Source organism: Neofelis nebulosa, chromosome 11, assembly GCF_028018385.1.
Source record: "Neofelis nebulosa isolate mNeoNeb1 chromosome 11, mNeoNeb1.pri, whole genome shotgun sequence".
NCBI lineage: Eukaryota > Metazoa > Chordata > Mammalia > Carnivora > Felidae > Neofelis > Neofelis nebulosa.
In genome coordinates, this window is record NC_080792.1 from 6,184,384 (window position 1) to 6,256,472 (window position 72,089).

At 40.4% G+C, this 72,089-nt stretch overlaps 1 long non-coding RNA gene across 1 annotated transcript; it reads left to right on the plus strand.

Moving 5' to 3' along the window:
* Positions 1–14,911: 14,911 nt before the first annotated feature.
* Positions 14,912–41,773, plus strand: LOC131489749 (uncharacterized). The gene is made up of 4 exons (XR_009250713.1): positions 14,912–15,269; positions 17,271–17,685; positions 40,115–40,214; positions 41,572–41,773. It is a non-coding gene; the product is annotated as an uncharacterized LOC131489749 (long non-coding RNA).
* The last annotated feature ends 30,316 nt before the right edge of the window (positions 41,774–72,089 follow it).

Genomic DNA, 72,089 nt, shown 5'->3' on the forward strand with positions numbered 1-72,089 from the left:
CATTTCTGGTTAAAAGCCTTTCTTGATTCTGTAACTTCCTATAAGTTATCCCCCTGCCATTTCTGAGCCTGAAGACTTTTTTTTTTTTTTTTTCATTGTAAGAGCTCAGAAAAGCTGATGATTCAGATTAGTGGGCACAAAGCAAGAGAGGGTGTAGATTTATTTGTATACGCCGTTGAATGAATATTTCTAGGATCCCATTACATGGTTTCTGACTGGAACTATTGAAATTATACAGTGCACCAAACATGATGATTGATCTGAAGAAGGAAAACTTCCTACCGTCTTTCAGTCTGAAATCAATTTTTCTCTGGCTTAGTCCCAAGGTCCATCATACCAACTGACGTGGGCTCCAGCTGCTGGTGGTTTCCATTGTCCTGGAGCGTCTAAACTTTGTTCTAGCCATTGCTGGTAGAAAACCTGGGACGTGTCGTTTGGAAGAGAAGTTGAATTGCTCTGGAACATTCAGAGCTCTGACTGTGCCTCTCTTTCACACAGGTTTATCCTTACTTTCAGAGAGTCCTGGTAGTAACTGATAATGCTGGAGATTTTCCCCAGTGAGAATTGGCTGGACCTACCTAACGTCTCTCCTTGATTTGACTCAGGAAGGACTGAGAATTGGAGTGATTATCACAGAGGAAACGGTGACTATCAATATTCAAGAGCTTTGCTAACTTTTTTCATGGTAATTCATAACGATAGGTACATACTTTATCATATAGTAAGCCTTAATTCCTCCTATAAGTTAATTAGAAATTAGGACACTTTTTATCATGTTGTAAATGGAGCACAAATAAATACCTTGTTGAAAAACATTTAGTTCCTGCCATAGGTGATGATGACCACGGCCTCAAGCATTTTAAGAACTTAGGTAAAACAAGATAAACCTTTTTTTAAAGAACAAGGGTATATTTCTTGCAATATATGCTGAAACTGATTCATACAATGTCACATTCGATAGCTGAGGTATCGAAGTAATGACAGGTGAAGACAAAGTCTACACAAAGGTTTATCCGTTTTGATTGCATAAAAAGTAACTTACAAGTAAAAGAGCAAATTCATTCAGAGAATAATTTAACTGTTTTATTCTTTCTTTTTCATTTAATTAACTGAATTGATTGGATTTTACACAGTACTTTATAGCTCTTGTCAAGTGTAAAAATCACAAAATACATGTCACTGACTTTGTGTTAAGTTTATTAGGCAAGACAATTATAAGCTCTTTTGTTCACACACGTTGATGTAACAATGGAAGCATAGCCTTTAGATTGCTACTTTCCTTGTGGCAATTTACATAACATTATCAATAAAGTGGCTTTACTTGTGAAGGAATTTCTTTGGCAATCAACCCAATGTAATTAGATTTTTCTCACAGGAATACTGTCAGTCTTTATTACTAAGTAGTTAGCCTACAATGTAATATTAAATATTTCAAAAATCAGCCACATGATTCCAGGTTTAGGATTTAAGTTAGAAATCATACCCAGAATGAAATGTATGGAAAGCACATTTATAGTCCTAATTTAAATTCTGTTATGAGGTTTTATTTTTTAAGCCAAGAGGGAATTTTGCTTATTGCAAAAGAAAATATGCATTGTTCTTGAAGAGCAGTGTGTAACTCCTGTGAGAGCCATTTATAAAATCTAACAAACTCCTTCGTAGTACCTGTAAATCAGCATAAATTTGACATTACTCCAAAAGATTGATATGATTTTGTGTAGCTTGAGGAATACTTAGATCAATCCCTGGGCATTACTTTGCGTGGACCCTGTACATTTTCTGTAGACGTATGAGACTCAAATTACTAATCAACTTTTAGAAAATTTACCTTTCCAGGACGGAGAAATAGGAATTGTCTATTTACTTACCATTAAAGCATTTCTGTGGTATACCACTTCAAAAGGAAAGAGCATCTTAATTTGTTTTTGTCTTTTAATTATAACTTTACAAATCATGTTTGTGGTCTGATCAATTATTTTGTAATGTGAGACTGTCAGCTTAGAAGACGTGCAGGCTAGTTGATGTAATTCCAATGCTAGCCGATTATCCTAAATCACAATGTGTAAGACATTTTCACAATACGATTAAATTAATCCAGACACAACCGACCTCTAAAGCCAAGTCATAGGAATTCTAGAGCTAATGTTGAGGTCTTTCAATTAGTTTCAACTTCCACTTTCAAACTTCCACTTTGTGTGACGTCAAAGAACAAGGACGATTTCTTTAGCTGAACATGCACACAAACAACAGACATGTCTCACAGTCGAAAACAAATTATAATTTTATTGTAAGCACGTACGGGAATTCATTGGGCCAATTACATCACGTACTAACTTGCACTACTAATACCCAGTGAATTTAGTACTTCAAATATCCTGGTTTCCTCTCTTCGCTTTCCTCTAAATCGGAGGGAAAGTGTTAAAAAAAAAATTACTCAGCCTTGTCAAGACCAAAGTGGAGCCCCTATCCGTATGCCCAGAGAGAGGAACACGAGCCTAGAAGCAAGTGCAGGTAGACATGATGGAGAGGTGAGGAGCAAAGCCCAAATGTGATGAGAGAGAGGGTCCAACCAAGTTTCACGCAGGCCTTGCTTTGGTTGGATGTCAGCCAGCGGTGCGTCAGTGGACAGACCTGAGATAAAAGAACCTCTCAGAACCTAACTCAACCAACCAATGGTACAGACTTCGGACTAAGATGGTTTGATGACTTCTGGTCTTGACACCTGTGCAAGAAGCCTACTGTGTGTAACCTACCTTTGGTGTTTGCGATGACTGATCTGGTAGCTATAGCCCATTGTGGCATCCCTCACGAATATTTCTGTGGTTTGTGCAAAGCTGGTCCTTCACTCTTAACCTACCATATTGCAAAGAGGAGAAGGAAACGAGGATGACTTGGGAGATAGGGAGAGAGCAAGTTGTCCTGAGATGTGTGTTTGTCAGAGCCAGTAACATTCAGACGTCCGTTCACGTTGAGACGCATCGCTCACAAGTTTGCAGAAAAGTAGAAGCAGGGTTTCCTATCATCTGCCTGTGAGACCACTGCCAGTTGGGTGTCTGCCCACTACGACCTTCTTCGGCATCAATCCATAAGTACAATGACATCACAAAACCACCAAAAGCACTTCAATGTATCAGAATCTATGCATAGTCATGGTTTCTAACTTCTGTAAATCTCCCGCTTATTAGCAGATCCCAGAAATATAAATGTAGGAATCAAGAGAACTCTGGAAAACCCAACCATAAAATGCAAGGGATATATTAGAAATACTCTTTCCCGTCACTACATTTTATGATCTGTGCAGCTTTTGGTTTACTCAGAGAATTCCTTCCTTGGTAAAGCTGAGAATCTACAGGCATTCTCATCCTCCCGTTGGTGGGGCAGTGCACAGTTAAGATGGAGAAGGTCTCTGGAACCAGCCTGTAGTCGGTCTGTCTCTAAATCTCAGCTCCACTGGTTTCTTGGTAGTTGTACCTGGTACAACTTTCCTTAATCTGCATCTAAGTTAACTCATCTTTGAAATAGATATCGTGTTAGCTACATAATTAGTATGTTGTGAGTATTAGATGAGATAATATTTTCAAGTCTAGAAAAGCACTTGACTTTTAGTAAGAACTAAAAATGAAAGAAAAAAGATACCTATTATCCTTCCAATACCATGTCTCTTTTCAGTTAAGAGAAAATGACAATGGCTTACATAGCTCTTGTTGTCTTGTCCCTGTGGAATGTGAACGGACGGCTGACATTCTTACTTTCAATCCCGTAATGTCAGACAGATGTCAGCTATTGCCACAAAGAAATATTCTGGAAATACCAGTTGTGTAAGATGTCTGTGCTACCCACAATAGTCTAGTAATAAGGGACAGTCCAGTAATGACCAAGCTTTGTCTTCAACTATTTCAGTCATTTGGGAGGAAAGGAGAAGCCAGCCGTCCCCCATTACCCAACCCCCCCTCCAAAGGAACCTCTTGGCATAGGAGACACTATAATTAAATTAGAAGTCTATAGGGCTATTTTTGTTTGTTAATATATTAGTTAATTATACTAAATTTGGGGAGGAAGATACTAATTGGGGGTAAGGTATTTGAGCCGAAGATGGATAGGATGTGATGTGGTTTCACGGCAGGAGATCCAATCTAGGTATTATTAGGAATGGTGGAGGGACAAGGATCTGGAAGTGGCAATGACAAACAAAGAAAAGAAGCCCAGTGGGGGGGGGGGGAAGTGTTTCCAAAAATAAATAAATAAATAAATAAGTAAATAAACAGCTTCTACATGCAATTATTGATCGAGAAACTGTATCCTTAAGGGAGGGTGTAGATTTGGGTTAAAATCAGAAAGTAAAGGGAATGTTCATATAAATAGAATCCTATCACATGTGGTCTTTGGTGACTGGCTTCACTTAGCAGAACGTCTTCAAGGCTCATCTCGGTTGTAGTGTGTGAGCACTTTTGTTTCCCTATACGTCAGGTGATAGACTTGAGGTTGTTCCCACTTTTTGGCTAGTAGGGGTCATGCCACTAACAAACATCCGTGTACAAATTGCTGTGTGGGTATATATTTTTGGTTTTTTTCCTGGGCAGATGCCTACAAGTGAAATTGCCAAGTCATAAATGGTAACTCTATGTTCATCATTTTCCAAAATCACTGTACCATTTTATATTCCCACGAACAATGTATGGGGGACCCACTTTCTCAAACTCTTCAACACTTATTATTGCCTCTCCTTCAGGGTCTTCAAACCCGTCTGGGTCTCACTTGCAGTTTGTGGCCCCCTGACGGCACTTGAAGCTTCAACTTCACTACGGGAGGAAAGATTCTGGGGCCTGTCATGGTCTGGGCATTGCAGGACAGAAGCAACAATTCGTCCAGTCTGCTTAGATGGCCGAAATTCACTTGATCAAAGAAGGTGGACTGGGAGAATAAAGGGGTGTGGCAACTGGATCTGTGCCTTTTGCTTTCCTGGGGATGGATTGCCTGTGATTTCCTGCCCACATGGCTCCTCCTCTGGCCCCCTCTTAGCCCCTTTAGCCATGTTAAGAACCATGGCCACGTCCAGTTTGAGGGGCCAGAAGAAAGGAGCCAGTGCCTTACGTGTTTGATTCAAACTAGGATTATTTCTACTCATATATATTTTTGTCTTTCTCCTCTAGGAAGTGATCTCTGCAAAGACAGAGATTTTGACACTTATTATTCACTCCTGCTCCTAGATTAGTGTCTAGCCTACAGTAGCTACTTGATAAATAGGCATTCGTTCATCTATTCAATGAATAAATGGTTGATATTGTCTACAGTAACACACAATTCCAGAAGAAATGAATAATATGGTGGGAAAATTTCTGAGGGAAAGGGTGATATCTGAGAATTAATTCAAAGTAAAAAAAAAATCTGTATTTACACATATGATTGACAACTCAATGAATCAAAAACTATACACACATCTTAGGAGAGACATGAAAATTAAAAAATAAATCTAGTAGACCATTTGGAATTAACAGAGGTAAATAAAAATAGTTGAGGAGTACAAAAGGTATGGAAAGGGGCGCATGAGGATTATTGAATTTTTTTTAACATAGTTAACAAAGACTAATTGTAGGAATCATAACCACATAACACAATATAAAGGCCATATATTTTCAAAAGGCAGAAGTATAATCAATATATTTAAGAGATAGGAAGGGAAATCAGCGTGCTAAGTCTGTTATCATTCATAGAATTTAAATATAATGCATAAGGTATAACTTAATTTACGCATAGTTTAAAATAAAAACATTATGACCAAACCTTCATAAAGGCTTTTTCGGATTGCTTTTCTTAAATATAGGTAAGTATAAGGTTTCATAATTCTTTTTCTTTTTAATTTTTTTAAGTTTATTTATTTATTTATTTATTTTTGTTTTTTGTTTTTTTCATGAAATTTATTGTCAAATTGGTTTCCATACAACACCCAGTGCTCATCCCAAAAGGTGCCCTCCTCAATACCCATCACCCACCCTTCCCTCCCTCCCACTCCCCATCAACCCTCAGTGTATTCTCAGTTTTTAAGAGTGTCTTATGGTTTGGCTCCCTCCCTCTCTTTTTTTTCCCCTTCCCCTCCCCCATGGTCTTCTGTTAAGTTTCTCAGGATCCATGTAAGAGTGAAAACAAATGATATCTGCCTTTCTCTGTATGGCTTATTTCACTTAGCATAATACTCTCCAGTTCCATCCACGTTGCTACAAAAGGCCATATTTCATTCTTTCTCATTGCCACGTAGTATTCCATTGTGTATATAAACCACAATTTCTTTATCCATTCATCAGTTGATGGATATTTAGGCTCTTTCCATACTTTGGCTATTGTTGAGAGTGCTGCTATAAACATTGGGGTACAAGTGCCCCTCTGCATCAGCACTCCTGTATCCTTTGGGTAAATTCCTAGCAGTGCTACTGCTGGGTCATAGGGTAGGTCTATTTTTAATTTTTTGAGGAACCTCCACACTGCTTTCCAGAGCGGCTGCACCAATTTGCATTCCCACCAACAGTGCAAGAGGGTTCCCGTCTCTCCACATCCTCTCCAGCATCTATAGTTTTCTGATTTGTTCATTTTAGCCACTCTGACTGGTGTGAGGTGGTATCTCAGTGTGGTTTTGATTTGTATTTCCCTGATGAGGAGTGATGTTGAGCATCTTTTCATGTGCCTGTTGGCCATCTGGATGCCTTCTTTAGAGGAGTGTCTATTCATGTCTTCTGCCCATTTCTTCACTGGATTATTTGTTTTTTGGGTGTGGAGTTTGGTGAGTTCTTTTTTATTTATTTATTTATTTATTTATTTATTTATTTATTTTTTAATATATGAAATTTACTGTCAAATTGGTTTCCATACAACACCCAGTGCTCATCCCAAAAGGTGCCCTCCTCAATACCCATCACCCACCCTGCCCTCCCTCCCACCCCCCATCAACCCTCAGTTTGTTTATTGAGAGACAGAGACAAGCATGAGTGGGGGAGGAGCAGAGAGAGAGGGAGAAGAAAGAGAATCCCAAGCAGGCTCCACAACGTCAGTGCAGAGCCTGAGGTGGGGCTTGAACTCATGAAACTGTGAGATCAGGACCTGAGCCAAAGTCATATGCCTAACCGACTGAGCCACCCAGGCGTACCAAGATATCATGTGTCTTAAGATAATGATGCCGATGGACGAAATTCAACAACTTTTCCCATTATAGTCTAATTTCTTTTTTTAACTGGCTTTATAAAGTCATTCAATTTGAAGAAAAATGCATTTCATAAAGATAAACTTTATTTTTATGTGTGGTACCATAACTGGCTAATCAATCTAATCTGTCTGTCCATCAGTTTAATTAGCTTCCCATCCCTCTGTCATTCAGTTCTTCGTTCCTTTTACCTTTATATGGGCATGAAATCACATCTAGGAAAATGTGCACTAAATGTTCTGAGTGTGGATACTTGAGACATTTTTCCTCTCCTTTTTCTAATTTGAATTTCTTGAAATTTTTGTAATGAACATGAATCAGTTGTATAGTACATGTGACAGACATCGTGTCTTCAAAAATTAAAACGAAAAGGGGTGCCTGGGTGGCTCAGTCAGTTAAGCATCCGACTTCAACTCAGGTTACAATCTCACCTTTCGTGGGTTCGAGCCCCGCATCGGGCTCTGTGCTGACAGCTCAGAGCCTGGCACCTGCTTTAGATTCTGTGTCTCCCTCTCTCTCTGTCCCTCCCCTGCTCGTGCTCTGTCTCTGTCTCAAAAATAAATAAACATTAAAAAAAAAAAAACAATTGCATCTGTCACTCACTCCAGTTTATCTTAGGTACTGTGTCTGTTCTGCACGTCCTAACACATGGCATGATTATTTTACTATCTATCAGTCTTTCAGGACTTAGCATTTTCATATTTGGATGGTCTAGGTATTAATCACATTTTTTTTTTTTTTTTGGTGTTTTGAATGCTCAGTTTCTTTTAAGCCTTGGAATATATTTACTTACATTTTTATTTGTAAGGAAAGCATGAAAGAAAAAATATAAATTGGATATGTTAGGGTCTGAGAGGATACGGTTTCTCTGCTGTGGGTCTTCCCATTGACACGTGGTTTGCTAGCAACCAGCCAGAGCTAGGTGGAGATGACACTTGGCTGGACCTTCCCCGCGCCCCCCCCCCCCCCCTCCGCATGCCTACGTGCACTGGCCTGAGGACCTGTGTTCTGTCTTCCAGGTCCAGCAGTGGCTTCTTTCTGGGTATAGACAGACCCAGCTCCTCCTTGGTCCTCGGTGGGCTGCTAAAATTTGTATGCACATCTGGTTCCAATCCATCTGTTCTGTGATTCTAGGCTCTACTCGAAACCACAGATGTACATGTATCTCCAACTTCATCAAGTTGTACACAATAAACAAGGTTAGTCAGACCTCAATTAAGGGATTAAAAAAATAAAAAGCACGAAGGCCCCTACCAGATGGTAGGGAATTAGAATCCCAGGAACCAGGGTTCTCTGGGCTTCCCTGTCTTTCTTCATAGTTGATCTCCGCGGTTTCTCATAGATTCTGACCCTTAAGTAGCCTAAGCCTATTGGTGTTTTTATTCCGTAACCCAGAGTCGGTTTGCTTTGTGTCCTGCTGTAATTTACAGAGCAAACGCGCATGTGCACTTTGTGATAGACGCTCTTAATTCCCGCAGAGAGCGGACTTTAAATCCATATTAATAAGTAGAAATCTTTTCCTAAAGGCAATTAAACCCACGCAAGAGAGAATCGTTGTAAGTTCCTGACAAGGGCTAATCATCAGCAATATTGACTTCCCAATTATTCTTACTAATTTTCTTTATCATTTTTACAAACACAAGTAATTTCCGGGATTAAGATCTCATAAATTTCTCTTGATTCAATCGTATTTCAAGAGCTCAAGGTTGACGGTTGTTTTTGGTGGTTTTTGTCACGTCAATCATTAGCAAGAAAGGGACTTTCGTTCCCACCCCCATCACACAAACATGTTAGTACAAATACTACCACTCCCATTACACGCATACACGCACATGCATCATACACGATTACGTCCTCAGAGGAATAAGTCCTCTGAAAGCAGGCAGTTGATCTAGTGAGCACAGAGCATGGTATTTCCTACTTAAACACATAAAAAATATTTATTATGATGAGCTTAGTTTAAAGTGGGGTCTGGTACTATTGAGGAGCACAACTAGGATTCAAACAGACAGACAGACGTGTTAGCCAAACTAACCCTTTTGCTAAAAGGTAATATTATGCCATTTCTGTGTCGCTATTATTTACTTCTACTTCATGCCTTCAAATGATAATGATTACAGAGACATACTTGATCCCTATCCAAAGATATCTTCTCAAGTCCCCGAGGACATGCTTATTAGGTGTCATAATTGAAATGAACATTTTATAAGTGAATATTCTGAACAGAAAAATTTGTTGCAATTCTGGTTACAATCGGCAGACGAGTCATTTAGTGGATTCATTAGCACCCAATGAAACTTAAGAGCTGGAGACATTTGCAAACATAATTATCAGGATTCTTTACATTAGATTAGCTTGTTAGAAAATATGAAAATATAAAACAGCATCAAAATATTAGGAAAATAAAGCAATGGAGGACCTATTCGTTTTGATATGTTCCTGAACTCACATTTCCTTTCCTTTTCCGTTGTAAGTCAGTAAGCCAAGCAAGGTGAACTTGATACCAAGGATTCAGTACTCATAAGAAAGGCAGTCAGCAAAGTGCTGCAGGGGTTGATTGGTAGTTGATTTTCGTTCTTCTTCTCCTGCCCCAGCAGAATCAGTTACGCACTTGTCAGTTTAGCATATAATCGCTCTCCCTGAAATCGATATCGGCTGACTGTATTAATGAGGCGAGCTATTGATAGATATGCAATGGGCCTGCAATGGCTGCCACTTTTCATCACAACCTCAAATTCCAGTGCTTTATCGCTGCTATTATTTCCCAGCTATTGATTTAGACTTAGCTCTCTTTGGGGCAGAATCACTACATATTATTTTGATTCTCGGAACTACTAGATATTCAGTATTTCTGAAGACACACCACATAGAACCCGTTCGTAAGAGCCACGATGGATTTGGCCAACAGTGGAAGACTCCAAAACGATCCCATTCCTCAAAAGGGATTGGACAGTTGCTGGAGCTTTTCGAAGGCTATCGACCAGTTAACTGCAGCACGGAGCAAAGAGTGAGTGATAATCCTGCACGGGACATTTCACGAGTGCCTACTATAGTCCAGGCATTCCACTTATGCCAACGCAACTAGACCGCCCCCAGACTCTACAGACGTGGAATTTCTAGAAGGTTTAACACTTGAATCCATTTGCCCAAATCATAGCTCGTGGGTCGTGGAGCTGGATTTGAAGTCAAGTCTACCTCCAGAGCACTTCGCTGTAAAAGGGATACTGTCAAATGCACAATCCACGTCTCCGATTGGATCCTACATCCCACACTAGTGTTCTGTTGCTCAACAACATCGACATCATCACTACTGTTTACGTACACATCCCATTTCAGCGCTTTGCATGTACTATCTTAACGAGCACACAAGGCTACATATTTTAATCTTCTCTTCTATCTTTATTCTTTTTAATCTTTCACGCGATCCCAGAGGGAAACCTCCACTCAAAAAAAAAAACCAGAGCTGGGGTTTCGATGACACCATTTTGTTTTTTGCCTGGGGGCAACCCAGGCAAACCATAACAACCATATGCAGAAAATATGCCTTGTCCATTTTACAGAAAGGGCAACGGAGATGCAGAGAATTGAAGCAATGTCTGAGGTTCACATACCTAGTAAATGGTGACCCTGAACTTTGAAGGCTGCGCTCTTAACTTGAATGTCATTTAGAAATAATTAACTCTTTTGTATTAGTTTCCTTTTGCTGCTATAACAAATTACTCTAAATCTAGTGGCTTAAGATAAGACAGCTTTATTATGTTACATTTCTGGAGGTCAGGAGTCTAAAATGGGATGGCTGGGCTGCATTCCATCTGGAATCTTTAGGGGAGAACCCATCTTTTCACCTTTTCCAGCTCTGAGCGGCTGCCCACATTCCTCGTATCACGGACCCACATTATTCTGACCTCTGCTTCTGTTGTCGGCGTTTCCCACTCTATAAGGATCCTTGGGATTCATTAGGCCTACCGTGTCGATCCAGGTTAATCTCTCTATTTCAAGGTCAGCTGGCCAGCAATCTCCATTCTACCTGCAACTTTAATTCCTCTTTGCTGTGGAACATACATAACATTCTCACAAATTCTAGGGATTGGGACGTGGACAGCTTTACGTGGAGCATTATTCTGCCAACCACAGCTTTCTGGGTACATTGGGATGTGCTTTGTTTCATGATTAGTTCACAAATTCGTGGAGCCAGACTGCCTGGGGGTTGAATTCCAGCCCTACCACTTACTAGCTGTATGTCCCTGAGCATATCAGTGAACATCTTGTGCCTCAGTTTCCTCTTCTGTAAAATGTAGATAAATACCAGAATCTTCCTCTCGGATTGATGAGTAAGTGGCATATAATTCTTGGGTAAAAATAAGAATAATGCCTCTGTTGATGGGATTTAAATGGAAGGCATCAGTCTCACATAAGCCACATAAACATTAGATTGTATTGGTATAACACAGGCACATATAAGTATAAGATTTAGATAATGATTAAAGTGTGTCTGACTTTTCAATTCCCAGCTGCAATCTAACAGTAACAAAGCAATGCCTACTTGTAAGTAGGAACTACTGTTATTCAGTTTAGGAAGATGTACAAGTTGTCAAGGAGGCCAGTAGTTGTGGGGGAACCAACAAGACTTTCTGCCCGAAGCAAGGCATCCGTCCTAGACACCAGGAAGAACCCCCTGAGAGAAGAAAACAGCTCGAGGAGGTGATTTATTGAGCCTCTCATCCTCTAATAGTAAGCGAACCACATTTTTGTCCTCTCGTAAACCAGATATGCTTCCCCGGTCACAGGGAAGGAAGGGGACGGGGGGGGGGCGGGGGGAGCCCCATGTTTTCTTCCTCACTGGCACCCACCACAAACACACGCACGCGCACACTCACCACAGACCTTCATGGGCGACAGAAGGAGGAAAGCAGGGAACTGGTGGGGGAATCAAGATTCCTGAGGAAACTAGACAGTCCCCAAGTTCTCAGAAATTGTATGAGGAAGACAGCCTCTCCTTCAGTAAAACAACTTATCACATAGACACATAGTGCAACTGGAGGCTTCTTTTCTTATTTCTTTTCTTTAGACATGGCAGGGACTCATTCAGTGAGCTCCGTTGTGCGTCAGGATTAGTGGGTAGGTTTAAAATCACGTAGATGGCTGTCCCCATCCCAAACCCACTTTCTAGGTATCTGCTGAGGACAGCACCAATATAAGTGATCGTTTGGTTGGTTTTCTTTAAATAGAAATACATAGCGCGATGGAGAGAAGAAAACACTGGGGTCGGAGTAAGCCTGGTCTCTGAGCCCGACTGTCACACTCTGACAGGGTGACCCGGGACTGGACCCGCGATTCCACATCTCGGAGTCTGGGCTCCCTGCATGCCTGAAGGGGAAAAAAGCACTCAGACTGCAGACTGATGACAGGTTTAGAATTCACCCTATAGAATGCTACTAACAGGGCCAGGGATATAAACATAGAAAATATGTTATCTACCGTCACAAGGGTGAAAAAAAAATGTTACATTGAATATAGTCACTGACCAAGAGCTGATATCTATTGATAGCTGGCCTGAGAAAAAGCACACGTGCACACACGAGAGAGAGAGAGAGAGAGAGAGAGAGAGAGAGAGAGACTGTAATTAGACACACACAATATAAAATTTTGCATTAAACATTAATGTAAATGTTATCAGCCTTGTGAATATGACAATAGCTTCTAATGAGGGGGAGCTGGAGATTCTTTTAAATAATATCCAGTATATACAAGAAGACCAGAGGTACTTGTCTTGTCTCTTATGATTCTCTAATGTTCCATATATGTAGTAAACCCCTAAAACGATATGCAAGATTTTTCTGGGAAAGAATCTAAGGCTTTTACCAAATTCTCAATGATGCCTTGATACACTTACCAACTGCTAAGAACACTGGCCTAGAGCCCTTGACATTGCAAATGGAAAGACATCTTAGAAATAAGTGTGGGAAGAACATTCAGAGGCACATCTGGTCGTTAGTCAAAATCAACCTTTGAAAAAACAAAACAAAACAAAACAAAAAACTCCAGACTCACGGAACATTAAAGTTAAAAGGAGTCACTGAGACAGTAAAGATCTTTATTGTGCTGAGGGCGAACCGCAGTCCAGAGGCTGACGTGACTGATCTAAGTGGACAGATAGTACTTAGCACAGTGGCCGTCGGAGTTCAGGTTGTCAAAAACCTGGTCCCCGAGTTTTCCCTCTGTAACTTACTGCTTTTTTGTGTCTATCGCCAAAGAGGGACCCAGATACTTGTGAAAATGGCCGTGGTCTCAGAAAAGCATGTTAATACATTTTTCAAACACTACCTATAAAAACAGCTATAATCATGCAGCAAGCATAAGGAGGATTGTGGAAGTCTAGCAAATTAACACTTGAACGTTCCAAGTGCCAGCTAGTGCTAATTTCATTTACTGTAGTACTGTAAATGATGTAGGCAGTTGGCAGGCCACAACTTAATACCATCTGGCCTGAGAAATTTATGATTCATTCACACAACTAGACTTTTAAAAAGTTTTCTTTTGTTTTTGGTTACAGAATGCACTTGTCTGCTGGTTTGAAGGACAGTCGCTTGAGGCTTTTCAAATGGAATCATCATTTTTATCTACAGCAACCAGATTTTTTTTTTTAGGCGTATATGTGAATATTATAATTTTTAATGAGCATTAATATTTGTAATAGGGAAAATTATGCAAATGTTAGTCTGTCGTCATTTAGTTTTATTTTTTTCCCACACCATGTTTTTATTCAGCTCTCCACTCTGGCTAAGTCATGAGACTTACAGTCACAGGGAATGAGAGAATCATTCCACTGGGACCAGAGATATCAGTTATGGACATGAGTCTCTTAGCCTTTGAATTAAGAGTTTTGAAAGCCAGGCTTTTTGGGCACAGGGGAATTTCTCAACAATGAAGTTTTCCCTTAAGAGGCAGATCTGGAGGTTTAGATTACAGAGTGTGACGATAGATCTCACGAGTCTGCAAATTTAGGGTGAAAAACACAGGGAGCGAGAAGTCATTCATTTCAGTCTGAAGTGAATAGAACTAAGATACTAAAAGAGGTGAAGTCAAGGAACCCTTCCATGAGATCACATAAGGTCTTACACTCCTACCCATCAACGGAGACGCCATATTGGCAGGGGTTATGTGTGCCATGTGGCTGATGGTCTGGGCATTTATGCAAATTGAATATCTAAAGCTATTTAGCATTTAAATACTTACAATTTTTGGATAAGAACAAGATTACTGGGTTAGACTCAATCTAAATAGATGAAGGTAGGTATAGATGATATATAGATTTGCCCCTCATCCTGAGGAGATAGGAAGATAATGAGGATGAGTAAATCGTAGAATGAAAAATAAAGCTCACTGTTTTCACACAACTAAGAATAGTGCGAGTAAATATTCAAAACCACAAAATAGCTTATTAATTGAGAACTTATTAGAAAGGGTGCCATGTATCATGTATCTTATAGAAATTATTTCATTTGATTGAAGTAACTCAATGAGATTAATATTATCATGTATTAGAATGAAGGTGACTTTAAATACATTTTAAAAAGTTCTCAGGAGCAATTAAGTACTGTACCCTAGGTAAAAAAAAAAAAATGTGACACTTGTCTTTAGTGGCCTTCCCTTTGTGACATCACTAGTCCTTGATTTTGACCTCATTGGGACAGGCAAGCAGAAGTTTTACTCCCAGACCGGCCAGAAGTGCTAGGTGCCTTTTCCTATCATTTTTTGTGACTGACGTTAAATGCTTCTATCTTCAATCACTTTCCCTGGGAATGCTGCACTTAGCTTTGAAATTGCACATTTTAAAAAACACACCGAGTAATATATTTCTTTTATCAAAGATTTTCTGAATGAATCATTCAAAAAGAATCGGACACAATGGCGGGAATTTCAAGCATTAAGTCAGCACAAGGAAGAACTGTTTGTACAACAGGGATTTTTTGGCATACTTCAAAGCACTCAGACTCATTCTTGTCTGCCTGACTACTTGCATTTTACCCTAGATTAGTTCGTACCACACAGAACTAAGGATGAAGTTCATGATTCAATGGTAAGACAACTTTTATTGCCAGGAATTGCTTAAACAAAAGCTCTCTGTAAAACACTCACTGCAAATTACCTGCCTATCAGTCATTATAAGTAGGCTCAATTATTTTTAGAACAGAACAGTACTCCTGAATCTCTTACCATGTAATCCATCATGAAATTCTTAAGATTATTGGTTGGTCCTTTTGGCTGGAGTGCATGTTGAGACAATGTTAGTTCTTGTTAAGGGGGGGATCAAAATTTTCACAGGGAAGAAATATTTTGTGGGGTGTAATCCAAATTAGGAACAAAGGAGAGCATCATAAACTAATAACAAGTTCTAAATCTTGATCTTTAGATTTCTCCTTTAAAGGAGAAAAATATGTTTGCAAGAACAATATGTGAAATAGAAATTTACAAGCACATATGGATCTGTATATGTTTTGGTCGCTTCCTCTTTACACTTTTGGTGAAGGAAGGATACTTACCCTAGGGTTAAGGGGATGACTGAGCACATGACAATGACCCTGAACAGATGAGACTGACAACAGTTTGTTGGTCACATACGCTCCCAGCCTGAAAGAGGAGGCATCGCATGGCATGTAGGGTCACACAGAGGCCGCATTCAGGCACAGAGTAAGCCATCAGGAGCTGTGGGAGGCAAACTTGGTCATAACAGGAGGGTGAGGTGGCCCCTGGTTGGTTAATATTGTCTTGTTTTAATAATTCTCTGGGTTGGCAGGGAAGCCAACCTGCTCCTGAAGGTAATTCAAGACTCCCATGAGTCTTGAGTTAGTCTTCATGATGAGGGTTGGGTAGCGGACCTTAACTGTGGGAGCAGAAAGAGAGCAGTGAAAGGTGTGGTTAGGCCATTGGAGGCTTTCCCAGTTTCCCCCAGATGTCAAAGCACACAAAATATTAGGCCTTAATTTTAAGCTTTCAGTATAGGTATCACACACAGGTTGTGCTGCCTAATCTCACGGCTTTGCTGATTTTCTCCCGTTTCCACTGATAGCTACCAAAAATCGCACCAAATTTTGTGAAACTTGGTTGCAGAATAGTCCATTATTATGGCTCTCACAAATCATAGAAAGTGCTTATTTTCATAGTACTCTAATTTTCTACGCTGTGTTACATCTTACACATTTAGTTATGATTTATGCAAAGGGAGTATGAAGTGTCAGAAAAATAAAAATCACCTTATTGTTTAATTTCATAATCTGGCATATTTGTTTCGTGTGCAATTTTGATCTGAGTAATGTCTCAGGGCGGTTATAACTAGATCATGTGATTTCGGTAAGTATTACATTCTTTTATTCTCAAAGGGACTTTTTTGGATGATGTGCCCATTTAGCCTCTGGTTTATAATAGATGTAATGGGTCCCATTTTCTAGAGGAAGTCATGGCTCGAGAGTCAATGAAAAGTCAAGTCCAGCCCTGCAAAGCAAGAGATTTCAACAGGCACGTGGAAGCTTGGCCAAGAAATGAGATAGGGCCGGTCCCTCGGTTACTTCTAGGAAGTATCAAGTCGGGAGAACAATGGACTCCATAGTCAGCTTCCAAAATCTAAAAAAAGCTCTCCTTCACCAAACTCACTGGCAGCATGTACAATGTTAAAGAACTGTTTCAGAAATAATAATAATAATAAAAAAAAAACTATTCTGAATCTTGACACATGGGAGTCTAGAGTTAGAGGGAGGAGGTTAGAGAGGTACCCAGAGGGGCTTTCTTAACTATAGCTATAAGGGATCCTAAAATATCCATTCCTCCCCAGCCTACCAAAAGGTGTAAGAAAATGCTTCATCATAGTTATATAGAAGATGAAGATTGTGTGTGTGTGTGTTTGTGTGTGTGTGTGTGTGTGTGTGTGTGTGCACGCGCGCGCGCGTGTTAAAAAAAGCAGAGCCTAGCTCTTCTTTTCAGTTGTAGACCTGTCATGGAGACTTAGGTCCTGCTAATGACATCTGAGGGAATGTGCCTAGCTGCCACCCTAATTAATGGCCATCCTATTTAATTTCCCCTACAGCACTGAGGAAAGAACCTGATTAAAAAGAGTGCCCTGAAGGCTATGGGGTTGGTTCACTGTTGGGCCGGGAAAGAACACTTCAAAAGTACAGCTCTAGCTGGAAATGGGTGGAAACTTTTCTAGCCTCTCGTAATTGCAATATGGAAATTGCACAGTGGACAGAAGGGCCGCATTTGACTACTGAGTGGAGCAGTATTTCAACGAGAGAGCATCGATACAATCTTCTAGGCCAGAGATGTCCTTGTGTCAGCCTGACCTACCAACCTTTGACTATTTTGGAAGGCATGTGGTTCACGATCTATGGATAAGCCAAGTCTGAAAAAGTCTCCGCTGACACGAGCCTCTCAGAACAATCTCCTTTACAATACATTTTATTCTAAGAAACTCTCAGGCGGATGAGGAGAAGGAAGTCTCTGTGTGTGAGTTTTGCTTGACCTTAATTCCTAGGACTTCCCCAAAAACCCAAGCTTGTATATGGCTCTTCAGAGCATTATCTGCTCCCTAGCTAACGAACTAGCAAAAGAAGGAGCACGTGAGCCCCATGTGGGATATAAACTGGGCAAGTGGATTGAAATCAAGGCAATATTTTAACAGGAGTTGGCCGTGGGAGGAGAGAAGGATGGCTGGATAGCTCGGGGTGGAGACGTAAATTTACTGAGTTTGGCAGATTACCTGGCTGATTACACGGATACCAAAATGTAGAACTTTTGTTGATTCGTTATTCTTTCAACATTGCCTTGTTAAGCCCTTACTAGGCCAACGGGCTTGTGGCTAAAGTTTAAAAATATATTTTCACAGAAAGTTTGATCTATACATTTCTTGATTATGGCGATGGTATCATGGATGTATGTTTATGTCCGAATTCATAAAATTGTATGTCATAAATACGTGCATTTTGTGTATATCAAGTATTCCACGATAATGCTATAAAAAAGATTCCATGCATTTTGAAAAAGAAATGGTTTGCTCTGAAATAACTTATTCTGCTTTCTTTGCTAAAGAAGCCTTTCTTTACCTAAAGAAACACTTAGATTAACATTAACTTAAATTTCATATTTTGAAATAAAGGTTGAAAGAAAAATAAAAGCCCCTGTGTGAGCGAGTAAAGGATTGATAGGTTCGCATATGCTCAAAGACTTGTTTTCTAAAACAACAAGGATTACATCTTTCAGTGACTAAGTTTTTGTTTCCGTCATGTAGAAATGATAATATCTGTCTTAGTTACTCTATGAGAGGGTAGTAACAAGGCTTTAAACGAGATTGTTTATGTTAATAGCGTTTAGAAAATTATAAACGGTAATGCACACAAAATACCTTATTATTATCAAAATTGGAAAGATGTTGTTTTGAAATCTTATCTAAGCTTCTATTTTATTGGCTATGGTTTCTACGAGTTTTCAGGCTGGCCCCTGAAACCATGACAAAGTTAGAAGACAAAGAAACACAAAGCAATGATCATGGACAAAAATGGCCAACCGATGAAAGAGAATAGAAGCAAAAGAGGAGGAGGGTTTTATACATCCCACTTTGCTGCATGTGGGAATTATACGAGGAACATTTCTGTTGTAGAGAAATCTTTTACAAAAGTCGCTAGTGTAAATCATTCGAAGATGGGGCCGCCAATACTGAGAGCAGTCAGTACACATGCAAAGAGACACGTTCTATTTTATTTTACGATCCATCCAGCATTCACTGTCTACAGGACTTTCAAGGATGTTCATGTGTCAGAAATCCATTTTCAACCTTCACTGTTTGGGGGTCGTCTTGCCCCTCATTACTCTGTAACCTTCGTGTTGGAAGCGCATGAAATATATTTAATCTTGCTTTCAGAGTGTGAAAGCACTCTTCTCCATTCCTTGGTTTCTTCTTTGTTGTAGAGTGTTTTACAAGTTTTTTTAAGGGCCTGGTATCTAAATGTTACATGTCTTGGTTCTTATTCTATTCCTTTTGCCACACACACACACACACACACACACACACAAGTATTGCTACAGTTTATGAACCATCGTCTGAATAGTCTCCTACATGTGGTGAGGTAGAAACTAACATGACTTTTCATTAATTACTATGAAGTTTAGAAGCTACTTGTCAAGTCAGAGAAAGGTTGATGCAGGCTTTTCTTTCTGGAAGTAATTATATACGTTCTTTTCAGACCACTAAAAATCATCATTCATTCCTTTGCTCTTTTAGTCATTGAAATCTTCCTGTAAGCTGAGACTGTTCTTTTCTTAAATTTTTTTTTAATGTTTATTTATTTTTGAGAGAAGGAGAGAGGCAGAGTTTGGGTGGGGGAGGAGCAGAGAGAGAAGGAGGCACAGAATTGGAAGCAGGCTCCAGGCTCTGAGCTGTCAGCACAGAGCCCGACACAGGGCTCAAACTCACAAGCTGTGAGATCATGACCTGAGCCAAAGTGGGATGCTTAACCTACTGAGCCGCCCAGGCTCCCCAAGCTGAGAACTGTTCTATGTGTCGAAGGCAAGGTGTTGGGCACAAGAGACAAAATTCACGCTGTTAGTGGTGTTGATGTTCCAAGTGGAAGCAGACAGGACATAGACAAATAAGCAAGTACAAAACTATGAACTTCCCTTAGTGACAGATGAAGAAATGAGGCAGAATAAAGTCATAGATGGAGGGAGGAGAGATAGGAGTTGCCATTTAAAATAGGAGGCTGTGAGAGTCTTTCTGGGCAGAGACCCAAATGATTCAAATTTGCAAGCCATCTAAAACCGATCCAGAGGTGTTTCACAGCAACGAAAATTTTTGCCATAAGACCAAGCAGGGTGTATGTGGGTGACAGAAAATTAGGGCACAGTGGTAACCTTCAGTGAGGTCAGACAGGTAGGTGGGCCACATCTTCTGGAGCATGACACATTGGGTTAAGATCGGATTTCATTCAGGATGGGTGCATAGGACCACATGAGCCGGGAAGTGATGTAATATGATTTACGTTTTTAAAAGACCAATCTGGTTGGCCATCTAATATCAAGCGGCAGGGTGTAAAGTGTCAGGACTGGAAGCAGCAAGATGGGAGTCGGGACCGGTATGGTAAGAGTACTGGTGTTTTGAGGGAGTCCCGATGGATCGGCCGGGGACATGGAAGAAACATAGGAGTGACGTCCACATGGAAGGGTGAGGAGGCAGAGAAGAAGCTGATTGGAAGAATGTGTTCTGAGACCATTCCGGCTAGGATTCGGTTGCAGATGACCGAAGCATTCTGGCTGGTTTAGGCAGACAGGGATTTAGTAATTGGCATTAGGCAGCTGGCAAAAGCTTTAGAAGGCCTAGAGGATCATTTGTCATGCTGACCTGAACAGGAAAATGCCCACCCTTAGAATCAGTGTCCTCTGCCATGGTGACAAAGCTGTCACACCAGTGCGGAAAGCCATGGGCCCATCCTTTGTCGTGAGCCATGCCTGGGCATGCCTCACGTAATGCCCCTCCCAATGTAAGCTTTGTGCATGTCTGTCTGGCTGGCAGGCCTTCAGTTGTAGAGGGAAACCTGATTTCTGTACAGAATTCTTGACAAGTTAGTTTGCAACTTCTCAATTTCCATAATTCAGCCCAGTATATTAGAAAAGAATTCCAATGGATACAGACCAAGCTAATCCACAATGGGGCAGAGGGACTGAGCAATACGTTTGGTTGTATTAGATGGAAGCCGCCGGCCTGACATACGTGAGGAGATCATACGTAGGAGAGGGGGAGATACGGAAGCCTGGAACCCACGGAAGAAATCGCAAACTAAAATGAAAACATCATCACATCTGGGTGGCATGAAGAAAGGGGACTTACTAAGATTTTCTCGGGGCTGAACATAGAAAAGAGGATAGAGCAACGTGTCATGCACGGGTCATGAGGAAGAGCTCCAAGCATCCTGGGAAAGAGGTAAACGAGAAGAAAGTCGAAAGACGGCACCTCGCAAAGCAGACAGAGAAGCGTGTCCAAGCATAAGGAGGCGTGACCAAGCATAAACAATGACTGGACGTTCTGTGCTCTATCAACAAAGACCTGACCACAAGATTTGGCAAGGCAAATACAATTTCAGCAGGACGGCAGGGACAAGAGTCAGAGCGGATTGCATGCCAAATGTGAAGTGAGGGAACAGCAGTTTCAGGAATCTCACCAGAGGCATCTGAGAGTAGGCGAACCTTGGACATGAGGTTAGGCAAATCATCGGACACGGTTGGAGAACTGGAGGGGAGACAGAGGACAGAAGGGGCCACTATGGAAAAATGATGAACAGTACTGCCCAACATTACTCTGCTGATGGGAATAATGAATTGAACTCTTGAGATTTCGGCCATCTCTTTACTCTGTTTCCCGTTCTTGTTTGAGTGCAATGTGTTCCATCTTTCTGTGCTATCCTTTGGTGCCCAGAGTCAAAATAGGTCTGGAGCACGTAATAACTCATGTTTATATACGTGTATTTTCCAGCATTACATGTTTTGTTGTTTATGGAACTAATGGGCTCTAACTGCATAAAAATTGTTTTATGTTTTCTAAAACAAATTTCCTAATTTGAGTTATGACATTTCAACTGATAGGGCAAGATCTTTGTTTCCGAGCAAGGGAGATTCAAATAACTTTGGGAGGAAAATGAATGAGCATTAAAAGCAGAAACAATAGAGAAATCATCCCTTTAGCGGCGCCTGAGTGGCTCAGTCGGTTGAGCACCGACTTTGGCTCAGGTCACGATCTCACGGTTCATGAGTTTGAGCCCCACCCGGGCTCTGTGCTGACAGCTCGGAGCCTGGAGCCTGCTTTCTGTGGATTCTGTGTCTCCCTTTGTCTCTGCCCCTCCCCTGCTTGTGCTGCTTCTCTCTCTTTCAAACATAAATAAACATTAAAAATTTTATGGGAAAAAATAAATCATCCCTTTACCATAATTATTTTCTCTTGCTTGGTATGAAAATATTGACTATTTTTTAAAATAAATAAGTCATTATTACAGGAAAATAATAAGGCTCAGTTACTTATTTTTTCTATATAATTTGCTATTTTTGTTGAAAGGCATCACTGAGAACTTTATTTCCAGATTAACCTGCCCATGACTCAGGTTCTCTTTGTTGTTATGCCCAATCATGATAAACCTTTTTTAAGCTATGTCTCAAACTTGGGTTGGAGTCTGGTGAATGCACTTTCAATTTTTGACATTTGTGACTTTTGGGAAATGATGCAGCTTCTCTGATCTTTAACTGATGTGTATAACCATGGAGATGGCAATAGCCTGTCTCACAGCATTGCTGTTAGAACCAATGTTATGAGACACTGATGTGGAAACTCTTCCCGGTGGTGGTGGGGGAAGGAGGGAGGAGAAAGAGGCAGCATGGCGTCGTGCACCACTGTGAACTCCGGCGCCCAGCAGGCACTTGTTAGAATCCTAGCTGTGTCTTAGAATTAGTGTGTGAGCCGTAAGCTACAGTTTCTTCGTGTGCAAGGTCCACCGGGTACTTGCGAGGGCAAAGTAAGATAACAGGTGTGAAACCCCTTGTGCCAAGCAGTGCAATGAATGGTTTGCTCTTCTAAGTTTCCATCACTTCAGTGATGTTGCACAACAAACCTGTAATAGTTTTGTTTCGAGAAATACGGAGAAGGTTGTTCTTATGGTTAAGGAGGATAATGGGTGGGGGAAGGGAGGTCCCCCTAAATTATCTACCGGTAGTTGTCCGAACATTCCCCGCTACTTCAGACATTAACTTTCCGTATGTTATTTCTCAGATCGAAGGCTGACTATTCTAGGCTCCCATAGACCCCCTTCCGCCTGCTCCCATAAGCTTCCTTATTTTTTGCTGTTGAGATGAGTTAAGAGAACTATGAATTGTCATGGAAACAGTGGTTTACAAAAAAGAAAACGTGAGGGCCAACAATAATGAGAAAAGCCAGTGCAGGGAAGCATTGACTATGTTTCAGGCAGTGATGGAAAGTAGTAGAAATGATTTTTTCTCATGCTAGTGTAGAGATCCTTCCAGTACTCAAAGCAGCACACTGTAGAGTCATCCCTCCTCTCTTAGGTTGTCGATTGGAGGGAAAAGTCAACTAAGCGTGTCTCAGGCCTTGAGCAGCCTGTTAGCCTTGCCAAGTAAAAATTGCATGAGATAAAGTTAAACAGACAAAGGAGACTCTTTACCCATAGCAATAGGGGAGAGAGATTAAACTCAATTCCCCTGAAACAAAAATTGGGGGAATTTTCAAGACTGGGGTGGGGATGGTCATGGGCCACCCATGTTTCCTAATTGACTTTAGTAAAGGAAAATAAGCTTTCCTGAATCTTTAAACCGGAGGTAGTTTTAAAACTTGGACCAAGACACCCACTGAAGTTAGGCCCCTACCCTCCCACAGAGGCTAGGAGACAGAGAGGTACCACGTTCCTGAGATGTTTCTATATCAAAGAGATGGTTCTCAGGTCGTTGAGAAGGACATTCCTTATGTCGCGACACCGGTAAGATACTTTTAAGGAGACATGTATATTTCAAAGTGGCACGGAAATCATTTGCAATTATAAAATGCAATTCTATTTCTAAAGTAAATGGTCTAAGAAAAAAGGGGATAAAGGGCCTCTATCAGGAAGAAAGCTGTCTAAAGTTTGTCCAAGCTTGGGGGAACATTAAAGCTATTCAGGTCGGCCTTGGAGACTCAACTAGTGAAAGCCGGCAGGGACCTTTGATAACGCATAGCGTGGCATGGAACATGTACCAGCTTACATTACAAGACAGTCCAGAGGGCTGATCGCTCAACTTTTGCCACAAATACCCATCTCCTACAGCATCTCCCTAACCCACGTTAGTGTCAGTGCCAACTGTAGGAGCAATCCGAAGAAGATGTCATGCTAAGCCATGATATCAATCCAATAAGTCGGCTAAGTCAATACAGTCTTCAGCATAAACACATGGTTTCCAAGCCTATCCAAACACCCCAAATGTTAGAAGGGCCTGTTTCGGGACATTAGCACAAGACTGACCCCTTCGAGATGATGAGAAGTTGCTTCAGGCCAGGGCAGTCCCAGCATTTTGTCCACATTATTATCTGCATGCATTCTGCTCTGGTGCACTTAGATCTTTTGGATGACAGAGGCTCCGTTTCGTGCATTATGTATCTGACGCTCCCAGCGCAGTGTTCGGTGTGGAACACCAGGAAGCAATCTTCTCCTTTATTAGAGCTTGTGCCCTGTGGGAAGAGCACCGTATGACCTGAATTGTATCCTCATCCTTTCCAAAACCCCAAGTTTGTATGTTGAAGCCCTGTCCCTCAGGGTGACTGTATTTGGAGAGAGGGCCTTTAGAGAGGTAATTAAGGTTACAGGAGATCATAAACGTGGGGCCCTGAGTCAATACGATTGGTATTTTCATAATACCAGTTCTGAAAGCAGGTATAGACACCAGGGATGTTCACACACAGAGGAAAGGCCACGTAAGGACCCAGCAAGAAGGTGTCCACCTGCCAACCAAGGAGAGAACTTCAGGAGAAACCAGCCAACCCTCCCAGCATCTTGATCTTTGACTTCCGGTCTCCAGACATGTGAGAAGATAAATTTAAGTCACCCAGTCGGTCATGTTCTGTGATGACAGCCTTATTAGAAAAACACAACCACCTTTGTAGTTTGGACTCGGAGTCCAGTGCCCGTTCTGGCTGCCAATGGCTATTTGGCAATAACCAATTTAACCTCTCTTACACATTGACTTCCTGTTTTGTAAAATAGTAGTGTTTCCTCTCTTGCATGGATGTGGTAAAGAAAAAATTAAAATGTTCTAGTATGTGCTGGCACACAGTCTGTGCTCCATAGACTGGGATTTGTTATATTCATCAAAATTGTTTTGCCAAATGAATGAAAGCAAGACTGTGATCAAGATTTAAAACATATATATATATATATATATATATATATATATATGTATATATATACACATATGTTTGTTTCTTCCCTAGTAAAGGTACCTTTACCGTGCCACTTAAATTCTTTTCCTTGCTTGAAAATTTCTGTCTATGGGTCTGGTTTACCACATTTCAAAAATTATAAAGTAAATTACAGATGGGTACCGGCACCCACAACGCGCTCTTAGTGGTAATTTGGGAAGGAAAAGGCTGGGCTCAAATGACAGTGACCCTGATGCATTATGGCAGCTCGTAAAAACCAGGACCACAAATGGACTCAGGTATCATTTCCGTTTTAATGGTGGTTTGATAATTCAGATCACGGACTAATAAATTCAACTGCATGATTGTTGACCTCACAACAGATGATTTGATCAGCGTGTAGTTGATGTTTTATTCATGCTTAAGTCAGGTGATTTAGAAAAATGAGAAGAGAGTAGAAACATTGCTTGGAATTGCCCATCATTTAAATCGAAGACCTTTTGAAGGTTTCCATTTTTGAAGGGATTTGGCCGTGCAGAGAATGGATATGGAAGTACGGCCACGCCGTTTATTTGTCGTCAATTAATTCTAAGCAGGGTATGTTTCATATTTATGGGTGAGCATGTATAACTGGGCTATGTATGCAAGCTGTTGTTTAATTTGCCTGATAAAGGGCCGCTCAAAATTCCCCTCACTGAGACTATTTGGAAAATGTGATTCAAAATTAATTTAATAGTTAAAAGTCCTAGTAACTCGAAACAAAATGTAATTCTGCATGATGATATTCTAGGCAGATTTAACCGTGGGAGATCAGATGAAAGAATCACGGATAAGCGTGGGTTTAGTAGTGTCACAGCCATCTCATCATGCTATGCTGTGTGACCTGGGACTGTGGAGGCATCCTCAGGTAGATAAATATGGCTTGAACTCTTGAAAAAGTATGAAATGTATTTCGGTATAGCAGATCCTCCTTTTGGGTCTACTTCTCTTAGTGGCATTTACGCATTCTTGAAAAATGATCTGTTGGCCATTTAACTTTATGTAAAGAACAAGCACATAGAGCAAAAAGAATGATGGGACGATTATCTGGAGGGTTTGTTGGTAATCCAGGGTTATTCTGGGCTCTGCAGGCGTGAAGAAAGACACAGGCACTTACTGAAACGAAGGGCCTGAGCCACAGGGTGCGGGCCCGGGGAATTCTTCACGATTGTCTGAATACGGGCCCAATGGAACGTGGTGACAATGGAAGGTGTCTTCTTTTATGCTTTACACTTACATAGTTTCATGTTTCCTTTCCAAGTAACCCAGTTCATTTGCGAGTGTGCATAGGTATCACAGGACATGGAGAGAGAAAACCACCTCGAGTCTTTTCGCTGAGAAGAAACATTTAAATGGAATCGATGCTTAAAGCTTTGCCCTCTCAGACACTTCGTTCACTTCAGGAATTGCGACTCTAGGTTGTTTCTCATGGTGATAGAATAATAGTGTGTAGGGCACATTATACGATGTCATCAACAGGAGTAATATATTATTATAATTTTGTTCACATATTACCACTCATGGCAAAGACAAAGTAGCTCCACGTTAGAAAACCAGGAGAAAGTAGGGGTGCCTGGGCGGCTCAGTCAGTTAGGAGTCCGACTTCGGCTCAGGTCGTGACCTTGTGGTCCATGAGTTTGAGCCCGCGTTGGGCTCTGTGCTGACAGCTCAGAACCTGGATCCTCCTTCAGATTGTGTCTTTCCCTCTCTCGGCCCTTCCTCCGCTCACACTCTGTCTCTCTCTCTCTCTATCAAAAATAAACATTAAAAAAAATTAAAAAAGAAAACTAGGAGAAAGAAAGTAAGTAAAATACATCAGTGTTCATTAGAATTACTGTATTTCTAGACTGAGATCATGAGGAGAGTGTACACATTGATTTTGTGGGGTTGCTGAACATAGAACACAAGCAGGCTCTGTGTGTTCTCAAATCGATGTGGCTTTGCCCAAGGTTTCTTGGGGAAACAGCTGCATAAACTCTTTTATTTTTTTTTGGATGTTTACAACATTAGCAAACTGAAGAGCAGGGAACCATGACGTAAGGAGTTATAGTTTATGCTCCTATGAGGAGACAATAAAACCCTTTCAAATAACCCTGTTTAATAATAGACCTGAGATATTTGTTGAAGAGCTAATTATTTCTAGTTGGGTTCTTCCGGTTGTTATGCAAAATCTTTTAGTCTTTTAGGGTTTCCTGTAATAATATTTTGAGGTAAGACAAACAATATCACTTAAATTATATTATATGTTATCCAAATAACGGCTCCATTTGGTAGTAGTCGATTTCATTAGCTTGGTGCCATCTTAAGGACTTATTTGTAATTGTATTTTCCCCTCTACATATAATGCTTTCTTAGGAAATGTTGATATATCTGTTCAGAAAGAATGTGCATTAAAATAAAACTGCAGGGATAAGAAATGAAGAAAAAGAGGTCCAATTTTTTGAAAATAAATTTTCAAGTGAAGTTATAATGACAATTATTATTTTGGGCAAAACTTTTCCAAAGGAAATGGTAAGAGTTACCTCCTATGACCCTTTGCTACTCACCAAATTACAGGAACAATTTCATTGGAAAAACCACCATGTTGAGGGTTGAGAGTCCTCAGTTGAGGACTATTGAGTCAAAACTATTGAGTCAAATAGTTTTATTGTGACATATTTTCAAATTCCAAACACGCTCCTATGGAACCGTTGAATTTTCCAGGATATTCCTCCAAGGGATGTGCATCATTTTCCAATAACCATCCGTCTTCCTTGCTGGAATTAAAGATGAATTCTTTCAAGATTGAACTACATGAACAATTCCTAGTCAGTAGATTAGAGGACAATTTTTTTTTATTTTGAAAAAGAATTTAGTTTTCATTTATTATTATAGCCATAGTCATTTACGTTTTAAAATCTATGCAGACACAACCATTTACAAACTGAAGTGACAAAGACCCATTTGTGATATTAAGTCTTTAGCAAGCCTTCACAATGTGAACTAGGAAATCAAAATTTGGTTTTGCCTTTGTCTCTTGGAAATATACCTATATCCTGCCATAATCCACCAGGCTGCCATAACCCACCATCCCTGTTATTTCCATTAACATCATCATATTGGGTGAATTCACTGATCTTTCCATTCCCCCCTGGTGTTAAGATTTTTTTTTTTTTCTCTCATTTCTAGTTTGGAACAATTCTGGTAACTCCCTATAACGCCCAGGGACGAATCATGAAAACACAAGGTATTTATCCATTTCTTTCGGTAAACACAAAAGCCTTCCTGAAGGCGTTCTTACTAACCATTGCCGAGGCGGCCTTGTTAGGCTTGTTCCACATCTTACAGACCTTTGGTTCTGTGAGATCTGTCATATTCTTGAAAAGCACCAGCTAACCACTTGTGCCCATGGAGGTACACACCAGATGCAGAAGGGCACCTTGGGGTGAACGCACAACGGACCAGAATTCGCCGCAGCCTGGCAGTCTTTCTTTCTCTTACCTGCCCATGTGGGCGCACCTGTGGCATGCTGGCCTCCAAGTGGAAGCTGTTTGGGAGACATCTAAGCTGAAAGCTGCTGTTAGAGAGCTCTTCTTTCATATCAACCTTTTGATTTTTTTTTTTTTTTCTCCCTCGCTCTTACAGTCTGGATCCCAGTCTCAATTCCTTCTACTGCTTTTCCATCTTTCTTTAAGAAAAAAAAAATCTGCTGCAGGGCTCTGAAAAGAAGACCAACCATCGAAGCTGAAATGTCCTTTTTTCTAAGAGGATCAGTGTGAAAATAACATCGCTGTGCTCCCCTCCACTCTGCGCGCTTTGAAGCCAGCATCCTGAAGCACTTTGCTCAGCATTGACTGGTTTTCCCAATACCTTTTCAGAGGAAATGAGGACTTGAAAAGGAATCAATCCATGTGATACTGAAAGGCAAGCCTTTCTGGGGAGAGTGGTCTCAGGGGCATAATAGCAATTTGCAGATTTCTTTGTGTGTGTGCAGAGTATTTTAGTACTGAGATTTTTTAGGGGATTAGTTAATGCGTTCATCCAAAAATATCTTTTACTCTATGCTTGTTGTATTTCAGGCACTCTGTAGGGCAATGGGTATAATCGCTGTTCTTACAAATTGTACAGTAGAAAGCTCTGGGTCTCAACTTTGGGATGCGTCAGAGCCTTCTGGAAGGCTCGTTACATGACAGACCACTGGGTCTGCCTCGTAATATTTCTGATTCAGTACGTCTGGAAGTACAGGTCCCTCGTATGTGCTTGAACCACTGTACGGACAATTGTATATCCCATGGTGATTTGAGATTTGAGTATGTGGCCAGATCAAATGCAAGTGTTACTGGAAGGAAGGAAGGAGAGGGGAGAAAGGATGAGCACATAAGTTCTTATTCTGGAAGAGCTTGGAAAATTGAGAGCAAGTGTGGAAAACCACCAAATTCACCAAGGCTACAAAACTCAAGAGGAGGAGAGAGGAGTGAAGTTCAAATCACTTCGTTTTTTTTGTTTGTTTTTATTTTAGAGAGAGAGAGCACGAGTGGGAGAGAGGTGCAGAGGGAGAGAAAGAGAGAGAGAGAGAGAGAGAGAGAGAGAGAGAGAGAGCAGGCTCCACACTCAGCATGGAGCCCGACTCAGTACTCTGTCCCACGACTCTGGGATCATGACCTAAGCTGAAATCAAGAGTCAGATCCCCAACTGACTGAGCCACACAGGCACCCCCAAATCACTTTGGGATGTTGCTAAACTGTAGGGCTTTATAGGAGGCAAAGAGAAAATGCAGATTAAATAATCTAGTGTATTTTATTGATATTATTGGTATTTAAAAATTCATTTAGGATCTATTAAACCTACAAATACTTGTTTTGCCCTAATTGGGCTGACACAAAGGAAAGGAAGAAATGCAAATACAGATCCATTTTCACAGTCTTGCCTCGGGCTCATCTTTTGTTGAATGCATGATGTATGTGGATCTTGCAAAGTTTAACTTCCTTTATAGTTAGATATTTCTGCTAAACCAAAATTTATTCAGAGGTGTGCCGGTAGATGTTTAATAACTGGCATGGTTTGGGGGTGAGGAGGAAGCCTGACAGTGATTGCCCGTAGCCAATTTTAAGCTCTCAATGTTTTAAAATCTGGCTCTCCCAAAATTCTTAAAAATTTAACAATTAGCTTTTGTGATCCAACAGAAGCCAGCTCCAGATCGATTATTCTTAAATCAAGTCATTTACATCAGCTTTGGTTTAACTATTTGAAAGCATAGATGTGTTTAGTGTAATGTCATTTTAACAGAGAAAAAAGGCAACTTAACATTTAAAGAATATCTCTTCAATTACTAAAAATTCTAACAATTAAAATGTCATAGGCAAAGACATATGTGAACTTTGTGGGGTTTAAGAACAGTTTAAATTCTCCCCCTTGGGGCGCCTTGGTGGCTCAGTCGGTTGGGCGTCTGCCTTCGGCCCAGGTCATGATCTCACACTCTGTGAGTTCGAGCCCCGCGTCGGGCTCTGTGCTGACAGCTCAGAGCCGGGAGCCTGCTTCGGATTCTGTGTCTCCCTCTCTCTCTGCCCCTTTTCCACTTGTGCTCTCTCTCTTTCTCTCAAAAATAAATAAACATTAAAAAAAATTAAAGTTTCCCCCTCAAAGGCATGCAACAATGAATTGTCTTAACTGACTCATCATATTCCCATCACACAGTTTTAGAATTTCATTTTCTCTAAAATGTATTCCTTGAAACTTTTTGGGGTGCCTGGCGACAAGCAAGGCTTTGTACACATGTTGATGCACGAGACGCCCTCACAGATTTATTGAAATTCTAACCCTTAGAAAGGAGACTCCACAGAGTTCCCTCATCCCTGTGAGTATCCCTGTGAGGAGGCACCATTTATGAGGCAGGAAGAGGGTTCTCACCAGACCCTGAATCACCGGTGCCTTGATCTTGGACATCCAGCCTCCTGGAGGACCCTCCTCGGAGAAATAAATCTGTGGTCTCTAGGTGACCACTGAATCATGTTTTATTATAACACATGATATGACTCTGTCAGGTTTGGTTTATCCGGCCTGAGCGTTCACCATTCTGGGAGAGCTTCCACTGGGGGCTTAAGAAGACAAAACAGTTGTATATGGAGAGTGACTGAGATTGCATCCAGATGTTGTAGTGAGACCCATACACTGTTGATCCTAAGACATGTTTAGAAAACTAAAAGCCTGCTGTGATCTGGCGTGGATTTCTAATTTTTAACACTACAAATCGGGACAACCCTCAGGCCAGAAGGCTACAGAAATAATTCAGGCTCGCCCCTTCTCTCCCGTCCACCCCCCCGAGACATGCTTGCCCTACCTCGTTGACTCTCTTCTAGAAAATGTGCCTCTCGTTTCAGGGCCTTTGAAGTTGATCAGGGATAGAGATTAGCCTTGAATAACTAAGTGATCCTCGAGCTCACTTTTTAGAAGATATTTTAATTTTCTAATGTAACCCCACGCTATTGATGTCTGTATGGCAGCTGGCTCCTTTCGGCAGGATTCATATTGCCGTGCGACTGTGTGCTGTGTGCAATGTGGAAAAGGAGTCTAAATTTTTAAACTTCCATACTGGAATGGGGGATAAACATTGTTTACCCGCATAGAGTTCCTGCAGGGAAGGGGCATTCCTAGTTCTCAGCGATCAAACTGCAATGCTGCGTTACATTTGTGCTATGTTTTGCAGAGTTTTGGCACATTTACAGCTTGCCTCTTTAAAGATGGTTTGAGGATTGGAGATAAGCCTTAATTGTCTACTTCAGGAGCCGACTTTGAACACCCGCATGATGCAATAGGCCTTTTACCACTCTTATAATTTTCAGACAGGTTTCCGATCTCAAAGGATACAGGAAATAAATCATTGCTCTAAAATCAACATTAATTGCATATGACACGGACAGCGTATATAAGGTGCATAGATTGTGCCACATGAAAATGGCAAAACCCAGAGTATTACTGTCTCTTTCATGTGACTGGTATGAGGAAACTCTCCAGAGATTAACTGCTAAATCTTTCCAAATATTGTGCTTTTGACACACGTTCGAAGCCAGGATTTGGGGATCCACAAGTCCCTGCACACACCAAAAAACAAGGACAAACAGCCCACCGAGAAAAGAAAACGTACTTTCTTTACAACCCCCCGTCGTTCGAGAAGCAATCACATTGTAAAAACTTATTGGTGTTCATGTGTCTTCTGGAAAACTCCATAGGTCTAAATAACATCCATCTTTAAATATCTGTATTTTGACTTCTTGCGTAGACTTCCTCATATGCTAGAGACAGAAGAAATGGTAAGTGATTAGCCTGTTAGAAACTTACGATGTAAAACTAACGATGCACGATGTCAGTATCTCCGGTTATGGCTCCTGTGTTGATCGTGATTTTAAACGATACGTTGCAACTTTGGACCTCATGATATATCACCCGTACCTGTGCACCTAGCTCTCTTGGTTGTGTGCAACAAAGTGCTAAGTGTGCCAGCTCTCGGCCCTGACCGTAACCTTCCGCTTTACTTGTTTCCACGTGTGGTTCTGTGATGCCACAGTGAATGCTATCTACATTTTCTTACGAAACCACGATTGATTTTATGATTTGGCCACAGGTAGACTCTTGGAACTAAAATTCAAAACACCCACAGTCTGTTTTATTGTCAGTATCATTGGCTGCAGGGGTGAGTCGTGTGCTCTTATCGCATTATACTTTTTTCTTTTGCAATTATTTTTTCTGCAATACTTGCTGTTTTCTTCTCCCACGGACTTTTTTTTTTTTTTTCCCCTGTGAGTTCTCCTACTGCATTGTTATCCTTAAACTCCCTCTCCCTGCATTTCTGATGTTTATTCAACTGTGCCTGGGGGCCAGTATTTTCCTCTTTGCCATTGCTATCTTTGATTTTGCTTTACCCTACCCTCACTGAACTTCCTTAGAAATGACACGTGTTAAGAATCCTTCACGTATGTATGCCTGAAAGTGTGTAGTCTACACTGACAGTAGTTGGATAGTGTGTCTGAGCACACAGTTGTAGGTTGGTTACATTTTTCCTCATGAACGTGGGGGAATGCATTCGCTGTGGTTTAGCACGCCTTCCTGCTGGTGCAAAAGTTGACTCCCATCTGACCGGACCCACGTCTTTTTTGGTCATTGGTTACATTCATTGCTGTTGTACTGTTTTCTTTCTCAAAGCTTCTAGAATTTTCCCTTTGCTCTAGATTTTATGACAATCGGAGCTAAAGTTTTTTTTTTTGTTTGTTTTCTGTTTTCTTTTTTGGTTTAGACAGATCCTTCATGTCCTTTCCTCTTATTCTTATTTTATTTTGTTGTTGCTACTTATTTATTTCCTATAGACATTGTTGGAGATTGGTTTTCTATGTCCTGGTACTTTTTTTTTTTTTTTTTTTTATTGATCTCTCTCTCTTCTAAGGTTATGGGACATGTTTTTCAGTATTTTAATCCAATCTAAGCTAAAAATCCAAGACAATTTTGGCCATCATGTTTTTAATCTCTAGGTATCTCTGCTTATTTTTGGTGTTTGTTTAAAGTGTGTTTTGTGTTAAAGTGTGTTAGGATAGTCATGCTATCCTGTAGTCTGTGAATACTGGGTGTTTTCCTTCAATTCCTGAATTTATCTATGAATCCACTTACTTGTTTACTTGTTTTGTTGATTTATCCCTTTATCTCCTGTTGGATGCTTGGCTCAAAGCTCTGGTGCTGTGGATCTGACGTTTCCTACTGAAGACTGGATGATGAGCTGCTTGTGAGTTCTGTAAGCACTTGGCGATCACCCTTTCAGAGCACTTTGTGAGAATGCAGCCATTCCGACGTGTGATCCCTAAATCCAGAATGCGAAGGGCTTTCATGTCCAATATTTATTTCTATTTTTTTTTTAGGAAATGTTCTTTGATTTTGTATGTTGGACTAGAAGTTTGTGTGGCTGCTTAACGTCCAGACTTTCCATTTAAATGAGTTTGCAGCCTAAAGTTTTGTTGATGTTGGGTGTCTGTTTTAATACGAATTTGTAGCTGGGATTTCCGAGTCCCAGGGCTTTCCGAACGTCTACGTCCAGGGCTCCACCAACGAGCTTAGCAGTGACCCGTGTTGCAGTGGGTACCCTTCTATCATTTTTCAGTTTTCCAGAGATGTTTTAAATCTCATCTGAAAATAATGCTACTTTCCTTATCTTTCTCTGTAGCATATATTTTTATTGCTTTTTTCCCCGTTAGGTTTTAGAGGATGAGGAATTGAATGCTTGTCGTTGTTGTTGTTGTTGTTGTTGTTTTTTGTCATTGAATGTATATTGCTGGTATATACTAGTCGTACCAAATCATTATTCAAATTTTTAAATGATTTTTAAATTTTGAAACAAACAAGAAACTACAGAAAAGCGAACCTTCGCTACAAAAACAAAATTTCCCTGAACAGTTGGAGAGTAATTTGCCCGCTGATGCCCTGTCACTCTCAACCAATTTGTTGCATATATCCTACAAACCAGGGCATTTTCTTAAACGAGCACAGTTCAACCATCGCCATTAGGAAATTAACATTGATGTGACACCTAATCCTCGTGTCTCATTCAAGTTTAACTAATTTTACCACCATGTCTTTCTTAGCAAAGGAACAAGTTCGGAATCAAATTCTGCATTTCCTTGCCATTGCTTTTCAGGCTCCCTCAGATTGGAAGACTCTTTGGCCGTTCCTTGACCTCATGACCTTGACATCTTCAAAATTAGAGGTCGGCCACTTTTTAGAATGTCACTCCAGGGGCACCTGGGTGGCTCAGCCAGTCAAGCGTCTGACTTCGGCTCAGGTCACGATCCCACAGTCCGTGAGTCCGAGCCCCGCGTCGGGCTCTGGGCTGACGGCTCGGAGCCCGGACCCTGCTTCCGATTCTGTGTCTCCCTCTCTCTCACTGCCCCTCCCCTGCTATGCTCTGTCTCTGTCTCTCAAAAAGGAATAAACATTAAAAGAAATAAAAAAGTAGAACGTCACTCCAGTCTGGTTTCTCAGATGCGCTCTCGTGATTGGATTTCCGTTAAGCTTCTCAGCAGGAATAGTGGAGGCATGGAGCCGTGCACTTGCCACAGGAGATGTCCTTTTGTTCTGGTACTTGTTGGTGTCATTTTGACAGTTTGTTGAAGGTGGTTTCTATGAGGCAGCTTCGCTGAGAAGTTACTCTGTTTCTCCCTTGTAATTAAACAAGTGTTTTATAAGAAGATAATTTGAAACTCTATTAATATTCCCTTTCTTATCAAGCTATCAAACTCTTGATATCAACATGGACACACGGATTCTTTTATCCACAGGTTATGGCAGAATCTTATTACATATTTGCATGCTCAAACTTAGGAGATGTGGTCAAGTTAGGTTGGGGTGTCAATTTCACAATTGCACATCCTTTGAACACATTTGTGTTCTCTGACAGATACAAATCTCCTCTTGAATTTGTGTGTGTGTGTGTGTGTGTGTGTGTGAGCTCTGGAACTGATCTTTCTTACAAGGATTCCTGGTTCTTTTTAGTAGGAACGGGTATTTAGGAGGACAAGATAAGAATGTGGTGCGTGCCCTACTATTGGTTTGCCATTATTTCTAAGCATCTAAATATATAATCGTGAACTGAATTTCTATGTGCGATTGTTACAAGGAATGGCAGATAAATAGGAAAATGTTCTTGAGAAGATCACAAGATGAGAAATACTTTTGCAGGATTTGTGTTATTTGACATTGACCAGTTAGCTATCATAATTTGTTTTAAGAAAGACGTAATTTTCTCTTGGCACTGGTAGAATGGATGCTTACAAGCATTTAATGTCTCACTTCCTTTTTGCATATTGATCTCTAATCAAAAGTATTTTTATTGGGGCACCTGGGTGGCTCAGTCGGTGAAGCGTCTGACTTTGGCTCAGGTCATGATCTCACAGTCCGTGAGACTGAGCCCCGTGTCGGGCTCTGTGCTGACAGCTCGGAGCCTGGAACCTGCTTCGGATTCTGTGTCTCCCTATCTCTCTGCCCCTTTCCCGCTTGCTCTCTCTCTCTCTCTCTCTCTCTCTCAAAAATACATAAACATTAAAAAAACTTTAAAAAACTATTTTTGCTATATAGATATTCACAATTCAACGTGGATTTGTAAAGGCCAATCTTGAAAAAAATAGAAAATATAGACATTAGAATAAAATATTCTACTTTGAAGTGTCTTACTCATTTAGTGAATGGGACTATTTATTGGTTTGTTATGATTTAATGTTATACATAAATGGAAAATCACAATAGCTAGAAAAATATTTTCAATAAAAAAAGACATTGGGCGCCTGGGTGGCTCTGTTGGTTAAGCGTCAGACTTTGACTCAGGTAAATGATCTCATGGTTCATGGGTAAGAGCCCCTCGTCAGGCTCTGTGCCGACAGCTCAGAGCCTGGAGTCTGCTTCAGATTCTGTGTCTCCCTCTGTCTCTCTCTCTCTCCCTCTGCTGCTCGTGCTGTGTCTCTCTCTCCATCTCAAAAATAAACAAAACATTAAAATTTTTTTTTACAGAAAAAAATCACACACATTTTTCTTTGCTACCCAACAGATGTTTGTTAATATAGATGTAAATTCTTTTTTAGTTTCCTTCCTCTGATCAAACAAACAAATGAACAAATATCCTCCATTTTTCTTGTGTTACTGGTATTTTCAGGATATGTGTGACTGATTTGTTTCTTTTTTTGGTAGCATAACAAAAGAGGCAGATTTTATGCAGCTATTTATTTGAGCATCCAGGAATATTGAGTGGTCTGCATCAATTTGTAATCAGACAGATTGTGGATTTAAGCACAATTATACATACTGAAATACATATGGCGCTTTAGAAGATCATAGAAAAGAAAATACTTATTTAGTGCTACAAATCCAACGAAGTGAGCACAGGCAAGGGGGCTGGCAGAGCAGACCCGCGGACCGTGGTCTATGGGCACCGGCTGAACTTGGACGTGCCTTCTCTCTTGGGCTTTGTCTTCAGCCTCCGGGGCTGGATGTTCACACTTGAGAAACACTCGGAATTTCAAAGTTATTCGAAGCCAGTAGATTATGAAATGAATCTTTCTTACTTTGTGTAACCACAGAATTTAAACCATTGACTTTTCCCACAGAGAGAGAGAGAGAGAGAGAGAGAGAGTGAGAGAGAGAGAGAGAGACCTATCTACATTTGTTCCTAATGTGATTTCCAGTGAAACCGCACAAGACAGAAAGGAAGGTGGAAGTTTATCAAACCCTCTTCCCTCGGTTCCTACACCATGTCTCGTGCTGTTGGGATGAAATAAATAAACAGCGCTCTTATTAAACTCCTGAGTTCCTTTGTGACCACCGCTCCAAGCCAGGCCCGACAGAATTTGGCAAATTCACTCTGATTTTGCTGAAACAGCCGTTATTTTTATCTATTATTTTTTCTTACCTAGCCTCTCTCTTAACTATGATACAGAAAACAGAGTCACCAATTTACATGTCTCTTGCATGTGAATTAAACAGATTAACATCTTACAGGGAAAATAAATTGGATGGCCTGTCCAGGAATTTGCAATTTAATACACATTTGTCATTATCTTCATTATTTGTTATTTTAGCTTTGGGGAGGTTTCTGCTCTTAGTGGTCTCCCCAATTTCAGACACTTTTCTCTGGAAAAGAGGATCTTGAACAGATCCACATTTTAATTATGGAAAAACATTACTTTTATTAGGAGACCAATATAAATTCTTACCATGTAACTTATCTGAAAATATTTAAAATTTGATTTCAGATAGAATTATCTCTTCTTTCTATGGCTACAGTATTGATATGAGATTCTTAAAAATAAGTATTTAATTGCTTTCCTGAAAAGGCTGGTGAGACAATGGAAGGGAGGGATAGTTCTTGGCTCTCAGCCAGCTTTCACCTAGGGCTGTGAGGTAGAGAATATGGGATAGACATACCAGGAATATCCACTGAACTCAACCTGAGAGATTGATAGAAAGTTATTTATTTCAATTAAAGTCTTTTTTCCACAAAAGTGAAGAACAGAGAAATGCCTGGGTGGCTTAGTTTGTTGAGAGTCAGACTTGATTTTGGCTCAGATCATGATCCTAGGGTCATGGGATTGAGCCCCACATGGGGTTCTGCACTGAGCATTGAGCCTGCTTAAGTTTTTCTCTCTCTCTCTCTCTCTCTCTCTCTCTCTCTCTCTCTCTCTCTCTCCTCTTCCCCTCTGCCCTGCTCATTCGCTTTCTCTCTCTCTCTCTCTCAAATAAAAAAAAAAGTGAACAAAAGAAACAAGTATTTCATACCTATTTTCATATTAGCTTTCCTACCTAAGTAATTATTTTCATTCGTTCTCAAATATTTTTGTGTTATCTTGAAATGTGAATAAGACACATCCCAGTAGAAGTGAAAGAACTGACCAACGAACCAGAAACATACATTCCGCATAGAACTCAGGAAGGATTGACTGCTCCTTTATTGTTCTAATCTGAAGTTCACAAAGGATTATCGTATACTGAAATTTGCATTTTGAACGAAATGCTTTTAAAATTTAGTGTGTGTGTGTGTGTGTGTGTGTGTAGCATATCATTAGTCATGTAGCCAGTTTGTTTTTCAAGTAAGGGAGGAGCACGGCTTATTTAAACAAAAGAACAATGTGTGAACATTCAGGCAATAATTGTCACTACCTACCTTTATAGCCAAATTTTTTTTTTTACCTCGTGATTACTTATACAAAGCATTTGGTCTAGCAGAAAGCATGCTTTAAATTGCTGTCATTTTTCAGTTCGGAGGTAATAACTTTGTAGCAAACACTCTAGATACAATGTTTTATTTAAATGTCACAAGAATATATCTTTTGTGGTGCACTTAAAATACAAGCGATATGAAAATCATATAAACAGAAAAACTGTTTCTAGCCCTAGTATTGTCTTAAATACTTTTGTAGTCTAGTTTGGTAAACAATTATGATTTTTTTTTTTAATTCTGCAAAAAGTGTATTACAAATCCGAGTACTACGGTTTCACATTCAACTTTACGTTTCTTCTTAATGATGGCAGGTAGTCATTTGACTTGTGTATTTACAGATGGCAAAGGGCTAATATATATTTTAATAATCATAATGGTTATTAACGTGAACTATGTGAATATAACTGTAGTGAAAACAAAGTTATCAAACATAAGAAAGTAATTTACTATGATTGTTGAATCATAGACTAGACTAGCAAAAATGCCAAATGTACTTTCTGTTCTTGTGATATTTCAAAATATCACACGGTGCTTGGATAAATAAACATTTATCTTTCTAAGGACTAGAGATGCTACCAAAGTCTCCAGGCCATTTTTAATACTGTCAATCTACTAAGACTAATTCAAATTATTTATCAACTCCTGAGAAAGCTACCCTTTAGCTTTTAATTAAAGCCGGCTTATTAAATTCTGCAAGCTTAACATTTGGGTGTCTACTTGGTATTGAAGCAAGCCTTCATTTCTGTTTCACATGAATTCCATCTGGTTTCATCAATAATTACTTTTTTTGAAAATACAGCCAATGGTCATCTGCATGCCTGGCTGATTCCTGTGGTCTGTGCCTCATGTAGGTGGTTCCTTACATCGTTCCCCAAGGGCAGTGATGTATGGATTAGGTCATAGAGTGGTTCTATGGGCATAGACACATTTTCACCCCTTATTGTCACAGAGTAGAGCCAGTGACTCACAAGTGCTATTGTTTTGGTCCCTAAGTTGATAGTCATAAACCCTGGGGTGTCATTTCAGTCAATCCCCAAAACACATAAGATATTTATCAGAAGCTCCAAGAGTATACTTAGTAGCAAAATGGGTTTAAAACATTAAGCAATGAAGATTTTTGCACCTTGCCTTTGTTTGGGTATAATGTATTTAATTGTAAGTTTGCATATCTTATTGTTTGGTGATATCTGTACTTAATAACTAGCTCACAAAATTCCTGCAATTTAACCATCAGCCCTCATGACTGGTACAAGCCACTGAGCCAACAAGGACTTAACCACTGCATGGAGCTTCTCTGGAGAGATCCCGAAGGCAACGAAATGTAATGCTGAGAGGTGGGTCTCGTAAATTGTGTATTTAGAAACAGTGGATGGACCCAGTGACCAGGCCGGTGGCACAGTCGGAGGAGACCTTTTCATCTCATCCCCGGTGATCGTGCATGTGTGTGTGTGTTTGGGGAGGCGTGTGGGAATCGTACAGGTCATTTCAACACGAGCCGCCAGAGCTCCTCAAAAAACGCCATTTTCGAACTCTCCAAAGCATGTGTTTCAAAGATGCCCATTTCTTTTTTGCTTTTAACATTTAAGAAGTCGTCCTTCTGGGCCTGTTTTTGTCAGGTTTATGTCCAACTGCTTTTCCCCCAACTTCGGTTACACTGCTGCATTCCTATAATCCCTCTCTATACTGACTGGCTGTGGTTATTACCTTTTATATGAAGGCTCTGTGTTGAAAGCCAGTTATGAGTTTCTGTCCCAGCGGATCATATGATGAAGTTGAAGTGGGCTATCATCCAAAGCTGTATAATAGCCTCAGATGGGGAATACAAAAGTGCCATGGGTTATTGATAGAGTCATCTCTGCAGTTCTGCTGACAAATTTGATGTCTCCTTTGCTGGGTTTCTAATATTAAGAAATATTTCGAGTCGTGTGTCATCCCACCGAGTCATTTAGGGTGCAGATGTTGATTTAGATTTCTAGTCGTTTATTCTGATAATTCTGATAACATGCCCAGTATCTCCATGGTATAGGAAAACCAAACAATGAACCGTAGATGCGGATTAAATTTATAGAAACCAATGGTAACAAAACCTCAGTTGTGTCAAAATCGTCATGAACCGTTTTAGCAGGAAGAATTTTTTCGAGTTAACATCTTCATTACCTAAATAACGCACACATCCTCAAACGTCAGCGATTATTCCGTAAGCACCTGAGGCAGAAATCCAAAGACAAGTCTTTGAAAGAATACATTGTTTGGTTTCTGACAAGCAGATGGATGGGCAGGTACACCTAAGTGACATAATTGCTATTCAAAAGTATTTTCGAGCTCGGCATACATTTTTAATTTGTTTTTTAATGCCGCTCTATGACAAAACTAGTGTGGGGGGGAAAAACCCTCTTTTTTGACATTATAAAATGCTATTTTAAAGACCTAGTGCTGACATCTCCCAGGAAACCCTGAAAAATCATTCCATTTAGAGCTTCCTTATGCTATATTATCTATTCATTCTTTAGACTGCCGTCATGCTATCTTATTATAAGTTTAGAAATTATCATGATATCACAAGTAAAGAATCAATCCTCACAAAGGAAGCAAGATATATAGGAGGTTAGCAATATGGCTAAGGTTGACTGAGGCTAATGCCTTGTGTGGGAAATTTGGTGGTTTCACATTTTTTTTTTCTTTCCTCTGCAGTATAACTAGCCAGCTACGAAAAAAAGAAAAGAAAAAGAAAAAAAAGAGGATTGAGCTATTACAGAAGATATATTTTCCTCTTCGGAAAGTACAAGTCTTTCGTTAATATAAGTTACACAATGCTTCATGCTCCCCCTCCGTTATCCTTCCTTTGCTCCAACCAAATTGTATTTCCTCCACCCAGATGTGGTTGGAAACAAAACTGATGGTATGAAAAAAAAAATTGATTTGCTTAATTTCTATGTGCTCACAAATTTCTTGGCATTGCACATATACGTATGTGTGCCCACGTGTGTGTCTTTACTATTTCCCTTAGATTTCTGGTTCTACTTTATATCTCAGTACTATAAAATAATTTTTAAGTTTATTTATTTATTTTGAGAGAGTGTGCAAGTTCGGAAGGGGCAGAGAGAGGGAAGAAGAGACACAGAATCCTAAGGCGGTTCCGTGTGTCAGCGCAGAGCCCGACCCGGGGCTCGATCCAGGGAACCCAGTGAGGTCATGACCTGAGCCGAAATCAAGAGCCGGATGCTTAACTGGCTGAGTCACCCAGGTGCCCCCAAAATAATTTTTTAGTCAGCGAACGTTTTTTATGAATATAATTTATAGTCAGAATTGAAAGTGGGACACTGATAGAGAGTGGCATTTCTCCACTGAGTCTGCCTCTCCAGTTACATTCAGCCCCGGCACAAAAGCTTAGTCTCCATTAAAGGTTTTGTAGAAGGGAGTGAAAATAAGTCCTGCTTCCAAATTAGGGAAAATGGAAATAATAGAAATATTGCATTTCCTATTATTTAAATTCGATTTCATTTTACAAGTCAAATTTACAGGAAGATTCTAGAGAAAAGCATTTATGTAGTGTCACGGTATGTGGCCTTGTGTCACACAGGCCGGGCTTGTATGGGTGGCCTTCACTTTGTAAAGTTTGTAAATTAGGTGGAGGAAGGAGAGGAGTGTTTCACAAAAGGATTATTACATTATCGCTTTTTATTACTTTACTTTGTTATTGCGGTGGTGTCATGTTCGCCAAGAATTTTGCATCACTCAGGTACGTATAATGCAACAAATAATACAGGTTCTTAGCTGTAATGACCTGGCTGAAGGAGATAACGATTCTAAAAAAGAGTCACAGTTTGTATATAATTTGTATTGTGTCTTCTTCCAAAATATTGGCATTGTCTTAACACAAAGAAAGAAAATGTAAAAGGAGAAATCTCGAGATACCAACAGAGTGAACAGATAGCAAGCTTATTAAACGAATAAATTCGCGTCTGCATTTTTGACAGCTAAGGTAAGAATTAGTGAGTTCAGTTCAGCACATTTACAGAAGTGGATGTGTGTAAGTAATAAAGAAGCATTTGAGATGACACAGAGATGAGAACTGTGAGGTCATTTTTATCATCTGAAACAGAAAGCAAGTTTACCTGTAGAGAAAAACTTTCCCAAAACCTTAATGTTGGTGCCTTTTTATACAGGACACTGTATACACAGGGTATGTGCAGTCACCTCTACCATAGTTGGATAAAAAGAAATGTTTGAAAAGGTTTTCCTGGTTGTAGAGTACGTTCTCGGTAACATCTGTTGAATAAATTGGCAAATAGACCAGCGTTTGAATGATTCATCTAAACGCACATGCGTACGTGTATGCGTATATATTTATGAAACCTGATGACAATATTGATTCCATGTTCTATGGAAACAATGTATTCGAGCATTTTTAAATTGAAAAACAGAGGAAAAATCTGGTGGAAACGAAGGAAAATAAATATTCTATCTGTTCATTACATTGCTTTTCTAAAATCTGAAAATGCTGGAGTAAGACTTAGTAGGTATTAATTGAAAATCTCTTGATGATTGAAATTAGCTTTGGTTAAGCTAATTAGCTTTGGTTAAGTTAAGTTATAGTGATAAATTGCCCCCAAATTTTAGTAACTTGCAAAATTAAAGTTAGTATATACTCGTGTTCTCATGGATTGAAGGCTGGCTATGGTTTTGCCCTGGGTCCTCCTAAGGTTGAAGGTAGAGATCCTATCTAGAACATGCCATGTCATGGCAGAGGTCATGTCAGAATCAGGTGGAATCAAAGCTCTGACTGGAAGTAAAAGTCATTTTACACACGCGTTTTATTGCCAAGAGCAAGCGTCATGACCAATCTCAATATGACTTGGGGGGGAAGTATAATTCTCCCACAAGACTAGGCCCGATGGGGGTAAGTAGCAAATATTGCTAGAATAATGTAATCTATCATACTGCAAATACTTATTTGATAAATACGTATTAGATGGATAAAAAGTGTCACAGATTCATGGCTGCCCAAAGGGGAAAAAAGTTCTGAGGGATCCTGCCACAAACTCACGGGGCTACAGACCTACTTTAAATTTTGGGGGGCAAGCCAGGGACACCTGTTGGACACAGCACAAATTACTAGCTAGAAAACACACTTTTTTTTGAAATTGGTATATATTTTATATTATTTTTTTAAATTTATTCTCAAGTTAGTTAACATACAGTGTAATCTTGGCTTCAGGAGTAGGACCCAGTGATTCATCTCTTACATACAACACCCAGTCCTCATCCCAACAAGTGCCCTCCTCGATGCCCGTCACCCATTTCCCCACCCAACCACCTCCCACCCCCCAACCCCCTCAACCTCAGTTTGTTCTCTGTATTTAAGAGCCTCTTATGGTTTGTGTCCCTCTCTGTGTTTATCTTATTTTTCACACTCTTCCCCTGCGATCATCTGTTAAGTTTCTCAAATTCCACATATGAGTGGAATCATGTGATACCTGTCTTTTTCTGACTTATTTCACTGAGCATAATACCCTCCAGTTCCATCCGTGTTGCTGCAAATGGCAAGATTTCATTCTTTTACGTACCTGAGTAGTATTCCATCGTGCAATTCTCCTTTCAATGATGTCTTTTTTGGTGCACATGAGTTTTTGGTGGTTGCTACGTTGCAGTATGTGAAAGTCAGTTGAAGCTGGAAAGGTGGGTGCCTAATCTGATTCCATGATTTAAGGTGTTGTGCTGGACCCATCAGGCATACACATCCCATGAGTCTTTAACTGTGGGAGCTTAAGCATGAATTGACACTATTTTTTTTTCTTTGACCCACGGGTATTGTTATTTTCTCAAATAGCTACCATATAAATGATTGTTAAGTTGTTTAGACCTAACTACTTAATAATGGACCTATTAAGTATTTACTTGGGCTGAGGGTTGCCATAAAAAAAAATACTGATACGCTTAAGAGCACCTTGAACTGAGAAAGTATGGGAAACTCTATGCTAGGCTTTAAATGCTAGTTAATGATGTGCTCTTCTCTTGGAAATTTTGAGTCAGATCTGCATTTTACCCTAAAGGGGAAATCCATTTGTTTCAACCTATATGTTGAAAAAAAGCATGCCTGGAGATAACCGTGTAATTGATAGTCGATATTTAACATCCAGCAAAGGTTGGGCACCTATAAATCAAAACAGATGCCAGCAACAGAGAAATAGTACCTAGCAACCCTACGTGCACCTACAATTTTCTTAAACGAAAAAACAAAGCCTTTGATTTAGCTCAAGGAGTTGCAAAAGTACCTGATTGGCATCTCAACGTTCAATGAATTGTTAATGGAGTTCTTTATTTAAAAGGGGTCTTGGTGATTACCTCCATGGGGGCATAGAGCGTGAAGGTTTTTCACAGATGTAAAGGGTGTTTTTGATACCTGTTTGTCTTTTGGAATGTAGATGGCCCACTGCATATAGGTCAATTCTCATAGTGCTGTATCTCATATATGTTGACAAATCAATAGCACCTAAGATTTGTGGATGACACTTCCTCGATACGGGAACATCCCATAAAGCACAGACGAGGCATGGGAAGCATTCCTGTCACAGGTGCACATGTGGGGGAGGCTTCCGTCCTGGCTTTCTCGGGTTTTCCTCACACGCTGGTTGATTTTCCAACAACCGTCATCAGCTTGGGTAATTTCTACTTATTTTAACAACCGTAAAGATTGAAGTACGCACGTGGTGTTTAAAGACCACATATGCATAGGAGCGAATTAGACTTTAAAGCTTATGTGTCCTAGGCAATAATGGCTTGCAGTTGTTGAAGATGATTACACCACAGTCATGTCCATATCGATCGCTTTTTTGTTGCTCAAGGCTCCCTGCCTGAGGACAAAGAGAAAATATGGCACACTCTAGTTTTGGGGACAAATGTTCAATTCAGCAATCATATTCAGTGAAAGAAGTTACGCACAAAGAATAAAGAGCTTTGCTTTGAGAATGCGTCAAGGGGAAATTTACTAAGAAGTCAGCACCTTAGCTGGACTTAACACATACCTGAGAATCTTCTAGATGGATAAACCTGTTGTGCGTAAGAGGAGTCACTGAAACAGACCAGTGATGTTTTCATAAGGGTATGAATGAGGGACAAGGATGTAGAAGGGAGACTATATGGCATTCAGTGTGGCGAACCTATAAGGTTTGTGTTGGACAGGGACAAGAGTATGTGTCCAGAAAGAAAGGCAAAAATAGAAATTTATGCACGCATCCATGCAAATATTTGATCTTCACTTTAATGTAATGGTGGGCCATAGGAGAGTTTTAAGAAGAGAGTAATTAATCTCTTAGATTTAGAAATAAGTAATTCAGAAATAACAGTCTTTCATGACTTAACAAAAACTGAAGAGGAGAGAACAACAGAGACAGAAATAACTTCTAAGTTCCCAGTCCACCCAGGAGTTCTGTTACTTACATGCCTTATAATTTGACCCAATATCTACTGGGAATCAGGAAGTGGTTTGACCTCTCAAGTACATCAGGCACATCTTTGGTTCAGTGGGCACCACTGTTATATACTGTGCTCTCAATTCCTATCCTGGAGAGCTGCTCAAGTCAATAAAATTTCAAAGGTCATAAATAACAAGTACTGAGTACATAAACAAAGTTAGGAAGGGCGATAGTTTTGCCTTGTCCCTGCTCAACATCAGGATTGGAAAATACCCGTAAGCTAATAGAAAAGAGAGGTTTTCAAATTGTGTCAATTTCCATCAAATGTACACAAAAGAGAAGAGAAAGGAACCCACAAAAGTTGTGTGAGCAGGAGAAGCAGTTAAATGCTGATTGCTTGGAGTATTATTTCTTTGGCACCTAGTTTTCATGTGGTCGTAGAAAATTTAAAAATTAATTAATTATCTTTGGCAAACAATTTTAATGTTTTTCATCATCTTGGAAATACAATAACGAAGAGAATGTGATCAAAGCTTTATGTGTGTTCTGTATTTTTAACTTAGAAACTCTCGTCATCAGTTTTATCCTAAGATATACAAGGCTAGCATTTAAAAAAATGTGTTAAGTTTTGTGAATTACATTTAATTTTTATTTCCTATTGTATTACATAATGAAAGCAGAAAAAGATTCAGAACATAGATTACTTACGTGGCCTTTCTATCTGCTTGGTTTTGAAATTTCACTGTGTCGATAACATCACTAAATATGAATTCCAGAGGAAAGATGGAGAAACTGTTGTTCTTAACTTGTAATTTCTGAATAGGTTTGTAAGTCATCTCGTAGATCTGTAAATTCATGACTCATACGATATGCGGGACAATGTTTTCAGTATTTTTGACCTCTAATTTGTAAATTCAAACTCCTTATAGCAAATCAGCCTAGCTGCTTAAGGTGATTGAGAAGTGAAGGGAAACAGGTTGATCCTGAATTTATAGGGATTCATGGGTAGGCCTACAGAAGTTACAAGCGTCCTAAGGTCTGTTTCTTGGTAGAGACAATACATCTTTCTTACGTGATTTGATTTTGTAGACTATTATTGGCAAGTGAGATACTCTTGATCATTTGGTCAAACTAAACAAAGATGTATAAAATGAAGCATAGGGCATATATATGTGCATTTCATGTATTAAATGCATATATCAAAACACATAGAAATGTAGTTGAAAATCTTTGAAATCCATGATCTTATTAGGCATTTCTTGTTGAGCCCCCATCATATGTGTTTTTTTCTATGTCTTTCACTAGTATCTAATACTTCTTTTCCTCTGCTCCTTTCTACTTTTCTAGTCTTTCTCTACTGTAATATAGTAGACCATTAAAAAAGCAGGATAAGTACATTTACAGCTTTCTTACTGCTGCCTGCAGGGTGCTATAAATGCACAAACTGGATATAATTGAGGCACATATTAACTTACCTTCTGTTGTACAGGAAGGACATAAGCAGGCTGTTAATGTGCTCTCTGTTGAAACTCCTAACTTGGGGGTTGAGAATTAGCTTGCAGTAGTAATTTGGTAAGCACCTGGGAAAATTGCAAGCTTCATTTCGTGCAACGTGGAATATGATTAAAAAGAGAATATATTATTATCATGGGCACCATTAAAAAATGTGTAGACAGCATTCTATGATGTTAAAATGGAAATTGGAAGTTGTACTCAAATGTCGGAGATGCTGCATGTTAATTACTGTCTACCACAGTGCACTGTAAGTGCAATTCAATTATTTGCTTTGTCAAGCAATATTTTGATTAACCTGAACTTTAATTTTGTGCATCCAGTGTTTTCATATTGTGATAACACAGCGCAGGAGTGCATCGCCCTGCCAAGAGTTTCTCTGAAACCACCAGAAACGTCTTCACGACCAGAGGAATCCGCATTTAGACCTCGATACAGAAACATTTCTCAGATTAAGGGAATTTCTTTTTAAATAGCAGATAGGGAGTTTTTAGAAAATCTATTCAACGCGGTAGCATTACACCGGGTGCTCATAAAAACTTGGGTTCTTCCCTGCACAGTTTTGAAGCAGGCGTTGTTGTACTCGTGTTTGATTTAAAGAACCCGTGGCTGAGAGAAGGTAAGTCGTGTACACAAGGTCACTCGGCTCGCGCTTGGTGGGGCCAAACATTAAACCGAGGCTTACCTTCATCCGAAACTAGGAGATGCGACCTCCCTGGGTGATAAATCTTACTTGCCAACTTTGGGATTTCCGAGGGAGAGTCTGGAGAGCTCCTGTTGTATATTGTACGGTGTTTTCCCACAACCTAGGGTGACATAAATAATATATTGAAAAAGCACTACTTACCTGCAATCTGTAACTCACACTTGGATAATAATTTTTAATGGGTAGTGAATACATGACCTTTTTATCTGCTGGTTACTCAGGTTGACTTCAAGTCAGTAGCCGCATCTGATGAAACAGTCCATTCCTTGGCTTCAGGCCACACGGGCTGCAAACAAAAGATAACGATCCGTCCTGTATTTAGCTTGGTCAATTAATTCTGTTATGGACAATGATATAATCGTGTACGTTCCACATTTCACTAGGAGAACCAAAACCACGCACCACACAATTTCTCTACACATACTTTCAACGAAGTTTGTGTCCAGCAGCTACCAATTATCTCTCAAACTGCTGGTTGTAAAGATAAAATGAGGTACGTGATCTTTTCCTTCTAAAGAAATCGGTAGTTTAGCAGTGTAAACAGACATATACAGGGTCCATCGTGTGAAAATACTGTTAGTGATGCGAGGTAAGGCAGAACAAAATGCTAATTGACCACAGAGGAGAGGCTCAGTAACTCTGCCTGAGGGAGTGCAGTAAACCCGCAGGAAGAACTGGGTCACGCCAGAGGATCAGGACTTGGTGTGGAGAGGGGGTTGCATGGAGCATTTGCTAGAAAGCAAGGTGGAGCGTTTCAGGGGAAGGGGAGGGCTGTGACGAGGGGGACGAGAAATCTAGGGCACAGACTCCTACCAAGTCTATGATACACACATCCATCTATCCATGCACACGCGTACCAATAGCACGTGTCTCGGTTTTCTCTATTTGTCTCTCGTTAGGTATGTTCCTCTTTATACGTGCGACAAAGCAAGAAAAGTGCGTGTAGGAGTGCGTGTGTGTGTGTGTGTGTGTGTGTCCATGTTTACTTAAAACCGTGGATGGTATTGATTCTTTTTTTTTTTTAATGTTTATTTATTCTTGAGAGACAGAGAGAGACAGCCTGTGAGCAGGGGAGGGGCAGAGAGAGAGGGAGACACAGAATCCGAAGCAGGCTCTAGGCTGTGAGCCCGATGTGGGGCTTGAACCCACAAACCGAGAGATCATGACCTGAGCCGAAGTCTGATGCTTAACTGACTAAACCACCCAGGAGCCCCAATGGTATTGATTCTTTAAAAGTGGAATTAAAGAAACACGACAAATGAACCAAGGGGGGGAAAAAAGAGACAAACCAAAAACCAGACTCTTTAACTATAGAGAACAGACAGATGGTTGCCAGAGGGGAGTTGGGCAGGGGTGTGTGTGAAATAGATGAAGGGGATTAGGAGTATACTCGTGGTGATGAGCACGGGTTAATGTTGAATCACTATGTTGTACACCTGAAACTAATATATAACACTGTAGATTAATTACACTAGAATTACGATGAAAAAAAAATAAGCTTAATAAAATTCAAGGCGGCAAGGCTTTGGTATAAAAGCATAATATTAAAAAGCGGGTATAGATTGGCTTATTTGAAAATTAACCAATAAATGAGTCAACGCTATTTTATGTGATGCTAGGGATGATATCTGGAGCAAGTCTGAGCCCAGTCTACAAACATCGTATAGCGCTAAGTACTTAAAAATAAACACTTTAACAAGTAACATTATACTTAGAGCTCACGGATATCTCTCTAAATGTATATCTATGTATCTATCATCCATGTATTTCTGCCATTTTCTATGTTTTTCCTAAAAGCTATAATTATTTTGTTATTAAGAAAACATTTGTATGTATCGTTTGGAATTTATCACTGAAATTTATTCATCAATCCAAGGGTAAAATTAGGTTGGGAATATTCAGTAACCATTCTTCAGATTTCAGATGTAAATAACTATTATAGATTCTTAAGAATGCCTGGGGCGCCTGGGTGGCTCAGTCGGTTGAGCGTCCGACTTCAGCTCAGGTCACGATCTCACGGGTCGTGAGTTCAAGCCCCGCGTCAGGCTCGGGGCTGATGGCTCAGAGCCTGGAGCCTGCTTCCGATTCTGTGTCTCCCTCTCTCTCTGCCCCTCCCCCATTCATGCTCTGTCTCTCTCTGTCTCAAAAATAAACATTAAAAAAAATTTAAAAAAAAATAAAAAAAAGAATGCCAAAATGTTTTTCAATAATATAGTTATTTAACACTAATGAGTTGCAGTATTTATCATGCTAAGCATCAGAAGCTTATTGATAGCATACTCTGTATATTCTATGATTTAATGAATACCTACTAGATGATGTGCTGACTACCTTTTGTTGAAAATTCTTTTTTTTTCTGAAAAAAGATCTTAAATGTAGGATTTGTATCCTAATACTAGCTTATTTTCTGGTACACACACACACACACCGCATACATAACTATATGTGATATAGCTCAAATTGAGCTAAAGTAAATAAATCATAAGTAACATACTTAGGTAGGGAATCAGAGATCATTATTAGAAGGTATTTTGATAAGAACATGAGTATGTCAAATATTCTGATAATGTGTCACGTTCAAAATACGTTATTCTGAATACAATAATGAAGTCGTAGTTTCACATAATAATAAAGTTACACTTTTCACACCACTCAAAAATCCTGGAAATTGTCCACTTCATCATGCTTTCTTCCTATTCAATTAATCCTCAGTCTTTATGGAAATGAAGCACTTTACCTGGGAAGTTGACCTGAATGCACCTTCGAAGCATATTCGCCGTCTTTCTCATTAAGTTTGCTGTCTGTCTAGCTCATAATGACCCCAGGTTGGGAGAGGTAATTAAGTGATTTGGTTTAATAAAAGACCTTCCCTTTTGGCTCCTGCTAACCGGCTTTCGCTGAGAAGCTCTCATGGGTCTATAAAATGGAAGGCAGGATCTCACATTTACAATGGAAATAAATTAAATCCGGGAACTGAAAGTTGTTTCCCATGATAGTTCCTTTTAAACCCACCACTCGAAAGTATAAGTTTAATAATAACGTATTTTATTTATTTATTTGTTTAATTATTTGTAAATATCATGTCTCCAGGGTTATCCATACAGAGATTGTGTATGTATCCCTCTCCTCATCACCAAATCCCAATACATGATACATGATTATTCACTCATGATTAGTATGTGATAAATAACTATCAATCGTGGGAGTTGTCATCAAATGCTCCGATGCCACGGACCAGGGCCACCTGATACCTGACCCTCTAGTATATCAGCAGAAGAGATGAACAAAACAAGACCGTCAAAATAGATGATGAATCTTCTCTCCTTATTAAAATGATATTCTTCAAATTTTCTTCCCAACACACCATGGTTTAGAAGGTGATCTAATCATTGGTATAACTATACTGATTCTAACTTCAGACAATTTTGGTTAGGTGATAAAAATAATTGTCAAACCTCATTAATTTTAACACTCATCTACGCATACATGCATCCCCATACACACCACAAATGTTACACGTGAGATGATTAATCAATACAGTGCTTTTGGTCTCATATTTCTATCTTTCTTCCATTAGCCATGAAAAGATTTATTTTATTTTTTAAAATTACCATAATTTTTGTAATACTTTATTTATGTATGTATGTATGTATGTATATCAGATTTGGGAAAATATTAGTGAGCGTGATTTTACAACTTGATTGATTTTCACGAAATGAGAGATGATGATGCTCCAGCTATAGGGGAAGGGTGGAAGAATTCACTTGTCTGTGACTCCAGCATGCTGGATTCTCAGCCCTCTGGCCTCCTGTAAATCAGTGTTCCTCAGAAACTTACTACAGTCAAATATTTAAGATGATCCATTCACAGGCTGAAGATTCTTGCCCACAGCAGAACTCATTCAAAAGGCTTGATTCCATGTCCCTAGTAGCAACAGTGAAGAGGTTGGTAAGTCCACAGCCCAAACTCTGAGGTGCCATAAGCGTGCTGAATGTCAATGGTACTGCTTTGAATAATTGTAGATGTGATTATCTAAGTTAAGATGAGGTCATGCCAGAAGGGTGGGCCCTAAAATCTAATGAACGTTGTCCTTATGAGAAAGTCTTGGGAAGAGACATACCCATGGGAAGAAGGCATGTGAAGATAGAGGTCTAAGAATTGTTGGATGTGACCAGAAGATGAGAGAGAAATATAAACAGATTATTCCTGTGGGTCCTGAACGTACTAACCCTGTCAACATATTTTTTGGAAAGATTTAATATTTAATATATTTAATAAATATTTATCATTTTAAGTTTACTTATTTATTTTGAGAGAGCGAGAGAGAGAGAGAGCAGGGGAGGGGAAGAGACAGAATCCCAAGCAGGCTCTGAGCTCTGGGCGGGGCTTGAACTCATGAACTGTGAGTTCATGACCCAAGCTGAGATCAAGAGTCAGATGCTTCACCAACTGAACCACCCATGTAGGTGTCCCGGACCCTGTCAACATATTGATTTTGAACCCCTAGTAACAGAACTGTGAGAGAGTAAATTTAGGTTGTTTTAAGCCACTAGTGTATGGTAATTCACTATGACACTCCAAGGAAACTAATAGATTTTTGATATCAGGAAGTGGGATGCTGTGGTAACAAATACCTATTAATGTGGGAGTGGCTGTTCAATTGCAGTATGGGTAAAAATTGGAAGAATTTTTAGGTGTATGAAAAAACCCTCACAGACTGTTGGTGGAGATATGGAAGACAAAGACACATCTGGTGATGACTTAGAAGGAAGTGAAGCAGACAATAGAGAAAGTGTCACCCGGGTAGAGAATCCATACACTGTCATGAGCAAATAGGATCATTAAAGGTGTTTCTGGTGAGATCTTAAAAAGAAATGAAGGGTATGCTATCAGACACTGAATGGAAGGTGATCCTTATGATAAAGGGGCAGAGAACTTAGATAAATTGTCTTCAACTATTGGGTGGAAAATAGAACTTATACTTAATGAACTTGGATACTTAGCTGAGAAGATTTTCAAGCATAATATGGAAGGTGTGGCTTAATTTCTCCTTGGTGCTTATAGTAAACTGTGAGGAGAGTGGGAAAAACTGAGGAAAGATCTAATAGGCAAGAAGGAACCGGAACTTGATGATTTGGAAAATTCTCAGTCTATCTGTATTGAAAAAAAACAACGAGAAAGCATGCTTTAGAGAGAACATCAAGGTTGGACAGACTTTTGCTAAACAGAGTAGGTTTCTGACTCACAGATCCAATCAACCACCACAGCAGAAACCAAGAATAGAGATGAGGTTACCAAAGAAGGATCTATCTTGTGGAACTCCCTTGATGTCACAGACCAACACGCTGTTTAAATGGGGAATCAGCAAAACCACTTCCAGCTTGGACTGTAAGGGAAAGAGGAAGAAATGAAGGAAGCAGCCTTGTCAGGGGCCTGGGAGCAGGACTTTCTTGAACCCAGAGCAGAGTCTGATTGGGGTTTCATGTGCCCAGTGGGCAGATCAAGCCACAGGGAATCACTATCAGGCCTTGAAACCCGGAGAAAATTGCCCTGCTGAGTTTAGATTTATTTATTTATTTATATTTATTTATTTATTTATTTATTTATTTAATTTATTTATTTTTGGATTTCCTCACTTACTGAATGGGAATATGTATCTTATACCTGTCCCATTGTGACAGTTTGGAAGGAGATAACTCATTTTCGAGTTTCGTGCATCTACTGATGGAGAAATTATTTCTTTTTTTTTAAATTTTTTTTAATGTTTTATTTATTTTTGAGACAGAGAGAGACAGAGCGTGAACGGGGGAGGGGCAGAGAGAGAGGGAGACACAGAATGAAGCAGGCTCCAGGCTCCGAGCTGTCAGCACAGATCCCGACGCGGGGCTCGAACCCACAGACTGTGAGATCATGACCTGAGCTGAAGTCGGATGTCTAACCGACTGAGCCACCCAGGTGCCCCGAGAAAGTATTTCTTTAGGGCGGATCATATCCAGAGTCTCTCCCATACTTGATTTAAGTGATTTAGATGATGAGATTTGGAATTTTTTGAGTTGACATTTAGATGTGATTTTGGATTCAGAATTAGTTCTGAATTAATTTGAAGTTTTGAAGGGCCAGAAAACTCTCTTGGGCCAAATAGTGTCTCTCCCAAATTCAGGTCCATCTGGGACCTCAGAATGTGACCTTATTTAAATATAGAGTCTTTGCAGAGGTGATGCTTAAGAAAAGTCGTACTGGACTGGGTGAGCCCTAAATCTAAGGACAGTGGTGCTCATAAGAGGGCTGGATGAAGACACAGAGAACAGGACACCATGTGAGAAGGTAGCGAGGCATCTACAAGCCAAGGAATGCCAAGGATGGCCATGAAACCGCCAGGAGCTAATAGAGAGGCATGGAACAGATTGCTCCTCACAGCATTCAGAAAGAATTAATCCTACTGACACCTTGATTTCAGACTTCTGGTGTCCAGGACTGTAAGAGAATAAATTCCTGCTGTTTTAAACCACGTAGTTTCTGGTAGTTGTTATGGTAGCCCCAGAAAACCAATGCATCAATTTCTGTCACATGTATAGCTGCAACTTTAAAGCTTAGGACCCAGAACTCTAATGACACCAGCCAGGGAGGTGCTCTGTTGTGAAGAGTTTACCTAAGCTTCTCCATGACATTCCTGCCCCCTTGTCCATTTTGTTTGGCCAAGCAGCTTGCAGGTCCTTAAAATGGCAGCAGCCTGCAGAGTCACAAGCAAATGTAAGTTCTTGCCATGACTTCTCCTCCTTCTTTTTTAATGAGAGACAGAGAGAGAGAGAGAGAGAAAGTGCATGTGTGGAGAAGAGGGGCAGAGAGAGAGAGAGAATCTCAGGCAGACTCCCAACTCAGCATGGAGCTTATCCCAGGACTCTGGGATCATGACCTGAGCTGAAATCAAGAGTCGGGGCGCTCAGTCGACCGAGTCACGCCTGCACCTCCTGCCGTGACTTCTCAACAGCCCTGGGATCGACAACCTTCCCTTCCTTCCAGGGCCTTCGCCCTGTGCACTCCTTAGTTAAGACCCCTGTGGGCTTGCTTACCCAAACTCTGCTCTGCATGGTCTGAATCGATCCATCATTCCTCAGCTCAGGAACCTCACAGCCTCCACCCGTGGACCCTAACAAAGGCACGTATTTCAGTCCCTGTCGCTCTCTGCCTGTGCCCCGTCTTGACCTCCAGGTGTGGTTCCTTGAGGGGTGCCGTGTCAATCCTCGAGGACCTATGAATAACTAACTTCTCTATTTCAATTTCTCGGTGGTCCTTCGTTGAATCACAGCTCACCATCTGGCTCCCTGTGCTCCACTTAACAAATGTTAATTTAACAAAGTCATGATATCCATCAATCATGAATTCTGAAGTTGTAGGTCAGGACTGGACCCAAGGTCCGTTGATGTCACACTGCTGTTCAGTTCCTGTCCCTGGTGGGTTGTGCCCCTCCCTCTGGCTTGTGGTCCTGACTCTTGTAGATATGTAAGCACTTCCTAGAAAGCTCTGAACAGCAGGACCCTTTTCCTGGAGTATCTGACTCTGGAAGACACCATGTATGCTGTCTTCCTTTTCTCTTGTTCAGCTGGACAAGAGATCCTAGGAATTGAGAAAAAAAAAAGTTAGTCAGTTTTCATACCTTACTTAGGCTGTCCCAACGTGCATAATTGCTGTCTATTCATTTCTTCTCTACCTTTGCGGCTAAAAAAAATCAACGTGCCTCTTGTTTTCTGTTGTAAATATAAATTAAGACTGTGGGGTAGTGTGATGGTTTGTTTCTGCGGTTGATTTTCTAACATAGAAATATCAGGGTGAAAACCTCTTTATCAACCCCTTTATCAGCGTGAAAACTGTTAATGTTGGTAAATATTGTGTCATTGGTTAGGAAAAATAAAATAAATAATATCAGATGATAATGTTTGCGCATTCCTTACTTGTATAGAATCCTCATCCTTATTTTATAGTAAATATTTTTAGCAGGTGTTTTCCCCGCTTAGATTTCCCTAATTATTTTTTATGTAATGGCTTTGCCAGCGTTGCCGAGGACAAATAGACATTACTTTGAGCACACACAGCAAGAATATTTTGCTGATACTGGCTGATTTTTGTCCTTTCGATAGTTTGGTCTATTTTTAGTACTTTTATTAGTTCTGTCCAGAACATTTGTTTTCCCAAGGACATACAAATATTATGAAGCTGTGAGGTTTTATTCCAGGGACATTTTTTATTTCTAAAAATACATCAGGACTTCAATCGTTCAAATTTCCAGTGTCAGTAAGACGTGAAATCGTTGCCTATGTCAATGAGTCAGGCAAGACGCTGGAGAGGTTTGGAGAGGTTCTTTTCTTCATCATAAAAAAAATAGAATGACTGCTTTTAATTGGATAACGTTTGATTTGATCTCCCGTTTCATGATATCAAATTAAAAATATTCATCATGCGGGGCGCCTGGGTGGCTCAGTCGTTTAAGCGGCTGACTTCGGCTCAGGTCATGATCTCGCGGTCCGTGGGTTCAAGCACCGCGTCGGGCTCTGTGCCGACTGCTCGGAGCCTGGAGCCTGTTTCGGATTCTGTGTCTCCCTCTCTCTCTGACCCTCCCCCGTTCATGCTCTGTCTCTCTCTGTCTCCAAAATAAATAAACGTTAAAAAAAATTAAAAAAAAATATTCATCATGCTTATATGTTTCATTATTCACAACCCTGCTCCAACATGACTTTAGATCTTATCCTTTTGATTTCAGACTCTTAATGATAATGTGCATGTCCTATTTAGAACCACATAGAAATGATCACGGTTGGTATTTCTCTTTGAAATGAATAGGAAATTCCCACTTAGATCTGGCCTGATGTGACTGATGGAAAATGAGACTTATTCCTGGTAAACCTGCGTTAATTTCTTCAATAACGTTTTCAAGAAGCTACTTGACGTTTTATGCCAGTATAATCAAGGAAGCCAAAACAATATTCTCAGATGGAATTCGCAGAGGATAAACAATATTATCACGATTCGTTTAATGCATGGGTCTTGCAACGTGTATATCCGAGCTATCCTTTGATATTAAGTGACAGATTTAGCGGCATGTATTAATGGTATTAAGATCAGAGGAAAATACAGAGACCCCTGGGTTCATAGTGTAGAAGTCTTTATATTTGTTTGCTCTCACTCTTCTAACCTGAAGGAAAGGCATGAGAGTAAATAACAAAGACAGCGAGGAAGTAATTCGTCTTCAGCTCTTTCCGGGCAGCGGGAACAGAGCCGGTGCTGAGACTGGGTTGACATTCGGACACCATCGAGCTGCTGCAGTTAACATATTGCCCCGGCTGGCATCGCCTCTGGCATGGAGTGAACTATTCCGTCGTGCAGCTGTGAAATGAGAAGAGTGGCCTCCGTGGTTTCGAAGGGCACATTCCGCACTCACACTGTCTGTATCTGCGTCCCTGGCATTTGCACCCACGCTTTTCGCACTTCCTGTTGTGTGTGTTCCGTCCACATGTGCCTTTAAGCTCAGCTCATTTGTCTTCTGGTTCACTTTTCCGGGATAATTGACTGTATCATGGCACCATCAAGAGGGAATATTCTTTCTTCCTCCTATGTGAAAATACATGAGCCGGGTTTTAGCTTTCTGTTGGTTGGTAACAAACTATGGCTTAAAACATCACTCTGTATCTTCTCCCAATTTCCATGAGCCAGGGCCTCCCAAGGCTTAACGAAAGGTGTTGATCTCGGGTGCCTGGGTGGCTCAGTTGATTAAGAATCTGACTCTGGCTCAGGTCATGATCTCCCAGTTTGTGAGTTAGGGCCCCCCGTCGCGCTCTGTGCGGACAGCTCGGAGCCTGGAGCCTGCTTCGGATTCTGTGTCTCCCTCTCTTTCTGCCCTTCCCCCACTTGCTCTCTCTCTCTCCCTCTCAAAAAAGAAAATGAATAAAAAGTAAAAAATAAAATAAAATAAAGGTGTTGACCAACTTTGTGCTTTTCTGGAGGCTCAAGTCAAAGAAAAATCTTCAACCATGCTCCCTGGTTGCCAGCAGAATTAATTTCCTTGTGGCTGTAGGACTGAGGTCCTCGTGTTCTTGGCTGGCAACCCTGTCAGCTCCTAGAGGCTGCATTTAATGCCCACTATGGTGTCCCTCACAACGTGGCGGGCAGCTTGGATTTTCCAGGCCATCAGGAAAATACCTCACCTTAGTCTGCTGAGACAGTCTTGTCTAATGTAACATTATCATGGGAATAAATATTGCTGTATATTCACAGGGGTTAACCACATTTGCGGGGGGGGGGGCGGATTTTATAGCTGGGTACACCAGGCAGCAGAGATCTCAAGGGTCATCTCAGAGTTCTGATTTGTATCACAAGTAATACATTTCAGTTTGCTTTACTGTAAAATATAGATATGTGGTAATGCTCTCGACATGGTAGACTAACACCAATTTAGATGATGACCCACAGGCACGAGAGCTTGCCTGGCAGCTGGGGAGTCCAGTGGAGAAGTTCCAGCAAACTGTTTGAGTGGGAAAGACCTAAGACTGGAAACACTATAGAGGGAGAGAGGAACAGTTCCATTTACCCAGATCACCTCTCTCGCAGTCCACACGGCTCGGGGCCAGGAGAGACCTTCCTGACCTGTGCTTTCTCCCATGGGGGAAAGTGACATGTGAGTGAGCGCCAGGCTTTCCCAGCTGTGCCGGATGCTGTCAAAGAAGCCCACTTCTTTCTGGCCTCATCCGGAGAGTTGTAGAGTGAGGCACATCCGGAGGCAGCAGGTCTTGGGGAGGAGAGTTGCCAGGGCTGTGGGAGGACATCAGAGGAACAAAGGTCCTACTCGCCACTCTGTGGTCTGCAGAAAGACCACGCGAACCACAGGATACCATTTAAAGAAACAATCCAGGTATTACTGGAGTTCCAAAAGGAGAAAATCAGGAGAAAGTGTCAGAAGGCTATTTAAAGGCATAATGGCTGAGAACTTCCCAAATCTGGAGAGATTTGGATGTGCAAATCCATGAAACTCACAGGTTTCCAAACAATTTCAACCCCAAACCATCTTCTCCAAGACATATTATAATAAAACTGCCTAAAATCAAGACAAAGAGAAAACCTTAAAAGCAGCAAGTGAAACACACACACACACACACACACACACACGCATGCATGCACACACACACACACACACACACAAACATTCCTCACATACAATGGAATCCCCCCTTAGGCTATAAGTGGATTTCTCAGCAGAGGCTGAGCAGGCCAGGAGAGGGTGGGGCCAGGCTCCCAAATATCTGCTAGACAAGATGCCCTTGATGGCTGTGAGTCAGCATCTTTGTGCAGTCAAGCCTCCACAATAGGTTATGGACAAAGCTGGCAGGGCGCTCGGATGCTAAGTGTTCACGCAATCACATCATTCCCGTCTCCAGAGTTGATCTGACTCCAGCCAGGGCTGGAGGCCCCTCGTGGGCGGATGGAAGGGATCGCTGCCTTAGGTCTGCCTCCATGCCTTCAGGCCGGCCTCTGGTTGGCAGGATGATTCTGTTAGACCTTTTCCATCAAGGGATCACCGTGGTTCTTCCTCCCTGAAATGGGCACTTATTCCGGATACGGATTTACCGCCCTTTCTACCAAGACCAGTTTTTATTAGCTAATTAATTAGTATATTGCCTTTTAAAGGAAGCGGACATGGAAAATACATTTCCTATTGGCAAGGTCACATACTTTGTAATCTACCCCACTCCTAGCGCCCATTCCTGGTCTTGGCCCATTAGTAGAAGATCGATGAGTATTTGTTGAAACGATAGATACATAAAATGCATTAAGGTATCCTAGAATAGAAGCAGGCGGGAAAGAGAAGACATATACAAAGTTAGGGACTCATAAAATGGATCCCCAAATGAGACTAATACAAAAATCAATTTGTGAAATCCTTTCACGTTTGCTGTGAGCGGGCCATGAAGTTGGCTTTCTGCTTTCTAGAAGCCAACCTGGAGAAGGAAGTGGTGTTCATCATACAAGTCACTATGTCCGTAACTCACGAGCTCCAAAGTTATTCCCGATTTGGAAACATCTGATTTTACAGCATCCCTTTAATATAGGGCTATTGCTATCATGAGACAGACAGAGTTTCTTTCAAGGACCCCCATAAATTATACAGTGTTTCCTGAAGTCAAAAACATCTGTTTTTAGAGCATCTCTCAATGTAAGCTTCTGGAATAAGTGTAAGAGATGCAAATGTTAAGTAGCTATCTTTCTGCTTCTGTGATTTAATCAAGGGAAATATTATAAAAATGTTTTTTCCCCCAATGTTTCCATTTTTTCTGATAGAACATTTTTTTTTCTAATAAAAGTTACTGCGATACATAAAGCAAATAAAAAACACTGCAGTGGTGAAAGTAAGTGTGTTACTATTCCCAGTCATTTTCTTTGATACTCCAGTGGAGATCCTTGAATTACCTCCATGGCACATTTCAAGGAATAAATAAAGCACACGTATTTTCAAGAGCTTTCTAGAATTATCGCTGTTTCAGCTGACTTACTGAAAGCTAAATTAGCATCAATGAGCATGAGATGTTTATCATCTTTCAAGTTCTTGAGGTTTAGTGGTCAGAGTTCAACGTTAAGTGTAAAAACTCCAATGAAGAATATTAATACCCATTTTTGAATACGTGTGCCGTCGGATGCCATGATAAGTGTTGTACATATATTGAATCATTGATTCCTTCGTGAGAGCTCCCTGAGATGAAGTTCTGTGTTTTTAATTTATAGGTGAAAAACTGATTCTCTTATATATTATATAGACAGAGGTCACACATCTAGTAAACAGAGTTAGAAATAAATCCAGGTTTGTTTGAGACCTAAATCTGTGCTCTTAATGTGCATCTAATATGTTGTTTTCCTATGTGATAGTGGAACTGATCACAAGAATAATAATGTCTCATTAAAGTTAAGATGTGAGAATAAGTCTGGAAGCCTGGCCAGAATTCTCTTTAGAAAATAATTCTGACGAGGGGTGCCTGGGTGGCGCAGTCGGTTAAGCGTCCGACTTCAGCCAGGTCACGATCTCGCGGTCCGTGAGTTCGAGCCCCGCGTCAGGCTCTGGGCTGATGGCTCGGAGCCTGGAGCCTGTTTCAGATTCTGTGTCTCCCTCTCTCTCTGCCCCTGCCCCGTTCATGCTTTGTCTCTCTCTGTCCCAAAAATAAATAAAAAACGTTGAAAAAAAAATTTTAAGAAAATAATTCTGACCATTTTAATTTACAGATAGTGAATAATTGAACACCTCAAATTTTATAATTCCACGTTGACAATAATCTTGCTATGTAAACTAAAATGTTTTTGGTAAGCATTTTAAAGTTTATTTATTTTTGAGTGGGAGAGAGAAAGAGAGAGAGGGAGAGAAAGAGAGTGAGAGACAGGGCATGAGTCGGGGAGGGGCAGAGGGAGAGGGAGACACAGAATCTGAAGAAGGCTCCAAGCTCCCAAGCTCTGAGATGTCAGCACAGAACCTGACACGGGGCTCGAACCACGAACCGCAAGATCATGACCTGAGCCACGGTGAGACGCTCAACTGACTGAGCCACCCAGGCACTCCTGTTTTCAGTATGCATTTTAAAATTCATTTTTTCCAAATACCGCAAATGGTTATACAACGACACATGTAATTTTCCACCTGTACCTCACCAATGACACAATTCTAGCTTAATTTCATTCTAAATATTGTTGCCTTGATGTACATAACTTATTTATCCAATGCTATGTTGATAGATGCTTGGAGGGTTTCCTGATTGTTTCGATCACAACTAATGTGTCAAAAAATACTTTGCTTTTATACTGTTGTGAGTATATCTTTAGAATAGATTCCCGGCAATAGAACAACTGGGTTTTGGAACCGTGTGATTGAAATGACGGTGGCTACTACAATATTCCCTGCGGTGCAGTTGGATGTGTTTCCAGTCCGTCCACATCAGCAGTGCATTGCCATATTGTTTTTGCGCTCTTTCAAGAGTTATAAACATTTTGATCTGTAAAACTACCTGGGAATTTCTATGCTCTTCTTTGTCACTTATTAGTCAGTATAATTGTGCATATTTTCACACGTGTCTAGAGCACTTATTTATTATTTTAGGGGGTTAATATCATTTTTTAAACATTTATTTTTAAGAGAGAGAGAGAGATCGCCAGTGTGGGAAGGGCAAAGACGGAGGGGGACAGAGGATCCAAAGTGAGCCCTGGGCTGACAGCTGTGAGCCCGATTCAGAGTTCAAACTCAGAACCGTGAGAGCATGACCTGAGCTGAAGTTGGACACTCAACCGACTGAGCCACCCAGGTGCCCCTCGAATGTCATTTTTAAAGGAACGTATAGAGGTCTTTTATGTATTGACTTGTAAGACCTCGATCTATTGTAAGGCGTTTCCCTTTTGTTACATATGTTGTGAATATTTTTCACATTTTGTTGACCTTTTGTCTGGTACCTAAGGAGCAGTTTATGGTTTTCCCTATATAGGTCCATAACTTTCATTTCATTTTATTTCAGGTATTATTTCTTTTTCATTGCTATTATAAATTTGAACTTCATGAACTTCCTATCTTCCAACCTTTTATTTGTACTTTTTGCAGAGAAACTTATTGATTTTATAGATATTAAATTTATAACCAGGCATAGTAATGAAATCTCAGGTCCCAGTAATTTTTGAGAGATTTTCTCAGATTTTCCAGAAATAAAATCCTTAATTTGTAATGTATACTTTATAATGTTAAACAGCTATTTATTTTAATTACATAGCTTATGCATGAATACATCATTGTCATAATAGCTTTGACTTCAGAGACAAGCCTAAGACAAAAATGCCAAAATAATATCCTTGAGAAAATTAACATTATCATTTTTTAGTATCTGCTACCATTTTCTTTGCCTTAAAATACATATATAACTCAGAAATATATAATTTGTTGTACATAAATAAATAATAGCAACCTATAGATATTATACTGTAATTATTTTTACTCTACATAATTATACCTAATTTAAATACATAAATACATATTTTAAGTGCCTGCTTAGTACTCATATTTTGAGAGTGCCATTTTTTATTAAATGTATCAATTTGACAATTCCCACTAATGGAAATTTAGAGAGTTTTTTTTTTTAATTTATACTCAAGAGTGATCATCTCTTTTTAGACCTTCTTGCATCTATGCAATTTTCTTCTCTACTCCACTTCCTGACTCACGTGATGTCAATAATCTCAGTTCGGATGCTTATTTTAAATTTCAAAGCATATTTCCAAATTGCCTTGTAAAACATTATTTCTTTCTGGATGCTTTCCCTTTGGGGAAGAAACTCATCTCCACCTGGTTTGGGTGCAAGGTATTGATGATGTGTAATTAGGAGCAAATCAATCAGATTTCTAATATACAAATGAAAACAACATTTAAAAAATACAGAACTGAGGTATTAAGGGGGAGACAATTTTGATCATATCATTTGAATCCTTGCATAAGTCAATACTAACTCCACTCCCGGGTTTCCGGATTCCATGTGCCAATACAATCATAGTTTTGCTTAACCTGAGTTCAGATTCTATTTGGTGCCCAAGGATTCCACACTAATATGACTGTTGGCACATGAAAAAGAAGAATTAAAAGAGACACTGAGATGTGAGATGGTCTGAGTGAAAGCACGTTATAGGGCGTATTATTTATTTGTCCTCAACTGGGAAGTTAGCAAGCTTGTTAAACATTAGCAAAACTGCTAGCAGTTATCACCTGCAGTGACTCGAGACTCATATTTTCGCATACCAAATGTGAAGCTTTGGGAAACTTGGTAACATTATGTCAATACTTTGAAACATGTTGACTACTTCTTGCGACATTTAATGAAGTTTTACAGCAGAGAAGCTATGATCCATCTATGTCGACATATCTGAAAGCAAAGAGAAAAAAATACAATACAGTCATGATAAAAGAAGCCTTTCGATCTGGGTGAGATCCAGGATGGCTAAGCTTTATATAATGATGAGCTTGGTTAAAAGGAACAGTGAACCCTCCTCCCGCATTAGTGCCTAGAGGCGGGAAAATAGGGAAGATTTTAGGACCAAGGAGAAGCTAAGGACTTACCAGACTGCTGTCACTTGTCTATCCTGTCCTCTCTCTGTCTGGGGGAAAAAACAAACAAACAAACAAAAACCTACTGAGGGACCCCTGGGTGGCTCAGTCGGATAAGCATCCCACTCTTGGTTTTAGCTCAGGTCATGATCTCAAGGTGCCTGAGTGCAAGCTCGCATCAGGTTCTGTGCTGGTGGTGCAGAGTCTGTTTGAGGTTCATATTCTCTCTCTCTCTCTCTCTCTCTCTCTCTCTCTCTCTCTCTCTTTCTCTCTCTCTCCTCTCTCTCTCTCAAAATCAATATGTAAACTAAAAAAAGAGGAGGAAACATACTGAGATGTCTTCTGGTGGTAAATGAAATGTCCCAGTTCTTTAGAAGACAGGTTTTGTTGTTGGTGGTTGGTTGGTTTGTTGCTTTTCCAGTATTAGTGCATAAGACAAGGGCTATGGAGATAAACAGAAGTCTAAAAAACAGCTGTTAAATGGCAGGAAACCCCACGCTGGCATCTAGGGCAGGAGTGATAAGCTGTTTTTGTCAAGAAGCAGACAGTAAATGGTTGAGACTTTTGTGGTGGTAGGGCAGTGTCACAAGGAACTCCTCTCTGCCCCGTGGTGAGAGAGCAGCTATAGACGGTAAGCAGATGACTGACCTTGACTGTGTTCCAATAAAACTTTCTAGAGACGCTGAAATTTGAGCTTTGTACGACTTCAACATGCAATGAATTATAGTGTTTCTTTTGATCTTTAAGAACAATTGAAATGTTAAAAAAAAAAAGAACTTGTTGATAGGGGGATGTATGCAGACGGGCTGTGGAATAGCTTTAGCACTACACAAGGAGGGCTAAGACCCCAGAAACCCAGGCAGTGTAAAGCCGGAGTGTGTGGTTGGAAGCCAGCTTCCAAGAGAAATCCCTGAGTCCTCTAAACCTGACTTGAGGGAGTCAAATCTCTCTCACAGTGTATTTCATAAAGGAGAAAGTGCCCCCAATTTACTCTGGGGGCACACGTGGGGGATAATCCAGGCACAGACAGATCTGGTACAAAAGAAATTGCTTGATTGCATACCAGGGCATCAACGCTTTGTTACCACATATCAGCAAATTGTGGCTACAGAATATGTTATTTCCCCGGCTCGTCTTTGGTAACTGGCAGTTTTCATTGTAGGTATTTTGTTTTCTCTATATTACATGGTCCGAGTCATTTTTCGAAGCAGTTACATTCATTCTTGAGCCACGCTAAGAGAAATGCACACCATCCGGTCATCGGATCTCTGGAGTTGAATAAGGTGGCTACTCTGTCATACAGCCACGTTACTTTATATGGGGGAAAGGAAGGCTGAGCGACCAAGGAACGCTAGGTGGCTTCTCCGTGGTCCTGTCTGACCAGTGTTTCCCCCTGTTGGGATTCTCCCGTTCTCTCTGTGGGCAAAAGAGGGCTGGCTGGACAAAACTGTTCATCCCTCCGATCCCAAATAGTATTTGTCTCTGTTTTAGTCAGTGGTAGTGACTAATACTTCCTACAGTTTACTTCAGACATTATCACCTACCAATACCCAATGAGACATAGGGGGAAGTTGGGAATAGGGAAGCTTCCCTTTCCTAAACTTGAGCTTGGATATTATGTCTGATGTAGAACTATGAAAAGACATTGGAAAAAGAATCCGGTGTAGGCTTGGCTTTGAGAAAAAAAAATTCCCTTTCTTCAAGATAACACATATTCTTAATATGCATAAGTGAATATAAAAGTTGCCTTGTTTTAACAAATTAAGGATCTATAGAAGGATTTTAAATCAGGCACCTTAAAAAATACAAAAGAACTTTGGCTTAGAAACAGATTCCCTAGGACACTTCTTTCTTTCTTTAATCAGATATTTACTTTCTTGGAGATATATATGTAGATATATTGTATATTTGAATATTTATGTATCTTATAAAACTTAGGATCAAATACCATATCGTTTATTGATTCACTGTCAAATTATCACGTCTTAACGTAAGAATTTCTCAGCATTATTTGTGTCACTAAAGTTTCTGAAGGCTAGGTGAGTATAAATTGCATTTCTAAAAGTTATGTTTGACAATATAAGGAAATATTTAAGAAGCTAAATCTTCAGTGCCATTTTTGTGATCTGGCTCCTATCCAAAACAACATCTACTATGCCTGCCACTATTTTTAGTATGATTAATGATGAGGAGATGCTTTATTCACTATTTATTCATTTATCATGTGTTCATTTATCTTTCAAAGGAAAGTTGACAGGTAAGGACAGGACCTCTGTGAATCACTGGGTAGGATTAATTTGGGACTGTACTGGGGGCCTGCTAGCCACACCCCAAAATGTAAATGCAGAACAGTGTATCCTTTTTCAACATCTTTGTCTCTGTCCTTATCCACTGAAAGTGCCCGTGAGTACCCATCTTTTGTCCTGAGGCAGAGAGGTTTGAATGCTGTCCTATGCAACAGCAAGGCAGCAAATCTCAACTTCCTCTAAGGTTTGACATTCTTTCCCTCCGCAGTTAAGGAATCAAATATTTTGTATGGGTCAAGCTCTTAGTAGAGTACTGGGTCCCATATGGAATTCCATACGTTAATTAGATAGTGAATTTGCAGGGGCGCCTGGGTGGCTCAGTCGGTTAAGCGTCCAACTTCAGCTCAGGTCATGATCTCAGTTCATGGGTTTGAGTCCCACGTCGGGCCCTGTGCTGACAGCTCAGAGCCTGGAGCCCACTTGGGATTCTGTGTCTCCCTCTCTCTCTGCCCCACCCCGTGCTTGCACTCTGTCTCTCTCTCAAAATAAAATAAAGACATAAAAAATTTAAAAAAAACATAGTGAATTTGCAGGAAAACCCTATTGATTAAAGACAGAGGCACATGGGGCTATAAGGTAAGGTTCTATGAGCATTAGCTGAGAGGAACATTATAATGGTTTTTAAAGCAGTGAACAACTTCTGTGAAAGATATGGTGAGCATCAGTTTTGCACTCTTACGAAGGACTGAAAACACAGGTAATAAACTTAACTTCTAACTTGCAGAATTTATATAAGAGATAAGGAAATATTTTCTAAAAATTAACACTCTTAACCACTGGGACGCATTACATAGAGAGACGATACAAGTTAAGTGTCTTTTGACCTTTATAGAGCAGCCTCACCTGACTTCTCATTTTCCTACAGAGGGTCAACCATCCGTGAGGACCACGATTCTGGTGTGATCACCTCGAGGGTCACAATTTTGCGCCTAGATAGGCATATGTAGAAAGCTATAAATATGTTAATATATGTGCATTTGTAAAATTGGATAATGTATCCCAAGATTTTAATAATCATTACCTTTGGGCTAATGGGTAATTGTAATTTTATTCTTTAAAGTATATTGTATGGCATTTATTTATTTAGCAAGCACGAGCAGGGGAGTGCAGGGGGGGAGGGAGAGAATCTGAAGCAGGCTCTACACCCAGCACAGAGCCTGACGCAGGGCTCCCTCTTACAACTGTGAGATCGTGACCTGAGCCGAAATCAAGAGTCAGACACTTAACCGACTAAGCCACCCAGGCTCCCCTATATTTTTACAATAAACATAAATTACATGTATACCCGAAAGCAAAGTGTTTTTAAAATAATACTTAATAGTATATGGGGAACATACAGCACAATATTTTGGCAAAATAAATTTTAAAGCAACCTAATTTTTATGCAATACAAACATAAATGCAAATATACATGGTTTGTTTAACAGATGAAATTCCAGGTGATTCTTATTCTGTCACCCCGGTCACCACACAATTTCATGAAAAGTTTCACAATAGAATCATTAGCAGAAGACCCAATGCAATTCGGTGCTGAGCTAGACGTGAAGTAAAGGAAAAAGATCTTGTTCTAGGGGATTCCTTCTTTCCTTTGAGGAGGTAAATTGGTAATAGAGGAGGATGGAATGTAGTCAATGTCAATTTCAACCCGTCTTTGAGAAAGCTAGGTAGAATTAAGCCCCTAGTTGGATACAGAAATCTAGATTTTATTTTATTTTATTTTATTTTATTTTATTTTTTAATGTTTATTTTTGAGACAGAGAGAGACAGAGCATGAACGGGGGAGGGTCAGAGAGAGAGGGAGACACAGAATCCGAAGGAGGCTCCAGGCTCTGAGCACAGGCTCTGAGCCTCAGCACAGAGCCCGACGCGGGGCTCGAACCCACAGACCGTGAGATCATGACCTGAGCCGGAGTCGGACACTCAGCCGACTGAGCCACCCAGGCGCCCCTTGAAATCTAGATTTTATAGATGACATCGAGACTTCAGATATAAAGGAGGAACTGAAAGAGGCAAAATTATAGAAATGGCAGGAACAAACATAGTGTCATTCGCTCACCATCTCCAACGATTTCTGTGCATAACGTGGTCTTAGATTCAAGGGAATAACAAAAAAAAAGATAGTATTTACTCCTTAATTTTACCGGAAAGAGAAACAAAACCCAAATGGCTTTACGAGTGCATAAAATCAGGCGCAACTCTTTGGGGCTGAGGGAGGTAACAGCCCTTAAGAAACATGCCGCATGCAACAACTTTGTGATCAGCCACAAAGTTTAATGTTTCTGATGGCTAGTTTACGACCCTGTCAAACTCGAGTTCACACTTCCGTCATGCTCGATATGTGACAGGTATCTCACGAGGTGCTTTTCATGCTGTAAGTAACTGCCTTATAGCAGCCCTGTAAGATATTCCGTCATCCACATCGTATAGAAGAAAAACCTAAACCACAGATGCGACCTTTCTTAAACTCGTGGAGTTCGCATCAGGAAAGGAATACAGACCAGCGCACACATCCAGGCCCGGCTCCGGAATCTTCAGTACAGACCGTACGAAATGATGACTCCAAACTTATCCTTCACAAATACCTCCATGGAATCAGAAGAAGAAGAAGAAGAAGAAAAGGTGATGCTCTAGATTTTGCGGCTGTTTACGTGTTCATTTTTCAGGCAAATCCACTTGTAGTGATTGAAATAATTTATTTTTGCCAGTTTATGTATATATTTTGAGAAAGAGAGAGGGAGAGACTACAGCAGGGCCAGAGAGAGGGAGAGAGAGAGAATCCCAAGCAGGCTCTCTACTGTCAGCCCAGAGCCCCATGCGGGGCTTGAACTCACAAACCATGAGATCGTGACCTGAGCTGAAACCAAGAGTTGGATCCTTAAGTGACTGAGCCACTCAGGTGCCCCTAAAACAATTTATTTTAAAGTACGAATTTGGGGGAAAGTGCATCACAAGAATCCCAGCGAAGTTAAGAAGGGTGAGCCACCAGATCAGTGCCACCGCCCTTGCAAGAAGGTGTCGCGGTCTGAGGCAGGAGTCCACACTTTGCAGGAGCCTCTGAGTGGCCGGAGAACCGCACCAGAGCAAGTGTTGGGGGACACAGAGGCACAATGGGCGCAGGGCAGATAGGAAAGGAACCTTGTGTTCCTACTTGCTGCGTCCTTACGGTGTCAGGAAAGTTGTTACTCTGAGAAATGAGGACGGTGTTAGGATTTCCTAAGAAATATAGTTTCCTAACTGAATACAAAGTCACAAATCTAGGAGTTTGTGCAGGTGGAATAGCCCAAGAGAAATGCAAAACGTGGAGTCAGAGAGGTGCAGGGATTCCAGGAAATTATTAGAGACTTAGTTCAAGTGTACCCACATCCCTAAGGAGCCAGGGAGTCTCAACACACGCGCGCGCGCGAGCACACACACACACACACACACACACACACACACGCAAACACACACAAGGAAACAGTAACAACCTAATTTACAATTATGGCCAAGTTATACGGAAATCTAATGTCCGGGCTGGAGCGAAGACATCATGTTCTTGAAAAACGGTGCAGAATTATTTATATTCCATTATGTTGCTCTAGGCACCAGGTGAACTTACCATTAAATACAATTTAAAATGAGAATATTTTTCTATGAATTGCAATAATTAGATAGATAACCTTGTTTAGTAGAGTTGCTATGAAATTAAACATGTTCCTGTATACCTTCTTCAATTATTTGATAAAAATAATTATAGAAATTACTAAGTTCACTTCTGATTCATTAAAGATAGGGATTATTTATTTATTTTTTTAATAAGAATTTTGTATGACTTGGGGCGCCTGGGTGGCTTAGTCGGTTAAGTATCTGACTCTTGGTTTCAGCTCAGGCCATGATCTCGCAGCTCGAGTTCAGGCCCTCCATCGGGCTCTACGCTGACAATGCAGAGCCTGCCTGGGACTCTCTCTCTCCCTCTCTTTCTGCCCCTCCTGCTGTCTCCCTCTCTCTCTCTCTCTCTCTCTCAAAATAAATAAATAAACATTTAAAAATAATTTTTGATGACTTTATTTTCATTTTCTCATCTTTTACCAATTCCTCCGGTTTGAGTTTATATTTGGGAACATATGCTACATTTTATTTTTGTATTCCATATAATAACAAAAATATTGTATTTTATATAACATCATATATTATATGTAGCATTATGTACTACACGTGATGTATTATGGACAGAGATTATTCAAGATATATTTTACTAATTAAAATTCTGGGAAGACTTGTGTACTCAACTTGGATAGTTTGATTGCATTAATTATCACAACAGGATGGCTATTAAGTGCCCAAGGAACTTAAAGTATTTAAAAACTTTCTTTTACACAGAACACGAAGAAGGCGGGGAAGGAGGAGCACAGATCCAGGGATGTGGGAAAGTGCATGGCTGTTTCTGCTTCAGCCTGCTCTTCCCGGGGACCCTCACAGTCAGTGCACTTATCCATTCAAAAACAAAAACAAAACAAAATCAGAGTGGATTTTGGCTTTGTTTAGATTCTCTTTGATGTTTATTTATTTTTGGGGGAGAGAGTATGAGCAGGGGAGGGGCAGACACAATCCGAAGCAGGCTCCAGGCTCTGAACTGTCAGCACAGAGCCCTACACGGGGCTCGAACCCGCCATGAGATCGTGACCTGAGCCCAAGGGGAACGCTCAACCCACCGAACCACTCAGGTGCCCCCTGTGTTGGCTTTGTTTAAAATAGCACTTAACGTTTGCTGTTCTTACCTGCTTCATTTTGAGCCCTCAGACCATAGTTTTCTAAGAGCTCAGAAACGACAGGAAATCGGCACTTGGTTCAGCTGTGTTCGGCTTCTTCTTCTCCTCATCTCCTGACTCATTGTGCACAAGGCAGGCCTGCTGTGACAATGATTCCAGTATTAAAAGCTGTTGCCACCACAGTTTATTAATGTTCCCCGAGATAGTCAGTGATTTCTACACTCCCTCGAAATTGTAAAAATGGGCTCTCGAAACTAACGCACTTCTCAGGGAAAAGCTATCACGTCATTTATTAACCCCGCAGGTCTGGGGAGAATCATCACCCTGACACTCCCAACCCGTAAATTCTGAGTTTGGGGTTGAAATTAGTATTTGCTGCTGAATGATAGGCTTTGTGACATACTTTTCTCATAGGTTAAC